Genomic DNA, 59,148 nt, shown 5'->3' on the forward strand with positions numbered 1-59,148 from the left:
GCAGGGCGGGCAGGGTGTGCGGGAGTTTAGATGACACTTACGCCGCGTTGCCAGGGGACAGCAGCTGCCGAGAGGAAGGGTTGGGGGGTGGGACTGCGATATTGTCCTTGTAAGGGACGAGAGGAGAGGACATCACATATCACAATAGCTGGGGGAGGGGGGAGGAAGAGGAAGAGGTCAGAGTAGACGGCAATACTGGCTCAGAGTTGCCCTAATCTAATCTGGAGTTGGACTGTCATCCCAACGTTTACCTCTAGTGGGGGGAGGGATCACAAATCCTGAAACCAGCCTCTAAGACATTTAGACTCGTTTTTCAACACGTCTTGGCCAGCGTTGGGGTCCTAGTGTCGGAGAGAGATGTGGTAGGTGGGTGGGGGGAGATGAGCGGCAGGGTTTCGGGGTGTAGGGTCCAGCGGCGAGGGAGTCTCTCATGCCTCCATGTATTGGGGAGGGGGCTCCTTAGGCGGGATGGCGACGGCCTCCTCATATGGTGGCAACAGGACCTGAAACCCAACAACAAAGGGCAGCTTAGTCCCCTCTCATTGTGGCTCATATATGGTTTAATCTATTCTGCTGAGTGGGTCTTAAGGAGGTGTCGGGATCAATGGTGACAGCTAGCTTTGCTACATACATACAATACACACTGTATATTTTACAGTATATACTGTATATTATCAATGACTACTTAATTAAAATAAACTTGTTAAGAGTATTTTTGTGTTTTTCACTTCAAAAACACGCCGTAGCAATATAGTTTGTGTTGTCAATCATTGTTTTATGATGCGATACAAGACTATTACTCTGTTTTCAAAACAGTAGGCACATCTCCTTTATGTCAAGCATACTGAGATTGTGTTTTTTGATGTTGTCTGAACAAGATGATGCACAATTTTCACTTTGTTCTACCATTTTTAAATAATTTGCACTAACAACTAATGAAACAATAATATTAAAAAGTAAGAACAAATAGGAATAAGAATTGAAAAACAAACACGTTATGTTACTCGTTACCACAACAAGTAATCCGAGTACTCTAACGCATTGTCCCCGACACTATATTATACAGCATATACAAATACGTGTAATTATAGATCTTTACAGATTTGATTCTAACCGATTAGAAATGCAGTGACTGCTCCAGTTCTCCCATCTTTCTTTTATGCTCTATATATCCCGTCCCTAGAGAAGTCATGGCTAGCGTCCATCGACATTCCCCTGCTTTAAAAGCCAGATTGCTTTCTATCTTCGTCAAAAGGTCTTTCCCCTTAAATGGTGTTATGAAACCAACGCTGCTGATAATTCTGGGAAAAAGGATAGAGAAAGAGGGAGAGGGAGAGAGAGCGAGAGAGAGAATTATGCTCCAAGGGGATGGAATTGTGAAACAGCCAGGGAGGCCCGGCGAACACATCACTGGGAGGATTTGAAATGAAGCGGACAAGCACAGACAATTATGTAACGTGTCCAGAAGAAGAGAGGAGGAGGGACAGAGAGGGGGAGAGAGAGAGAGAAAAAAATAGAGCGAGACCTGACCCCTGTGCATTTTAATGGCATTTATATAAAAGGACGGCGAATAAGCAGCTAGGTCCTTCATGTTCGAGGCTGTAAAAAGCCATTTAGACACACCGCCGGCTTTCTAATTGTAGAAATAGAGGCAGCGCTCTATTCATTCCGCGCTCTGGTTGGAGCGAGGGGATGTTGTGATATAACCATGTGGTCACTATTCTGGCCTGCATGGAAGCCATTTTAACCCATTACAAATGCTGTGCCACAGATATTCGTCGCATTAAAATACTAACCATCCCCGGACAGATTCCTAATGCGCTAATTAAAATGCATACGGCTTGTGCTGTGGCCTCCAGTTCGACCTCGTTATTTTAACCTCTGCCTTTTGCTACATTTTATTTTAATTTGAGTGCGACTTTTGTTTCCTATTTAAGTCAAATGATTCTTTGATCCTTGCTGTTGTGATTCTTTGTTTCACTGTACTAATTTACTGCTAATTTTAACTGTACTAATTTACTAACTTGAAATATTTCATCAACAATTTTCCTCACTCAGCAATTTTTTAAAATTTTGAAAAAATCTAAATAAATGGGAAGAGGTAACTCCATATTTATCTTGTAAATGAGACACAGGTCCCATTCTCAAACAGGTGAGAGATTTCCCTTATACATATATCATGCTATGGTTTAAACGCATCATCAGGTCTTGTTTACTGTTTATGTAGCTCTGGTCAGTGATTAACCTCCAGCTTATCAGCAGTGGAGGAAACTGACTGGCCCATATCTGATATTTAATAAAAAGGCCAATATCGGCCCAATATATCGGCAAACCCACATGTCAATCTAACTTTAATCCATTGGTCACTAAATTTAGAATCTGTTTCGCAAGGTGAAAAACATAAACAGTGTGAATCAGGGTTGTAACAACACAAGGACAAGCTGACAAGAGGTGACAGACAAGACAGATGAAGCGCTACCTAGTGGGACGACAGTGGGTGTGAGACAGATTAGAGTATTATGTCTCAGTGCGGAGGATTACAGCAGAACAGGCACATAGAAAGACAAATGGAAAGAGTGACTATGCTAAAGCCTTCCAGAAACCCTGAGTCAACACTAAGGAGGGGAGGATGACGCCCGCCTCTGCCCAGCCAGCCAATCACACTGCAGGATGAACTATCTGCCGCTACCCACAGCACCAATGTCACCTCACTGACTGTCAAGCAGCTGGGACAAAGTAACACTGGGCTATGGAGACAGATAACAGCTCGACAGCAGAATCGGGGATCTAAACATTTTCACTGTACTGTGTGAATATATTATATAAGAAGGATGCTATTCTAGTAGTGCAGAGTCAAAATTTACAGGGGCACTATGAAATAGTACACATTTCACAATTATGTTCCACTGATGTTTACAATACAACTCGCAAGGTGCTACCTGTAGCATTTTACATCAGTAAATAATTACCACATTTATTGATGGGAAAATTGATGGTTTAGAAACATCTTCTTTGCATCAGCAAGCAATGAGGTTATTGGAAATGTGGTTTTAATTTTGAGAAACACTGGCATTAACAATAGATAGAGACCCAAAGAGACCATCGTTGGGTGATTTGTAGAAATCACCTCAACGATGGTCTCTTTGGGTTATGGTAATTACACCAAGGTATCACAATTAATTTGACAATGATAGGTGTTTAAAATGATACACATAGCACCTTCAACTACAAGTAGTAACTGCAGTATGATAGCCAAGAATTATGTTACACTTTACATTACAATTAATTTATAGCTGAACCTCACTCATCTGAACCCCTAGGAAACAGAGGGTTTTGACTGTTTTATTGTTTTGTTGAGCAGCCAATACCAATATACTTCAATCAAATAATCTGTGGGGTGAATGTGATACTTCCCCTAGAAGTACACAGCCTCTATGATATGTGGCGGCTACAAATTCACACAACACTTCAATTTACAAAGGGCTCTTTGCTGAAGAAATGATTGCTCACATTATTTAGGCCTTACTTCATTAAATTGATTATGTTAACCTATCAAGTCTGTGGCTGAGGTAAATGATGTAAAAATGTTTTATTAAATTTATGCTTCAGCCTCTAAATTACTGCTGTGCTAACAACAGTAATCATATAGTAGTAAAATAATGCAATGTAAAGTGTTGCCTAAAATCCTTACCTTGTGCATTTAGTGGTATCAACTCACTGAACTGCAATAACATGCAAAAGTGGATATAGTCTATATTTTAGTATACAATCTCACAACCACAGCTGACGCTGTACTACTGTCAAACCATGTGCAAAACGCAGGGAGGATAAAGATTTGTCAAAACCTTCATCTCAATTAATTATCTTTAGCTCATATAATCAAATGGACCTAGAGCATTTCCATAACAGTAAAAATCATTGTTGCGTTAAGAGTAAGTGTGTATGAACCTGTTTATGAGTGTATGTGAGTGTGTAAGTGTAATGGCACACTTACTGTATGTGCCTTTATGTGTGTCTGTACATGCCTATATGCCCTTGTGTGTGTGTGTGTATGTGCCCAAGCATGCGTGTGCCTGCGTGTGTATAGACCAGCAAATGTGTGAGCGTGTGCATATTATGATGTCCTTGAGGTGAGGAGCTGGGAGGGGGATGCAGGGACTCACCGTGGTGTCGTTGGTGGTGACGTAAACCAGGACCTCGGTGGTGCCCCTGCCACTCACATATCTGTAGCAGTTCCATACGCAGCCAATCAGGTAGGCCTGCCGCAGGGAGGTGGAAACACAGAACAACCAATGACCTTTAGCGACGCCGTCACCATAGTTCATCATTACCATATGATATTTGTCACGATCTCATCCTTTCAGCAAGGTTGGGCATGCTGACAGCAGAGATGCATCTTATCACAACTTGATAAAGACTGTGATACACCAGGTAACCAGGCAACAGGACAGGCCAACCTACCTGGCAACAGGACTTAAAGTGAGACTTAGAAATATAATAGAATTCATATGGGTAACAAGAAATTGTGTAATCAGCGCTCAAGAGTGGGGACATTTTTTTGGACAATGTTCTCTTACATTACCCAAAATATGAGATTCATTGTGCTGTTGATATATGGTAAGCTAAGTAAATGTGGTTGTTCTTGCCTCAGCAAGTCTGTGCTCGCAGTGAGGCTAGGTTAGTCTGATCTGGCAGGGGAACAGGAGGTTCATTGTGTATGTGTACGAGTAGCCTGCTGGGCTGGTGCCTCTGCCAGCAGTAACAGCAACCAACCAACCAGGAAGGCAGCCAGCTAGCCAATCACTGTGCCATCTACTGAGGTGACCTCCTCACTGTGACCAACTTAAGAATTACTTCTGACACCAATATGCACTGTTGCGTTCACATTTGTACCTTGAACACTACAGGCTAGCAACGTCACACTCTTCCATCTAATAATTCATTCTACCAATAAGGCTGCACTTCTCAAGAAGGTCCAAAGGGTATTCTTTTACCACATTGAATTCTTCATTCAGTCTATCCCTGGCTTTAAAATAGCCATTTCGTTTGAGGGAAAAAAAGAAAAAGAAAGCCACGCATCTCTCCCTATCTGGAGCATCTCTTTCTCTTATCCCACCGCCTCTCCTCTCTCCAGCTCTCCCTCTTGCCTAGAGGCTGTTTCTAGGTCGGTTTTATGCCATGTGCTGTCAGCTGGAAGATGTTGGCTTCAGCGGGAACTCAGGTGCTGGCAGTGAGTGTGCTGATAGCTGGACACTTCCTTCAGGTTCTATATCTGGCCCTGCTCCAGGGGAGCAACTTGACTACCATCACTCCAGGGGAGCAATTTAGCTATCATAGCCAACATATGTGCAGTCCATCACCGAAACTGGGGTTCTCCTATTCATTTTGTTTGGTGTACATGTCAGTTTATTGTGTGCACCAAAGCCCTGCTGTGAGATGTCATGTTTTGAGCCAGCCCACTTCCACATTTGTTTTTGACAATATATTTTTAGTGCTGAAATTTCCGGCAATACACTGTTCAGCCCATGTACTCTGCCTGAGACATCACATTTATAACTTTTCTATGTCTGCGAGTCCAACGCTATGTCTTCCGGTGGCTGCTTCCTATCATAAAACCTTTGGATAACTGCCAAGAACGTTTTCAAACTCAGCTTAGAGGAGAAGTGACTTGATTTGATTGTACAGATGACTGCAACTTCTCATCCCATCTCCCTACCCAGAGCAGCGCTGCGCCTGGAGAGTCACCCATGCATTAAGGGGAATTAGCTCGATAGGAATTGGTTTCCTGTTGTCCCTGACCCGCTGCTCTCTGACTGTGCGATCATCCTATTAAGGGCATTGATAATAGGAATGTTAACACTGGCAGATTCATTATGTATGCCATATGGTTCATGTTCCTATGAGATGAGCACAGCGTGGCATTTTATTGCGTTGATCACATTGCAATATGGTGAGAACATTAAAGAGGCAACTTGGGTACAATTATAGTGTTTTGTGTGTGCTTGTGTGTGCGTGTGTGTGTGTGTGTGTGTGTGTGCTGCATGCATACATCTTCATATTGCGCATTTTTTAAAAGTGTTTGTTCAGGTGGGTGCTGTTATCCACACATACAACAAGTTTATAATGCATGTACATTCCTTTTTCTTTGTGTTGAGGCTTCTGCTAAATGTTATTAACTGCACAGTATAAATCTGAAAGATTTGAGCCAAAGCCAAGTGCCTGGTGGATCATCAGTGATGCAGAGACTAAGGAGTCTTACCTTGAAAGAAAGGATGCAGCCTACGAAGAGGAGCACTGCAAAAACTAGGCACATGTTGTTGGTGGACATGATGTCCTCTTTGTAAGGGAATGTCCCCGGCTGCCAGGGAGGTAGAGAGAGAGAGAGAGAGAGAGAGAGAAAGAGAGAAATTAAGAGAAATAAATGTCAGGTGGGAAACAAAAATTAATAAAGCAAAATGTAAGGCAGAAAGAAAGTAAGTAATTCAAATCAGCCTCTGATATAACTACACTTAAGTCCTAAACATCCAACAAGACTGCAAGATGGACACTTAATCTACACAATTAAGAGCTTAAAAGGGCCTGTGTCCATCTCTTATTTATAATGCTACTGAACCGATGCTTTGGTGAAGCACTAGCTTTGACTCCCCGCTGCTTAACAGTTATTGTAAGCTAATTTGAAGAGTGGTGCTCTGTTGCTTAACTTCAAATGTTTTGTATTGTAGCCCTTGGCAACATTTTGCAATTTCCATTAAAAAGAAAAAGAAAAAAGAAGCCCGTGGCATAGGAAAAAGTCGTTTAACTGTGTGTTTGAGTTTGAGGAAACGGTTCTCACCAGCTGCTGGAGGTAGTCCTGCACCGTGTTGGGGTAAACCACCACACTAATGGCTACCAATGTGTTAAGGGCAAAGTCGAAGATTTGGTAGCAGAAGAATGGAATGATCCAAGCAGCATGTTGCTGTGTGGGGAGAGGGAGAGGGAGAGGGAGAGAGGGAGAGGGAGAGGGAGAGAGAGAAAAGGGTTCACTGAGTTTAGGAGTCTGTTTGGACAATCTAAGGCCTTTGATCCAATTTTATCATGAACATTTCACGTTTGTAGATTATGTTTCATTACCTTGTAAGCACCGTATGTTGCCATGCCACATATAAGAATCATGAGCAGGGATATTGCAGTGGCTATGCAGATATCTGCGGAGAGAAAAGTAAAGAAAGAAAACAGCCAATGAAGACTAGCAGCAATAACATTTCACTGGGACTTCTTGAACAAATGCATTGCTCATTGCCTCTAATGCCATCCGCTATCTCTGACGTAATCCAAAAGTATTTGTGGTACATGGATAAAATGCACGTCGAGTAACCTCACTATTATTAGCACTCAATCTGTCTTGGGCAAAACAGGGATGTTTCACTGTCAGCACCTGGGTAATTGTTATGCAAGCGATGCTATATTTGACAAAGTGCAACATCGCTCTCACATTCACGTCATTCACGCTTTGAAAACTGTTTGACTGATGAGACACTATCAGTGCCACTATGGCACTCAATACAACTCCTAGGGATTTACTGATACCAAGCTAAAATAGGGATTCTGCATCCTAGAATTTTGCCCCTGCTAAAATTTGATTCCAAGTGTAACAAAATCATACCAAAGCATCTTGATTTTCTGCCTGTTTCACATATAAAGTGATGTTAAAGCTCGCTTATGGGGAAACATGGATTATGTCTCAATCATTTTTGTCCAATGACCCCAAACTAATGGTCTTACTCTATTGTTCAGAAAAAGTGATGGATCAGATCAGTATGCAATGTTGGACGATACTATACTTAGTATTCAGAATCACTCCTGGCTGTGGAAAAGTGGAATCAACACATCCCGGGTAGTTGTTGCTTCAGCCTACCAAACATATCGTGAGCATAAAAAGTGGTGCAAATCCATGGCTCTGGACACACTCTGGCTTTACGTAACAAAACAGAAACTCACACATGCAGACAAATTGAAAGACTGCATCATGACTGTCGGTTTGCCATTACACTCAGCGACAGTGATTATTACAGCACTGACACTCTGTTAAGACCCAGGAAATGATGATACTCTTCCATCTTAATCCCCTGCCACACGCCCACACATACAAGACACACACACACAAACATCCTTACATATACGCATAGGAATACATGTGCACACCACCCCACACACACAACTAACACCTGTGTGATTTCTGTGAACTTTGTGTACTACTGACATCTGCCTATTACAAAACCACAGAGACACCAGCTCATCTCCATCCTCCTCCTCCTCCTCCTCTTCCTCACAACCTTTGGCTGATGCTACATTAGCAACAATGCTAGCCGAGCCAATGACAGCCGGGGGAGTCATTCAAGATGGCCGTTTTAATCCGATGAAGAATTAGAGCAGTCGTTTTTAATCAGAGTAACCAGCGCCAGGGTCTGTGGCGTCCGAGAGGCAACTGTGATGATGATAGCCGCTGGAGGGGAAGTACTGAAAATACACATGTACTTTGGTTTGCTTGCTACAAAGCCTAGCCTACTCAGCTGTGTGTGTGCTGAGTGCAGCATTCTGGGAAAAGTCGTAGTAGGATATATGGACATGCTGTACATGTTAATGAGCACTCTCTGGCAAATTTGCAAGTTGATTCTGTTCTGGAAAAGTAAATGAATGCACTGAAAAAAATACCACCGGAGGAACAGTAGTGGGAGGATCACAGTTTTGGGCCTATTCTGACAGTATAGCAAGCGGATATTTCAGCCATCACTAAATTGACCTGATAGTTCACATGACACTGGGTTACATGCATGCATAATCTCTGGGTGTATGTAGTGTGCAAAGAGTTTGGGAATAAAGTTGTTTTTTTGGAATTTATTTATTTTGTTCAACTCATCTTTAACATTGTTTAGTTCTGTAATGTTGACAATCAGAATAATGAGTTGAATTCAGCAAATTATTTAAGAAACGTTAAATCAATCAAATTAAAAAATAAATAGCGCATTATCAACAGCACTGAAAGGGGAGGCAAAAATGACAGCGATTATTGTACATGGATTATTGACAGTGTGTCATTTGTGTTTACAAATATAGTGTCTCATTTTCCCTCATCCCAAATGAAAACAGTCATTCTTAACAACCATCTAGGTGAGATGGCATATACTCAAAAATTCCTAACTACTACTTGACTGAGTGAGGACTGCTTTATCCGTTTATTGTTATGTTTTTATGCAGCACAACAAATTGCCTCGTTGGGGACATTACAGGCTTCTAATCTAATCCAAGTCTGACATTCACATGTGACAAAATGACGGGATTAGTGGCACTCACTTGCATCGTCCATGACATCGATGTCGGTTCCCAGGTCGGAGCTGGTAAGGTGGTAGCGGTACTGGACTGGGTCATTGAGAGCCGACAACAGGATGAGTAGGACCACCGCATTGATGAGCTGTGGGAACAGGAAAATCAGTACAAATGTCAGAATGAGTAGAGTCACCCTTTAGATAGTGTGACGAACCAGATCTGAATTCATTGAGTACTAGCTTTTAATAATGACGCTATTCTTTCTTGATTTGTGCTGATTCTTCTTCTGATATGATAGAAAAATGGGAAAAGAGTAAACTACAGGTGAGGCAAAGGACAGTTGCAGTTTGTCATTGCACATCAACACATTTTTTGCTATCAAACGTTTAGAAAATATGTTTCCCAGCTTTTAGTTATTCTATAATCATGATGAAGATAAACTGTTGAGGGTGGATAGATGTACTGGGCAAAACTGAAGCTTCATGATATTTTGAGTTTAGAAATTTGTAATGAACTGCTGGACAGCTTTATTACAGCATTTGTCCAACCAGAGTTTTTAGGGAGAAACGATAAAGCAAAACCTCTGGGAATGGAAAACACACACACACACACACACACCACAAACACCTTAAATGAGACGTCTTATGGATGCTTTTTCTTGCCTCGACCCCACGACAAAGGTCAAGGATTTACCTAGCTTAGACTACTGAACTATGTTTAAAACTTAGGAGTTAAAAACAGAACCAAACTCCATTTTTAGACTCCGGTAGAAATATAGGGTAAATCAAAATGCCACAACCGACTTTGCGTTGGTTGAATATTTCACCACGACAACAAAAATGTGTCGAAGGAATACCAATGCGCGGCCACAGATTGTTAAAATGCATTTTACGATTAGATTTAGCTAAAATGTATCGAAGTAACTTAGATAATAAAATGATAGACATGATATAGTAGCAGTGTGTTGAACAGATGGTGATAAAGTAACCTAACATTGTAGCCTATTAAATCAAATCGACAGCCTAAACGGAGGACATCTCAAAATGGCCAATGAAGGATGGGTGCCGAAAAACAAACGAGAAACAGCAGTAAAAAAGTCACTAGAAACGATAAACAATTTTATCACACATGACGCGCATTATATCTGTAAACATCTGAGCCTGCTTTCTGACATACATTTCAACATCAACATGAGAAATCCCACTTACCATATACCATATTCCCAGAATAATGGTGCCCGTCCGTACATGGCAGCAAAGGCAGCAGCTAGTCGAGTACCACCGGTCCCACGGCGAAATCATATTTGTTCTGTTGTAAATGTCAAGCTATTTCATGAATGCTGCCGGAGACGATAAAATAAACGCTCCTATATCTTAAAAAACCCCAACTTGAACTGGTGTAGTCCTTGTTCGTTACGACCGCCACATTCAGCGTACGGGTCTGTGCCTGTTTCCGCTGGTCGACTACTGGCAAACGGAGAGCCGTTAATCTAGCTCATCCCGGGGTCACGTGACCAGAGGAGGATTTTGACCGAGATCAGAAAGGTTGGTGATGAATGCAATATATTATCATCATTCTGAAATATCCGTGTTTTCTATCTTCTTCTGAGATGGTGTGGCCATTTTTTAGACCTAGAGCTTTAATATACCAATTATAACTGGTATAAGTGATCATTTCATTTATATGAGCAAGAGCTTAGAGTTTTCTTTTTGTGAATTGACTGACTGGAAATTACTTTAACTCTTACTACTTCATAGGTTTGATAAAGTAGACCTAGATGACCCCATGAGTGCATTTACACATGAACTCAAAATTTACATTTGAACTCTTTGTGGCAGAGATTCAATGTTTTTGTGATCTTTGTGATTTTTTCTAAACACAAAAGATCAAATTCTATGTGGTTTATCCCTGTTTGGACAGCCACAAGAAGATCATATCTGTGCAACAAAGAATTAAAAATCTGATTTTATGCTCATGTGTAAATGCATGTGTAAATCCTTGACATTCCTTAATATTTATGTATTGGTTTCCAATGATTAGACAATATCAGAGGCAAACACAGCACGTAATGTGAAGATACAATAACCTCACTGCATAATAGCCACACTGTAAGTCATTTAGTCTTTTATTAAGTCTTAAAATGTTTGTTTTCCTTAAAAAATATGGAAAAACTACCAATGGAGTGAGATAATTTAGATAATATCTTAAAATAAGATGGGTCACTCCATATGTAACAAGATAATGTCACTTGATTCAAGAAAATTCTTGAAGCAAGCTGGTTTGCATTGGAATCTAATGAAATTATCTCACCCAATTAGCACTTTTTCATTTGTTTAAAGAAATATAAGATTTAAAGACTCAATACAAAAGTATGATATCCTCACAACTATAATATCGTCACAAGCAGCAAGCCTTCATTTTCCTGCGTGTGTCTGTCTAGGCCAAGCCTGACAGATGGACCAATGACCACAGCTCTAAGCTCTGGTGGGCGGACAGCATCATCATCACATCAGGGGATTTTGAACTCCAGCCATGACTTAATACTGACCAGGGACCAGATTGCCACCTATTTAAATGCTGGACTGGAATTTGAAGAGGAAAACATCAAACTGATCAAACATCAGCTTGTAGAAGCTATTTAGTGTTACGTAGCCTTGTGGATTTTAATGGAACTGTCGCAGTGTTTGAATTATCAAACATGACAGAACTGTTCGTTTAAGGGGAAAAAGGACTAATGGGTCTGACATAATGACAGGAAATACAAAGCCTTATAATCCTTTTTTGTCCGACCAGCTGTAGAACAATAAAATGCCAAAGCCAATGTTTTGGGTGAACAGATTTGTTAGTTTGGTCATATAATGTTGCCTTAATCTACTGCTTCCGTTCCCCCAATGCAGCACATTTTAAGTGTTTTAGGATATGACACTATGTGGCATGTGAAGCCTCTGGGATTCAAACACACAGGCCTTGGATGGGATTTTCTTTCCAAAGTCAGCAGATGATTTTCATGACAGGGTTTTCTGATTCCCATTCATACCAAAGAAACCTCATCAGCAGACAAACCAACAGGGAGGAATGGAAAAAAAAACAAAAAACGTGATATCCCTCGGAAGTGAACGTGAATGAATGGAGAGATAGAGATTGTTGGAGATTAAATGCTGCTAAATCCTAAATGAATTGAGAGGAGACAGGATGGAGGTCAGGCGCCGCACGCCCGTGCCACGCGACCGCCTCTCCACATTGGCTGGAGCGGCGGTTTGGCCTCAGGAGGGCCGCCGGCACGAGAGCGCCCTCCTATCACGGCCCGAGCTGCTGACACACATTTGCACCATACCATACACTGAATTCTCATAGTGTTAATCTCATATTTGGGATTAGTTTGACAGCAAAGACAGAAAATACAACATGCCAATAGACAGAGCAAAAGCTCCATTCTTTTGACATTCTGTTGGAAAGAATATGGCTCTTATTCATGGACACTAACTTTAAGCTTTTTATTCTGCAAATACAGAAATGTTACTAAAATTTCTCATAAGGTTGAGCTTTAGGTTACGAACTATCAATATCAATGAAAATTTTATTCTATGACATCATCAAATGGTATTGTATAAATTGGTTGAAAGAAAATGTTATGGTCAGTTAAAGTTAAACCCCTGAAATTCAGAGAAAAAAACAGATATAAAATGGTATGAAAACATGATTAATAACCCAAACTCATAACAAAAAATTGTGTAGTGGTAAAATGTATCCTTCTTCAGAATAACACCCAATTCAAACAATATTTAGGCTCTGGAACCATTTGTCTGAGTAGCTCAGGCTGGTGGAGCCACTATCATCTTTTAAATTACTTTTATCATATCACCTTCTTCTTTGGCTTTTATTCATGTCATCCTTATTTTGAAAAGTGCTATACAAATAAAGAAGAAAGATATTTGTGACTATGATTTTGAAAAGCTCTACCCAAAAGAGCATATGAGGCAGCAAATAATCCCACATGCCCATAAAAGTCACCCTGGATACTGTCACATCACTCTCCTATTCTGTCAGTGGAGTGGCTCCAGGATTTGTCTTTCAATGACATGAGAGGCCTTGCTCTTTTGTTTCTAGCTTTGAGACAAAAAAAAAATATCATATGGATAAAATGTGAGTAGAGTTTTAGGAAGCTTCCCCTTTAAGACAAAAATGCAGACCTATGAAAAGGTGATATCAAGCATTTCTTTCATTTATTTTTCAACTTTACCAAACAAACATAGAAATATTTGTATTTCTTCGATAAACAAAAATCATTCTCAAAATCATATCCTAAAGGACAAGTATATAAATACAGTGATTGAATAATCTTAATCATCAGTAATAACAAAAGAAATGGGTGTCTGTAGCTACACCGATGTAATGATCTCCTTTATGATCTATCAGTCTACTAAGTTCTATGGGCAAAAATACTGTACCACCACCGGCCAATCAACAGCTTGATGCACTAAGGCTCTTTGAATACACAAGTTCCACTAATTTCCACTATACTGGTCGTCCATGGAAAAGACTCCAGCCCCACTTTCTCTCCTTGCAAAGGCTATTATATACACTGAGTGGCAAGTTCTAAAAGTTACAGCAAGTTATCTGCTCATTTAATTTAATTAAGTACTGTTATCAAAGTCATGCAAGAAGAAATTCATTTTGACATCAAAACTTGCAGTTGGATGGAAACTATAAAAAAGGACGCCAATGCACATACTATACAACTACAGGTTAAGGCAATGGAATTCAATTCCTGATATATATATGTATGTATATTAAAAACTGACTTTGACGTGGAATTAAAGCTGCTCCATACCAGAATCCCGCCACACCTCCGTCCGCAGTTTATATCACAAAGCACCCCCCCCTCCCCCTCCCCCAATCACAAATCCAGGAAGTCAGTTCCAAACCAAAATATACACGTTTCACATTCCGCAAAAAGGTCATAAAAAACAACGCGTCAACATCAAAGAAACTCAATACAGCCTTTTGCACAGTGCAATCACAGAACTGGAAAAAGCCCTTACAATCTGTACATATGGCATGGCTTTTTCTAGCACAAAGATTGGAAGATAAATATATAAAAAAAAATCATATAGAGTGCAATAGGGACCAAAATGTCTCTAGAAAGTCTATGCACAGTCTAAACCAGTAAAGAAATACATACTGAGAGAATACCAGTAGTGCCACTGCAAGCAGGGTAATCCCACTAGCCTTTAACTTCATGTTATAGTGCCTCCTGGTGGTTGATGTCAGTTACAGCTCTGTAAAGTATGTTTAATCAGCAGACCGGTATGAATCAAGCATCAGTTTATCACCTCAAAATTCCAATTTTCACCTTTGGAAATAAATGTGTTAAACGGATTTGAGACCAGCATTAACAAGCAGCTTGCTGCAACACATTTCAGTAATTCATATAGGTGCAGCAGCGCGGCAATCAGTACAAAGTGCAACATACTGGGGCGGACGACGCAAGCTTCGCTTAAAATAAAAAAATAATGAGAATTTTAAAAAAAATTGTACTTTTGGGTTTACAATGAAAAACATACACGCTTGAAGAAAAAAACAAAACCCAAACATTTTGATGCCATTGAAAAATAATTACATATCAACGTGTACCTCCACTGCAAGTCTGCCTCTCCTGAAACCCCGGTCTGTTTGCAGTGTAGTGTATAGTGCAAATCAGTGAAGATTTCAGTCCATAGGACCACATTTTTTCACTATAGTGAGCCAAGCAGCTGGTGTCTACTGCTCATTTTCTTTTTTTTGTTGTAATTGAAAAAATTACAGTTGATTTATCTCACAGAAAAAAAAATCTGTACCTGGTAATTATTGCATTTGACACACTGAACAATCATTTGCATATGATTTATATGGAGCTGTGATCTGACTTCATGTTTCTTTTCTGACCTTCTTCTTCTGGGACGGCTTTGGAGGCTCCACCACCTGCTCAGACTTCTCTGCAAGGAGAAAAGAAAAAAAAAAACAAGTTGCAAGTTGTATTCATCACCATTTACATGTGAATACTCTAGAATCTGGATATAAAGAGAAGTGATGCAAAGAAATTTCTGGAAAAGAGTAGGGATTAAATAACTTCATATATAAACAACAGTATGTAGATTTAATCTTAAATGGTCTCTCTGTACAGACTCAGACCCATGGAGACCTACTCTGAGAGGAGTGCATGTTGGGAGGCGGCTTGTTAGAGGCCACTGCAGGAGGCTCTTGGGGCTTTGGTATCGTATTGACCGGGGGCACCGAGTTCACTGCCTATAACAAAACAAAGGCAGTGAAATTACCAACCCAGGGGTTTTATGTACTTCAATGTAAACATGAAAAACAAAAGAATTATGCCTGTCTCTTTGAGCATTAAGCGATGTGCCACGTCTTAATTTGACACCTTGAGGTTAATTATTCTTGCCTGAGCCACAGCAGCAGCCTCCTCCTCTGCTTTCTTCTTCTTTTTCTTCTTCTTCTTGGACTTGGCTGCTCCTCCGGCAGCATCCTCAGTGTCTTTCTCATCGTCCGATACCTGCATTCCAGTCACAACAAACACAGCTATGTTTAAATTATTTCACTTGCACTGAGGTCACTGTGGTTTATTGTTGTGTATTTTATAGCTAACATTTTTTTTGACAAATTAGAAAATGCAAAGATTAGGAGCGCTACTTGGTGGTATGTCCATGGCAGAAAGCAATAAAGAGGTGCGTTTTGGAAATTGGCCCTAGCAATGATTTGGCAGAGTGTCACTGAGACCTTGTTGGGGGCAGGCTGGTCCTTGGCTGGAGCGGCTGGTGTCGCCAACACAGGCGCCTCTTCATAGTTCCCCCAGTGCTCTACTGGGGCGTTCCAGTCGGAGCTGGGGTCCGCCGCCGCCATCCCATCTGGAAACCCACATCAGCAGCACGGCAGTTAGATACAGACAAACACCAATGGCTAAATAACCAACACCTATCGGCAGTGTGTACTTTTGCATTCCTACCCAATAATCCCAAAAATCATACAGCCTGTGTTGATTTTTAAGACAGTGCACCAAAAATCATCGGCATGCTCGATTAAGTCTTGTAAAGCCATTCAAGATCTTTCTGTTTATAATCACCAAAGTCACCAGGCATTTTTGCAGGGTGTTTTAAATGAGAGGGATTGTTGGAACACTTACTGAATCCAGACCATTCATCATCAACATTAGTGTGGCTGGCCCACTTCAGATTGAGAGAATTTGATATGGGCTCTGAGAGACAGAGAATGAGCGAGAGAGAGAGAGAGTGAGAGAGGGAGGTAAAAGAGTAAACCAGCCGTGACTGAAAAATGCTGGAAGCAGTTAATGAAAATGAATTCTGAAATACCACACCAGACGTTCTTTGGATTACACATCCAGGAGGTAGAGCTGATTTGTGATTGGGCGATAAAGCTGACAGTTAATCACAATACCAACCTGTCGTGTTCAGCCCCATCATGGAGAAGGTCACAGGGTTGAGGTCAGTCTTCATTCGGCCATCAATGCCACTCCATGTCGCTGGCAAGAGCAAACAAGAACACTGATTACACTGCAGGAACACTCTGGAAAACAAGCAGTCGACTGAGATTTGGCATCAGCTGAAAAGAGTTTTCTATACAATATAAATTCCGGCCCCCCGGTTCCTTCCAGTGATTTCACCTGGGTGTTGCTTATCATTCTAGCTAACATAGCCACTTATCAATGTTTTAGGCAGGGCTCGCTGATATTATAGTGTTAAGTTGTAACGTGTGCATTATTATATTTATTATTATATAATTATATTACTTGACCCACAGTCATGATTTTGCTCAATGCTCGCAATGCCGCTTTTGGCCAGCATATGGCGCAGTTGGACACTTTCACATTGTTCTGGTGTCAGTGATAATAACTAATAAATAATGGGATTTTTATTTTATTATTTTTTATTTTAAGTGGCAGTATTAATATCTGTTAAGGCAGCCTACCTTGGCTTTTTACTTCTGCACAAAACCCTGCAGTGGCTGTACAGACACAACTATCACCAAGGTATTATGAAAGCTCTTTGGGTGCTCAATAGACACTATGGCTGTTTGTTTCTTGCATCACTGACAGTAACATCCCCAAGTGATCAGTCCCCAACGCTGACACGACCAGAGGGGTTTTCTTTGGGCCCTCCTCATTCCTAGCCTCCTACTGAACATGGTGGCTCTGTGATAAACTTGTGACTTATGGCTTTGATTGAATGAGTTAAAGCCAGTTAAAACAAGGAACCAGGTATTATGTTACACACAGGCATTTTAATCTACCAATGTAAATATAGAAATTAAATGTGATCCCTGCATGATGAGCAATTTGCAAACACTTCATGTTAAAATGCAGTGACCCTTTACCGTTTTGCAAATGTTGTGGTTAGTTAATTTGAAAAGCCTTGGTCATACAAATAAAAAAATAAAAAAAGGTGACAGGAAGTCAGTGGGGACCAATTGAAGTTAAAGTTAGTCTAGTTACAGCTACATACCAGTGAACAGGAGAGGTATCCAATTTTACAGTTTCCCTTTACAGTTCCCCACAACATCCATCTACTGGGTCTAAATACCCATAAATCATATTGATTTATACTGTTTGAGCAATGCAGCCCTGTCTGAGACAGACAGGCAGTTGTGTTTTTGTCACATTCAAGTTTCACAGCTAGTATGCAGCTAGCCATACCAGACAGATCACATAAGTGTTTCCTTTTAATATATTAATTTTCTGCATTAAAAATTGTCCTTGGAGATGCATATGTAATTGATTTGATTGATTTTGACAGATAATGTATTTGTGGTATGACACACATATAAAACACGCTTACATTGCAGGATTTATTATATAGATATTGTGTCCTTATATATTGCACTATCGATATTCATTCAATGCATTGTTTAGCTGTGTAAAAAGGTCAACCCAGGTCTAGGGGGTACCTTGTGTCTCCTGTCCCCAGGACCGGCGCTCAGGCTGGGCCCTGTGCCGTGGAGCCGTGGGAATGGCACTCCACTTGTCGCCCTCCATGGTTCCCATCTGACCTGGGATCTTCATGGAAATGTCAGCCCACCCTCTGCCATTGACGGACGGCTCCTCTCTCCAGCTGGAGGACACTGAGGAGGCAGAGAGACAGGGAGAAAATGGCATCAAACTAGACGTTTTGTCAACCACACACACTGCCTAGTGGATTCCAAATTTCACCAGTCAATACAAGTCAGTGCAGTTCTTAGTTGGAGAGGAAAGAAAGACTGGAAAAGGCACCATTGTTGTGGGCATGGCCTTTTTCTTGATAATTTCCTTTCCTGTACCCACTAAGATATACAGTATATACAGTGTTAAAGTCCTTTCCCTTTCTCATCTTGACATCATGCAAATCTCTAGTCAGGAAAATAAGGAATGCAATTTGAAAGAAAGGAAGTTATGGATGAATTTTCCATCTCAGTCATGAAACATTTAATAATAGTTCAGCTCAGTCTTTACCGGGTCCACTGCCTGCATCCCCTTTTCCACTGGTCCTTGAATGCAGGGTCTCTGAAAAAACAGTATTGTTTGAGCCAAGTGAAATTTTACTAGATCAATCTTGTCTTAGCATGAGTGAACTGTTCACTTCAAGGTGTAGCATGTATGCTAGCCCTGAGCTACCAATATATGTTCACCAAGTGTTATAGGGTGTTTGGGCTTTTAGAAAAGTCTATAGTCTTTAGAAAGTTTTTTAATTAAATTATATTTTGATCATGATACAATGATAGGCCCAAGCTGATAGGCCCTGAATTGCACACCAAATCCCTACAGCCTACCAACTACACACAATCAGCCCTGACTAGATGACATACCATGGTTTCCTCTGTTCTTCCTGGTGTTGGCAGGTGCTGTGGCCACAGGCGCATCCAAATGGCTCTTGGGGGCGTCCACTCCTCCTGGGCTACCAGAATCCTCTGGGCCCTTGTCCTTCCTGCGCTGCTGCCTCTTCTCTCGGTTACTGACCTTGGTCTCCCACGCGCCTGGTAGAGACAAAAGAATCAAATTGTTAGTTGGCTAGTTGACTGATTATTAGTGTGTGCATGGCCTTGATTAAAAAAATATTTTAGATTGGATGACAATATTAAAAAAATACTAGATTCCACATCAAAAAACAAAACAAAAGGTTTTTGATTGTTTTTTACTGACACTAGGTTGATCTGATGACTAAAGATATGCTGCTTTAAAACATGAATTTCAAGAAGTGGCCTAAAATTAAAATGGAAATGCAACACACGTTCATCTGGCCCAGGTCAATCATTAATCACTACGTAATTAAGGTTAACTGGCTCTTACATGGCTCCTTTTTCACAAGACCCATGATGGATAACTATATTCCAGTGGATTGAAGCCACAGGCATAACCTTTCACCCATTTGACTCAGCAAAACATTTGTTGCATATCAAGCCCACAGGAAAGATGGGGCAATTGCTCCAAGAACGTCAATGTAGACTTGACTAAAGGTCTTTAACTGGGTTAAAGTTCCAATTAGCACATCAGACATGAGGAAAAAAATACATAGCCCTTCTGGAAACGGATAGATTAGATAAATAGATTTGAATGAAAACACGCAATCTTGTCAAGTCTTAGTGAATAGGAGAGATGCATTTAACAATATTAAAAGGGATACATTGACATTATGATTTTTTGTTGTACATCATATTGGAGGGAAAAGGATTCAACATTTGTCTATCAGTTTCCTTAAACTAGCTTGTTATGGGCTGTGCAATAGACTGTTTATATTGTACAATGTAATTAAGGGACACAGCTAGCCATTTACAGAACCAGCCATTTTAGGGAAGCTGAATGATGAGTAAATCAAACTAACCAACCAAAATTTGAAATGTCAAGCAAGTGGTGACTAAGTGAAAATGTGAGGAGTGTGTGGTGGATAAAAATAAACCAACTACATTTGAAAATGTGAAGTTATGAAGCAATTTAATAACTTTAATAGTGAGTCTTACCATCATCAGGTTCCTTCCCATCAGTGGTAGAGACACTCTGGACTGGTTTCACATCTGCCTTGGTTTTCTTCTTGTTCTTTTTCACCTGCACTGGGGCCTGTATCACGTGTGCCTTAGAGGAAAAAAAAAAACAAGATTGGGAAGAATTAAAGGGCGAATATGAATGTGATTATGTTTGTTTGTTCTGCCCAATGCATACTGGGACAGGCTCCAGCCCCCCTGTGACCCTATGAATAAGCGGGTATGGAAAATGAATGAATGGAGATGTTGATACGCATCATGTAGCATTGTTGTCATGTAACACTTGTCAAGTCTGCCACATACTGTCAGTGTGCAGGCCTATTCTGCTGATGATGGCCTTGTTTCACACCAATTCAGTGTGATTGCCTGCTTTGCCAGCCAAATGAACAGTTTCGGGACAATCTGGGAAACATCTGCTCAAACATACCTTCTCAGTTCTGATCTCTGGGGATGGCTTGGAGGCTGCCTCAATGACTTTCACTTCCTCCTGAACTACAGTCACTGGTTGTCCGTTGGACTGGGCCTTCTGGAGGAGGGAGACAGATTATTGATTATTATTAAAAGACATTAAAGACCATAATCCAGGCATGTTGTGAACAGTAAACCCGACTAAACACAGTTTACCCACCTATTTACTTGCAGAACAGAGTTTAGACAACTTTTTTTTTAAAAGTCTGACATAAATCTTAATGACATTCGTACTACACCTCATATGTAGTGGTGTGAAACTGATTTAAGTTACATGAGGATAGGGTCTTTTAAAGGGAAAACATCAATTGAGACTTTTCTGAAAATATTATTTATTTTTGTGTCTGTTTGCTGGTTGTCTCTCAGTACAAAATTTTGGCTGTGGACCTAATGATTCTGGGTTTTAGAGATGAGACATGATATCAATTTACTGGCTACTTCACACCTTTTTCAGCCGCTAACCTTGCTCACAGATGTATGAAAACTATCTGCCATGGTAATGAAACATCTTAGGATATCAAAGCACCGCTTGTTAACTATTTGCAAAAAGAAAACACTGGTAACTCTTTAGGGAAGCGAGAAGGCAAATAAATGGGCACAATATAACGCTAGATAGGGGTCAGTAGGAGTTCAATTTAAGGTTGCTGGCTAACGTTGTTAGCTTGACGTTAACATTTAACAGCTGCGAGAAAAGCAAGGAAGCTGCCATACAAACAGCTAACGTGGCGTTACAGCCCCATTTGACATGACTGTTAAATTGACATCTTTGCTGTATCTTCACTTTGTTTCATGTTCCATTTTCCTTTTGTCTGTTTATTTAAAGTGTATCGCTGGATCCCCCTCGGTTCATTTGTAATGTTATGTTGTGGGAACTAATTACGATATAATTTCTGATGTAACTTATGAGTTGAATGTTATATATTATATTCCTATATTTTTCTAAAAACATTAAAAACAACGAACAGCTTAGCTAACGTTAGCTCGTGTTAGCTAACTAACGCCAACTCAACTGGTTCCGTAGAAAACAAAACTGAGTTGAATGAAGTAACGTTATAACGTTAACGCTAACTTTTATTACTTGTTAGCCAATGAATAGACGCTTATTTCCCCTCGCCCCCGGATATTCGACAGGCAATTTGGGCTGCAGTACCTTTTCAACTGATTTCTTTTTGTTCCTTTTTTTCGGTTCCTCTGGTTTAGCAGTTTTGATGAAGTGGGCCTTCACAGGCTCGCCGCTGGCTTGGGTGACCGAGGATCCCCGCTTTTTCCCGGCGAACAGTCCGCCACAGACAGCGGCCCAGGACAGACCGAGCAGCAGCAGCAGACCCACCACCGCGGTGGAGAGGATGACCCATGTCGGATACAGCTCGGGCTTCAGACCCAGATCGACCCCAAACTGAGCTCGGATGTACCCCTGGCCGGAAGACAGGAGCTCTTTCAAACGGACAGACAGCAATTCCGCTTTTTCCAGCGCTAAAGCCTGCAAGTCCACTGCCATCTTTTCAAATCGCGGAACACGAGCTATCATTGCCAGCTACCGTATGCTAACGGAGGAGTGGCTAATCTGGCCATTGGGAGAAATCTCAGTAAAGATACAGTCCGCAGTACAGATTCTGAAAGTGAGACAGTTGAGATAGTTTGGAAGTTTTGTTGCCAAAGTATTTGATACAGGGACTTGCCATACCTTCCACTTTATAACTTAATACCTTAATACCCTATTTGAAAGAGCACATGAATTAACGTATTGAGCACTATACTTATAATAATGGTGTCACAGCTATTTGATCAGAATACAACCAAGAAACTATTTTCATTTTTCAGAACATTTTATTGTATCGTACAAATGACAAAGTTAAAACAATTCACTGGAGAAGCATAAAAGTCAGAACTGTAGAGTCAGTAAAATTAATCTCTAATAAAACAATAGTAGTTCCCCAAAGGTCCAATAAATACAAAATATAGTCACTCTAATCACCCCACTAATGGCTTTGTTCTCCTTATTGTTCAATTATTTATGTTTAATGGTTTACCAAAACTCAGCTCACAAGTTTATTGAGTTTATTGAGTAGTGTCCAGGCCACAACAACAAGGGCCATGAGCGTTTTTTCTACCCCTAATAGAGCAGCAGGGCTTGAAATTGTCAGTCTGTATAGCCGCTTTTCCACCGCTTGGTACCGGCTCAACTCGACTCTATTCGCTTTTGGTAGTACCACTTGGTTTTCCACTGCAGACAGTTGAATGTAACATATATATAACAGAATAGCGTAACAAATCTCAAAAGTCGGCATCAAGAGTGAATTCAGTCCATCATGTTTGACATGACCCCAAGTCGCTGATACTCTGCTAAAGCAAGGAAGCTGCCATACAAACACACAGCTAACGTGGCGTTACAGCCCCAGTTAACATGACTGTTAAATTGACATCTTTGCTTTATCTTCACTTTGTGTCTTTGTTTTATGTTCCATTTTCTTTTTGATAAAGTGTATCGCTGGATCCCCCTCGGTTCATTTGTAACGTTATGTTGTGGGAACTAATTACGATGTAATTTCTACCCCTAATGGAGCAGCAGGGGTGGACATTTCTAGCAGATTGTCAGTCTGTATAGCCGCTTTTCCACTGCTTGGTACCGGCTCAACTCGCCTCGCCTCGACTCGCTTTTGGTAGTACCACTTGGTTTTCCACTGCAGACAGTTGAATGTAACATATGTAACAGAATAGCAAATGTAACAAGTCTCAAAAGTCGGCATCAAGAGTGAATTCACAGTCCATCATGTTTGACATGACTCCAAGTCGCTGATACTCTGCTACTCGTTTCTCGAAAAAGTTGGTTTTCCCCTCTAATGAAATGGACTCCATGAAGTCGAATGGATTTTCGGCTAGGTAAACCTTGGATTAAAGGGAAAAGAAAAATTAGTTATTTGCACCAAAATGTAAACAGTTCATGCATTTACAAACACAGCAAACTAAAAACAGCATTTCAACACATCTTAATATTACAATTACATTTAAAATTCAAAGTATAAAATCATATGTAAAGGTATAGGTCATTAATTTTAGCAAAGACTACTGCTTTCTGTGCTTTTCATGACAGATGACCACAGTGGAATGAGGAATGACCCATTCACCGTAATTGCACATATTTACGATTAGTTTAAAAAGAATCACCTTGGCCAGTCCAAGGTCAGTGAGGAGCCGGTCCGCCACAAACTCAATGTATTGCTTCATCAGGGAACAGTTGATTCCAATCAGATCCACTGGCAAGGCCTCCGTCAGAAACTCCTGCAACACCAAACAGTATGCGTTTATGAATTTACAACATGAGCATGGCCTATGAAGATTGTGGACATTTACAAGCAGAACAGACATCAAAGGAGAATGGACTGTCTACCTATTACTGATTTATTACAACAGGAGTCAATAGAGAGAGAAAGTAAACACAGTAAAACCAAGCAGAGATATTTGCAAAGGCAAAATTAGGCTTTAAAACCATTCTGTCTTGAGTAAACGATGATCCCAGTGCTGCACATTTGTAATCTGTGTCACCAGAGAAGTCACCAGTATGCTACTGGCAGTGGGTTGTGACATAGTTCCCCCAACACCTGCTGACCTGTTCAATGCTAACAGCTTTGGTGACGATGTCCTTTACTCTGTCCTGTGATGGTTTCTTCACCAGGTAGCTGTACAGCAAGCAGGCAAAGTTACAGTGTAGGCCCTAGAAAACACATCAATACACAAGTCAGAGAAGATAGAAAAAACAATGGAATGGTGTTGTCAGAGAAGTTGAAAGAAATCTCTGATTTTCTTACTGTTATTTACATTTTAGGCATTTAGCTCATGCTCTCAACCAGTGCAACTTACACTGAGTTCAATGGTGAACTAAGTCCAAAGACATGCAGGTCAGGTGAATTGAACACCCTAAATCGCACATAGGCATGAGTGTGTTTGTGTGTAGTATGGTATATGATGGTATATGATGTACATATAATCTAGTAAAATGATGTATATGACATAGTATATGATGTGTAGTATGTATATGATGTAGTTAATGATGTATGTGAAGTATGTATATGACATAGTATAGGATGTATATGATGTGTATATGTAGTATGTATATGTGATGTAGTATGTATGTACTGTATATGATGCTATGTAAAGCCCTTTGAGACATGCTTGTGATGAAGGGCTATATAAATAAACTAGACTAGACTAGATGGTAAGATCATTCTTTCCGAGACAACTTGGGAAGAAATTTTTCCACAAGCACACGAGTACCGACTTGGCATTCTTGGATTTGATAATGAGCATCACACATCCAAACCTCAAGGCAGGTGTGTCAGAGAGAAGCATCCAAAATAAACAGGAACTCCCACACAATCTTACGCAAGAGCAATGGGTGGAATCTCCATTACGTTTTATTTTATGTGCTGCAGGGTGTCATGGGCGGCTGAAAATGTAATTTGGGAGTTGTTTATTTCAAGTGCAATCAGCCTCCTAAACACTTGCACTGCTTAAGTAGGTTACGACGACCTACTTGTGTATGCTGTAATGATTTCAAAGCATATTATGTTTTGTTGTGTATTATGTGTAGGGCTCAGATACAGTATCTGCTTTGTAGCCTGAGATCAAACACAAATTCCTTTCCTGTTGTGTAGACTATTCTATTCTATGATTTTTTTCAAACAGGTTTCAAACAGACCAGTTAGGTTATTCTACAATAGCCGGTTCATTTATACTCACAGTATATAAGTCCTATTAACTTATTATTAGACTACATGTTTGTGTGTTGGATCCTTTTTAACAGTTTGCAGATAACCATGCAGAGTTCCTCTAACCTCGTCCCTGCTGATCAGCTCGTTGGAGTAGGTAAGGCCGGGCATTAGGCCTCTCTTCTTTAGCCAGTAGATGGCAGCAAATGAGCCAGAGAAGAAGATGCCCTCCACTGCTGCAAAAGCCACAATTCTTTCCCCTACGAATTAAAAAACAAAAACAAAAACAGGCATTATAAAACTTGAGATGCAAGAAGTTCATGTCCCAGCTGGTATAAACCTCGGAGAACAAAAGGGAAATAGTACATGGAAAGTTCCTCTATACTGGGGATTCAGACTATATAAATGCACAACATGATGTTTTTGGATGAGATTCTTACTCACCGAATGTGGATTTGCTGTCATTTATCCACTGGAGTGCCCAGTCTGCTTTTCGCCTCACACAAGGCATGGTCTGAATGGCGTTGAATAAATAGTCCCTGCAAACACATGAAACTCATTCAAACACGTCTTACCATACCGGCAGTTAACATATGGCCTGAACATAACAAATAGATAGCCTGTAGATACACAGGCCATGAAATTGTGGTCTGCCTAACCTGTAGGCACATCAAAGTCTGCAATAGCTGGGAAAGTAACTGAAATCGCTACAAAGTGGTACAAACTTGAACAGGTGCAGGTGTTACAGTTTGTTTAGCATCTTCAGTAAGTGTGATATACACAAAAAAAAACTATCATGCTACTGTATGTGGTTTACTTGCACAGATGGCATTGGGGCTGAGACGGATAATCTGTAACATCTAACCAGGGTAACACAATACCCTGAATTCATATGGGTGGAAAAGAAACAACTTTGTCTTTTCTTCACCACTGCCTACATTACAATTCACGCTCCCTTCATGCACCACAAAAAAACAGGCTTTCTCCATTCCACCAGAAACTTGCTTGCATCTAAAAGTTTGCCGGGGCCACTGAATAAAAAGCAGCAACTTGACGGACAAGTGGCTGACCTCTCCTTCAGGTCCCTGATGTAGGTGTTGATGAGCAGGCTGTACATCTCCGAGTGGACGTTCTCAATAAGGATCTGGAAACCGTAGAAGGAGCGTGCTTCAGGAACCTGCACCTCCTGGCTGAACCTCTGCACCTGTTGGAGAAGACAGAAACACAAATGCATAGCTAAAACTTCCTGCCACACCACCGGTTTTATATGAAGCTATCATCTTCAGCTATCATGGGGATCAAACTGAAAATAAGTTATTGGGGCATCCTGGATGATTTACGCTGAATATGTTTTCAAGTTGTCTGACGAAACAAATCAAATCACTGAGGGGAAACCTAAGACACAAGTTAATTTGGCTGTCAAGAAATTAAATTGTCCGGCTCTGAATCCATCGGCCTCTGTGGCAGGTTGATTAAAATGTTACAAGTGACAAGCCAACAGTTACAGCTGAGTGACATTCATGCCTCTGTGGTTTGCGATCCCTCTCACCAGGTTCTCATTGACAATACCATCGCTGGCAGCAAAGAAGGCGAGCACGTGGGAGATGAAGTGCTTCTCCTCAGGTTTCAGTCTGTCCCAGTGGACCAGGTCCTTGGATAGATCCACCTGAAACACACATCACAGACAGAAACCCTGTTAGTCTCAGGTTTTCAGGTTATTTGCAGTGGTGGCAAGCTGTGATGGGCAAGGCACACTTATTCAATTGGACCGATGGACTGTTTGTTATATTGCGTCAATTTGGTAAATCTATTTGTGGTAGGCTGCCACAAAGAAATCTATGTGAAATCCCACTAAAAAGCAGTGATCAGTATTGTTCCTCTTTAATAAAGGGGGCACCATATGTGCATTAAAGTTAATGGATTTAGTTTATGATTTAATTCAGAACTGCCATAAAAACTGATAAGTCTAATTTGTCATGTCAATTGCTTAAGGTATTTCATTTGCCCAGAGTAGACTGATACTTAAAAGTTTGTAGCCTATATTGTGCAAACTAAATCAGCATAGGCCAAAAAATAGTTTCATTTTAAAACCCTTCAAATTTATTTAAAATATATTATAATATCATATTGTGTTATTTTCTCTCAAGCTGGTGAAGTAAAACAAATTATAATTGGTTTTATTTACTTGGTACAACACATCAAAATGAAGAGCTGAATAGTGAAGGCTACCCACCTCTTCCACGGTCCAGAAAGACGCCTGTGCCTGCTTATACATCTTCCAGATGTCGGGGTACTGGATGGGGAAGATGACGAAGCGCCTGGGGTTTTCTCGGAGCAAAGGTTCATCCTGTGTTTCTGTTCCCGGCTCATTCTGCTGGTCTGGATCTGGATCTTTATGGCCAATCTACGACGAATCCGAGCCCAGAAATAAATAATTTAGATTGGCATTTTATATGGTCTGATGGGTTATTACTTAGTACGCGTTTGGAGATGATCAGTCTATCCTTACTCCGTTTACCTAACGTTACTTGACAATTCTGACATTACGGATTGCGCCTTTAATTGTGAGACGTTTAGGCCACTGCGCTTGCGCACGGCTTGCATGCAACATCCAAAACAAAAGGATAGGCTACTACGCATTGACATTAACTGTACAACAAATATGTTCTTCTGAATTTTATGTCATTGTGTGTAAGTTCTTGTTCTTATATCACCAAATTGCTCTTCTGAATGGCATTTAGTCGGCATTCCCGTTGTGTCCAACCACGAGACAAACCTCCACACCGTCACTGAAAATTCACCCCCGACAGAACCAGTTCTGCAATAAGCCTCATTATATATAGGGAAGCTAAAGCGCCTACATTTGCCTGGAGGTCTCGTTCGTGACAGACTGACTAAAAACTTGTTACACAAACATTTACGTCACAGGATTATGTCCAGGCACAGTCCACAACAGACTGAACCACATTCTGCCGCTGCTTACCGTTTCTTTATGCTTGCTGGACTGCGGACAAATGTTCATTACGTCCATTTCATAAAAACAGACTTCTCTCCGATGTCGGTGTCATTCAGAGGACTGAGGTCGGCTCTTTCAACCGAGAATGATCGAGTAGAGGTATTGCGCCTCTATCGGCTATTCTCAAACACGGCATGTAAGCTGGGCAAATGGTTCCCAAACTAAAGTCCAGGGACCCCCCAGGGGTCCTCGAGGGGCTCCCCTGAAAACTCAGGATTCGTTTAATTTCCCCATTATTACATTCTCTACATTTTATGAGGGGGAGAAAATGCCCAATCAGAGATTTCACTCTCTCCACTGTTATTTCCCCACTTGAGTAGGACAAAACCTTTATCAAAATGAGTGTCTGTACTCTAAAGTGTCTCTATTTGGGGTCTTTCACATGAGGACAGGTAAATAAATAAAAACAAGTACCCAGTGATCTATATTATTAGAAGAAAAAGGAAGACGAGTAGTTTGGACTAATAAATTCTTTTATTGGGCTGGACTCTAATTGGACTTGTGAGGACATCTGTCATATAATCTTATGTGACAAATAGCAGGCACTGGTATCAACTGTGGCACAAGGCCTTTTCAGAAAGAGACAATATATATTGTAAACAGAGTAGATAAAGTCCTTGTGTTGTAAAAATGAAAACACAAACACTGTACAGATGAAGAGCTGAATGTCCAAATAAAAAATGCTAGATAACAGTGTAGAAAGTGTGTGAGCCAACTAATCCAGACTGCTACGCCGGTATGTTGTGTATCGCCAGCCGGAACACGTCGTTTGTGCAGGACCACGCTCCGTCTTGGTGCTTCAGCAAAAACACCTGATGGAAGCCCATTATTGGATCTTGATCCACCTATTGCAGAAAAGTAGCGAAAGTATTTGTAAGTATTTATTCTGGGGACATTGATGAAACACAAACTGTAAAAGTAAACAAAAGCAGAAAAGTACTTGCCCCACACAGGATTTACGTTTTGACATACATGCAATTCTCGTGAAAACAAAGTCAAACAGACAGTTCAGTCTGACAGGGGCATTTCATCAGTAAGAGAATCTTCACTCTATCATAAATCAATGGAACAAAAGGAAACGCAGCCCTGGCACTTGGGGTGCAGGAGAGTTGATAAACATCCAGTGGAGCAGTGACAAAGAAGACTAAGCTAGATCTGACTGTGAACTCAAAGATGCAAGGAGGGATGGGCATGTACGACCAGCCTCACATGAAGTCATAGCACTTCTCTTCAGGGCTGCAACTAACGATTATTTTCATTATCGATTAGTCTAGCGATTATTTTTTCAATTAATGGATCATTTAGTCTATAAAATGTCAAAAATAATGACTAATGCCCATCACAATTTACCAGAGCCCAAAGTGATGTCTGCTTTTTGCCTTTATGATAGTATTACAGTAGAGATAGACAGGAGGAAAGACTAGGAGAGAGAGAGAGAGAAGGGGACGACATGCGATAAAGGTCCTGGGCCAGACCTGAACCCAGGACGTCATGGTCACATGGTACACGCCCCAGATCACTAAGCCAACAGGATGCCTCAAATCTTTGGTATTTTTACTTGATAAATGACTACATTGATTATCAGAATTACAATCAATGAATTCTCTGTCAATCGACTAATCAGTTAATCGACTAATAGTTTCAGCTCCACTACTCTTTATATTCGAGAGTAAAACACTCCGGATGGCTGTAGCAACCTGGAAGGTTCACGTACTCAGCTGGAAATACAAGGTAGCAGATCCTGGAAGGTACAGTAGGTGGTTGAAGTGTACAAAGGAGCCTGCAGACCCGCAGGTTATCAAACACATTTTCCCAGCTCACCTTTAGCTGTCCGATCACCATGATGAAGATACAACTATCAGGTGTGGGCTGGCAGTCTTGTTCTGTGATACGGTGCTGAATGACTTTGAAAGGCAAGCTCTGTGGATGGAAGGGAAACCATACTTCTCATCAGTGAGATGTACAGGAGCAAGTAGCAGCTATGTTGAATTGCGACCAACACAACCCCCCCTCTCCCCTCCAGCCAGAAAAGATACGTACAGCTAGTTTGCCAGCTATGGCTTCTCTCCCAAGAAAAATTGATCCTTCCCACGTCAAGCAGGCTGTGGGAGACTGAGAAAAAGAAGAAAGGCAATGGCAATAGTTAATTTGAAAAGCTTGAGGTAATTGCAGAATAAAATAAAATAAATGCTCCTACTACAACAGTCCAAGGACAAAAAAAAAAAAAAAAAATCACCTCTCTGATAGATATACAAAATAAGATTGCTGTTGGTTTGTCTCCTAAATGCATCACATCATCATATTACTAGAATCGTTTAGAGATATCAGTGTTCTCCATTGGGAATTGCTACAACATGGGACCTTTAAGTGCAGATATTATAGGCACAGAGACAAACTAAAGGTAACTGCTAAAATAAACAGCAACATTAAAGCTCCACTGAGCAACTACACATGTTGGCGGCTCCAAACGGCAGCAAGCAATAACTGGTTTAAGTTTTTAATGCCTAGAAATCATGGAACACATGATTTGCTGATCTGGTGACTGGGACGGCCACTGTAAATGGGTTACATCGTTTTCATGCTTCGTAATAACACTTGGTTGTGGGTGCTGTCATCCTGGAAGATTTGGCTCCCTTTGGGATAGATACGCTTCACCACAGGATGAACACTACCACTCAGAATAGTTTTGTATTTAATAGCGTTTACCTGGCCCTCGTCTTATCGTGCATTCTTGACACAACTGCACTCCAAAATATTCAGATGTAATAAAGAGGCTATGCACAGCTATGACCAAAGTGTCGGTCTGTGTGAAGATCTCAACAGACTATTCTTGACATGCCTTAACATTGTCATTTACAGAGATTCAGAGTTGTTCATATTTTTTCACCTGCATCACGAATCATTGCATAAATCTTCTTTGAGCCATGGTAGCCAAAAGAATGAGTAACTGGGTCTGCCCAGCATTTTCATACATGACTTCTTGATGGGATGGTTAATAAACTTAGGGAACACAACTGTGTGGAAGCACATGCTTTTAATAAATTTTGTATCACTCATCTTGGCATTTATCTGTAGATTTTATTTACAAAAATCTGCAGCAGTCCTGTTTCAGAACCTTCTGATGTTCTGGTATATTTGAAAGGGAAATTACACCCTCAGATGCTGTTACACTGATGTTATCATCAATCTGTTTTGTTCAATGCATTCCAGGAGTTATTTTGTGATTAAGTGTTGTAATTTACCATTCTGTTGTATCCACTTTCCCTCAACCTGCTTTGTTTACTTCTACTTCAGTTAGTGATTTCCTACATTTCCCAGAATGACCATGGACAAACCCCAGAGAATGTGCCTGAACTGAGTGACTGAGTGAGGTGTGTACCTGACAGGAGTTAGCCTGATGTTGGATATTGTACTATTCTACTGAAATTTGAATGTGTTCATACAGTAGATTCATATTTTCTCAAGTATCAAAAACAAGCAAAACTTGAGAGGACATAGGACAAACTTACATATAGGTTACCCAGCCCCGTCCTGTCGGTAGTGTCAAACTGGCGGTAATACTCTTGTACAAAGCCTTCTCCAATCTGTTGCCAAATTTCTTTCTGGACAGCCATGACTCAAACTGCAGCTGTGGATCTGGAAAGCAGAAGAGCCTCTTTGGTGTTAATTCAGCTGCTAACATTAGCTGGCAAGCAAAAAAGCAGTTCAAACGTGAGTGAGGAAATCCACACAAAAACCAAAAGATGGCTGAAGAGCTCTCCCTTAAGTGTTTATTGAACTAATGTAGACCCACTGGGCTGCAAACACGTTATTTCACATGACAAGACAAAACTCAATAATCTCTATAATGTGTATAGGCTATATGTGTCAAAAATGATGGTAATGATTTTCAAATCATAGGAAGCTTTGTGGTCAGGTCGAACATTGTGTTTGCTACGCAATCATTACTGAGTTCCATGACAGAAAAAAAACAACAATTGACATTTTAACCCATTTTGATAGATCAAAACAAACAAATACATAAAATTTCAGTAATTGAAGCCATTGAATTGTTTCATAAGTATAGGCTACTTACAGGTCAATTCGGTGGTAATTTTGATCAATCTTGCTTAATATGATGTACAATATGAATTTAGGTAACAAGGATACATGTCAGCCTAAAAAGGTGGGTAAACCTTATTCCAGAAATAAAATAAAAAGGTGGGTAATGGTCACCCTCCACTACACCGCTGCTGCTCCCCTTGTCATCATACTCAATGCGACACACTGGACGGGACAGCTCGTGTTGGTCTATGGGAATATGGCAGCCTGACAGAACATACTATGTTAGTTTTGAGAAAGAAAACACACTTTTGAGTGCGTTACTATGTGTAACGAATGATTCCGTGACCGGTGACAGTAACATAAAGGTATTTTAAGTCAAACGGTAAGCGAACAAGCGTTAGTTCACCAAGAAGATAATGCTTTGGCTTTAGTTCTGTTTGAGTTCTCTGACATTACCGGTTGGGACGACAACAGGAAGTTACATCAGCGGGAAAAAAAAAGTAAAACAAATATTATTTTTTACATTTTTCTAGACAGTAGACCAACCATAAATCGAAAGTACCATTAAAAGAAAGGCTGGCTGTTGGAGATGACTGATTTTTAAATATGTTAAATATATATATTTTAAATTCATTTACTGAAGCAAACATGAGAAGGACTGCTCCGGGAAGGACTTTGTAGGGCAGTGCTCCCGTCTGAACTAATGGCTGTTTGCAACATCGTGGAGTATTAATGACACAGGGAGTGGGGTGTATTTTATTCACTTTTCTCAAAAACTACTTGTCCAAATCACACAGAGGTTTTTTTGTACGCTAAGGGGGGTCTGTGGAGATTAGCAACAGACCGCAAAAGTGAGCTGAAAAACTTCCACACGGTGTGCTCTCAACGCCGGGAGCCAACCGTATCCAGTCAAGCTAACCAGTTAGCAAGTTCTTCCGCAACCTGCAAGTTAGTCATTTGTCTCTAGTGATAATCTATTTTCCCCTTACACTCACCACTCGAAAGCAGCGCTTCCCCGAATAAATAAGCTTTGTGTCGGATTTGATTCAAAATAACAGCTTACCTTGTCACAAATGTAAGCTTTTTTTTTTTTTTTGTTCAGCGAACACCCAGCGTGGAGGCAAGTCCTCGGGAGGTTCCCGCTTCCTCCGTGTTGTGACAACCTTATGACGACAGATGCGAGCTAGCCAATGATGGCGCACAGAACGGAGTGAACTCGCTTTACGTTAGAGCTGCAAATCGACCCGTTCACTGCATGTCCCATTGAGATGCTCAGAGTGAGGGGGGGGGGGGGATCATTTTCAGAGTGAAGTGAAAACTACCAAGGCCCTGCTCATCTGACAAAAAAATCTTTAATGATTATTTTTGCATTTACAAAAGCGACCATGGTGATTCTGAAAATGAAACCTTTATTGATAAGTATTTTGGCATATAATGAATCATAGCTTTGTGATCACTCGATTAAACCTTGTTAGAAGGGTATGGGCCACATCACATTTCTTATGTACCGTTGTTCTTCTCCCTAGGACAAGATCCCAGGTTCCTCTAGTATTTTTACAAACCTAAAAATCACAGCTTGATCACTGTGTGAGACGCCGATCCACTCACGAGATAGTCACAGCTCATCTCTAGTGTGCTTTGACAAGGTGCTTGTAAAGACGACGATCCAAATCAATGAGAAGCAACTGGTATTGAACCAAAGCCAATGTCAGCAGGCCAGCAATACAGTGAAAATTTTGCATTGGAAGACATTGAGCGCTCAACTGGATGAGACCAATATTGCTTGGGGAGACTGATGAGACATTAGAAATACAGTTGGATTCATAACAGTATACAGGTCTTTACAAACACCAGTGATAGGAATGTCATATAAAAAGAGCTGGTTAATTCATCATGTAATACATCTTTAGATCTTTATGGATCTTCTTACTGTGCCTTCATTTACAGCGTCCAGTTGGCGAGTCCAAGTGTCCTGTTGGCACGTGGGATGACCTTGTCCTCCTTACTTGACAGAAATCTAACATCTTACTTCTTACTTTACATTTGATTTCTTCACAATTAGTGAAAACCAGACTGACAGAGAAAAGACCCATTTAGGCACTTTTTTAAAACAAAGATATCATTTTGCTACAGTTCAGTGCTTGTCGTTGCTGCCAGGAGAATGATACTCAGAATTTGTTTTGTCTTCACGCTCTTCATTTCCAGTGACTTGTTCAGAAAGGCTACTATTGCTTTGTTGAGGCCATTGTACCAGTAGATCCTCTGGCAATGGATGGCAGTAAAAATCATCGCTACAGTTTCCACCAGCAGGTTTCTGAGGTTAAAACTCCGTATCTGTTAAAAGAGTCACTGTTCTGGCTGTGACGTGAAATAATCGTCTGTCCGGAACACACTGGGAATCTCTTGGCGCTGATGTGCTGCTGGTCTTTTTGGGCTAGCCGGTTTCTGTGAATGAATAGACACAAATTAATTTAAATTGTCCAATAGCAGGCCCTGAAAACAACTCAAAGAGAGCACATTTAGGCATTTCTTGTGCTTGTGTAATTACTGTTTATTTCTGAATTTTATTTTTCGTTCCTTCAGCTGATTTCCCAAAGATTATAATGACTGGATGAAATAATGGTAGTAATGGATATCTTGTAAGAAATAGGAGCAATCACTGTACAGGATCTTACAGTATTATTACAGTACATACTATGGCTAGTCATCTCTTTCCGTTTTACCACTGTAGTAAATATGTAACTAAACCAGCAAAGGATCTCAGCCCTGTTTAACTCAGTGATAGAAAGCACAGAGTGACACCATAATTCACCAATCCCATTATATTTATCCTTTGACTATATTTCAAGATTGTTCACATGACAACACAGTAATAGCTATTGCGGAAACGGACTGGTAACAATGTAAAGGTATTAATTCACAGGCATGTGAAGGAGCGCTCACATTTAAGAAGCCTGGGACGCTCATTGTGCGGAGGATCTTCTTGAAAGCGCTCGGTAGCGTTCCTAGTTCGCCCTCCGCCTGCGTGACCTGCTCCTCCATGGCACTGACGTTGGCTCCCACCATCTTCACAAAGGCCTGGGGGCACACCAGAATTATATGGCAAGAAAAGCCCATGTTAAAGATTGTTAACAATATGATGTCAGACCAGTAATGCAGACAAACTTCAAAGGAATGTAAAGCAAGATGCTTTGGTAGCCCAAGCTGGCACTTGCTTGCCGGTGAGTGCAAAGGTCATTTTGTTAAGCTTGGGTCAGTTTGGGTTCATGGCTGAGAGAGTCTACCTTGTTCTACAGGTTTTAACCATCCTTTGATCTTTTAAATGGAAGACAGAGAGAGCAGAGTGGAGTGGAAAGGACAATTTGTAATAGAAAACAGTGCCAGTGTCCAATTAAATGTAATACAATCATGGTAAATGTATGGTGCTCACTATTCTCTTGGTCCACCATCATAAAATAAAGAATAGGGAAACATTACTTTGCTGAAAATGTCTGGTGAGTAACATTTTTAAATGTATCCAAAACTGTATTTTACAGGATAAATAAAAAAGTGTTCACCTCTCTGCATTACCTTGCTGTTCTGCCCTGCTGGGGCTTGCCACCATTTGTTATGGTTATGTTTTGGATTGCGTCTTCATTAGTTAATCAGTGTGCAAAACATTATCAGGATTTGAAAACAACAAACACATGTTGTACACCTAAATCAGTCTTTATTTCCATCATGGTTGCCAGAAAACAGGCAACAGTCAAGCAATGACAGTTACACTGTTACTCATTTGTCTCAGAGTTGCTCCTTTTGTTAAGTAAATATCAATTTTGTTTGGTTAATTATTACTAACAAATACAGAACAATGTTTTTGCTCTTTCCATTACAGAATTCAATTCAGAATTCTCTTTGATGTAGTTTGCAGTCTGCTTTGGTCAGGTATGGCCGAAAAGACCAAACTAAATGTTTTGCTTAAAAACAAATTAAAAGCTCCGCAAGCACAAAAGGTGGAAACCATCACTTACTTCTAACTTGTCAATTCTTCTGTATATTTGTCTCATTTCATCAGACTTTTGCTGGATTTGAGGTAGGTTCTCGTTCACGATCTGGGAGGTATCATTACGGACCTGGAGGAAAAAAACACAAGGGTATGACAGACAAATATAGGTTAATGACCATGAGATACAACTGTGTTCATATTCTGTCACATTATCATAGTTTGACCTAACTTACCATATCAAGCATTCCCACAAACTCATCTACTCTTGTCAGCATTTCTTCCAAGCTCTTCTCTAAGCAAAGGATCTGGAGGAGAAACGGTTGACAGAAAAGATTATTTAGACACACACAACACAATTGCAAACTACACATCAAATGCGTTGTGTCAACCTCAAACTTTTATGACAATTTCTGCGGACTTTATACCCTCACACCAGTGATTCTCAACCTTTTTCATATCAAGGACCATAATTTAGTCCACATTAGAGCCACGGACCCCCATTTGATGAGATTTAATCTCTTGGACCCAAATCTGAGAATATTTATATTGTTAGATATAATTTTGTCCAGAATCTACTATACAGATGGTAGATAATAGACTATCTGTATTGTAGGTAGAGAGGTAACAGAGAAACTATGATCAAAACAGTCATTCTTCTACATTCTCTAATTGTGTTAACTTCTTGTAAATGAACTAATGGTGAAGTTTAACACTTCATCAATTTGCTGGGGACCCCCTGGAACCCCCTCAAGGACGCCTGGTGGTCCCCGAACCCCACGTTGAGAACCACTGCCCCACACTGCAAAGTCAGTCCCATCCACCAGTTTCAGCTGGGATGCAATACAAACGCCATTCAAATGTTTGAAGAGGAACCACAGGACCAAAACACAGGGGCCTTTGTCTTCCTGCAGAGCTAGCTAGCTCGCTTGCTCAGTCCCTTGATAACATGCCTGGTATCACGCATATCCAGTTAACGTTAACTCGGGAGTGACAGCAAGCTGGTCAGTTGGCTAGCAAAAGCAATACTCACAAAAACAGAAGCTGCTGAATGGATAGCTCTGGACTGAGTGAATATGCGATTTAAACGCACAAATGTGATCGCAGAATAACTTACTTGATAAATATTAACGCGCTAACAGAAAATCACCGCTCATACAGCTGCTTACGTGTCGCTTAGCAACCACGCTGTAAAGCTACTGTTCAAGAAGTTCAAGAATATGTAATTATTATTTACGTATTACCTGTTAGAACAAGAGATTTATTGAGTATTTTAAATACAATGGTATGCTATCACCGTCTTACAAAAACGCTCGTTTCAGTGCTTTACGAGGCTTCTCGTGGCTTAGGCTAAATTCAAAAACACAAACCTCTTCTCCAGCAGTCGCTCTAACATAGGAAGAATAGCTAAGGGCGGTGTGTCTCAGGAGTCCGTCGTCCTGGTCCGGGTCCTGTTGGTCAGCTGTCCCGGGTTCTGCTGCGTTGAGGCTCGGGCTTTCGGGGATAGCTGCTGCGCCAAAGCTGGGACTTTGCGACACGGTACCGCTGCTGAGGATTTCGCTCACCATGGACAAACTGCTCGCACTTTGGGAAACGATGCCGCTGTCTCTGCTTATCTCGGCGCTAGACTCCTCCAAGGGAGACAGAAAGCCCACCCTGTCCAACCGATGATGGTCCATTTCGCCTGTCTTTCAGGTCTACTGCCGTATTTTGCCTGTCAACTGATCGAATCACGTGTACTGTAGCGCGGATGGTGGCTTACAAGGGTCAAAATACATTACCACATACTAATGCAGTAGGCTACCACATACTAATGCAGTGGAAAAGTCACAAATTCTCCCAATGCAGTGTTTTTGTCACAACAGACCAGTTATGCACATTACCTAGAACCTCTATAACTCTCTTGATTAATGCACCTTTTAGATTACAGCAGTGGCGATAGAGGGTCAGGAAGAGCACAATTTAGGCCTCATTTGGCTTTCTCTCCAAAGCCTCAGAGCAAACCAGTTATGAAAACACTATTCACAAGAACATGTAAAAGGCATGTACCTACATTCTAAGGTGAAATTCGATTGCTTTAACTAGCAATGCATGTAACAGTGATGTTAAAGAAGGCCTTTGACTTCTTTGAAAGGGATGGGTAGGGAAGACACTCTACAATGTAAGATTCATTGTCTGCAAACAAAAATTGTTCACTTAAAATAAGGAATCGAAAGACACAATTTAAAGTAGTTTTTCCCCCAGAGATGAATGGTGGTGTTTCAGATAGTGTAGGCCCGTTTGACTGACAGTTTGACTTTTTATACCTATTTTTCTTGTCATGATGAAAGAGTACACAAATACTCTTTCTACAGAAACACACAAACCGATTCTTCTATCAATCTACACGACCTTTCGTGAAGTTTTGTATAAATAGGCCTATCTGTACAAAAACAATTTGTGAGGATGTTGTGTGCATGACCTGTAGTTTTTGAATATTTCATGATGCACAATGTCATTGTGTTGTCTGCCAGCAGATGGCAGCCAGAAGTACAACATGGTACTAGGCTTTAATGGCTTGTGCACATGTTTGATGCAAAAGCATAGCCTAAGTTATAACAAGGGTTGATAAAGCTACAAGCTTTGTTTATCAAACAAATATGTAGTCCACTCATTTGGTATTCAGGTTTGCTTTAATTAAATAAACTAAGTATGGATTTGTGAATAAAATGAATTTGTTTTGGAGAGAAGATAAGATTGTTAACTCTTTTCTACAATAAAACCCCCCAGACATCACCAATAGGAGGACACAAGGAAAAACAATATCCAGCAGTTGAATCAATAGGACGGGTGCAGTCCTGCAAGGACAACTCTAAATGGGTTAATTAGTTCAATAGGGCTAGGCAGTATGGTCAAACTATACCACAACCTGATTCTTATTGTTGGCAGTAGAATAATATTTAATGGTATTTGTTTTTTCCATACAAGTTACTCTTTGTGGAAAGTGCATGCCTCTAGGATACTGACCAATGAGATGAGACAAGTTTCTTCTCCATTTAGATCTAATCTTATAATATGCGTAAAGGTACACACTATATGTGTGTACTATGTTTATTTTATTAACATTTGAATTTGTTTGCATATAAGTACAATAGAATATTCCACAATACCAGTTACGCCCCATACCTTCAAACAGACAGGCCGTAATATAAAATAAGTGACAGAAGGAGTGACGGTTTCCAGAAACACCACCCTGCTGTGTCAGGATAAACCCAATCCTACTTGTGTGTTCAGATTGCTGCTATTGAAACCTGCAGCATTCACATCCAAAGGACAAAGAGATAGAGAAATATGTTTTATGGTCTGTCCTCACAGGTGGCACTGATGCTTAGGGTCCCAGGCTGCAAGCCAACCTTCCATTGTTTACATGTTGAGGTGTATTCAGTATAATAGCTCAAATTCTCAGGGTCACGGTGATAGAGAGAGGAGCTGTTTAGATCCGACTGGGACACTTTGGAAACATCTTACTGACTGTTTTATAAATGCGTCTGAAAAACAAAGATAACCACAGCAGGATGGCATTCAACTGGCTCTCTTCACTGAGCACCTTTGTGCAATGCTATTGTGAATTTTCTTCTTTTAAATGTTATGTTTTTATTTAACCTTTAACAAGACAAAGTTGTCAGTTTTAGTCAGTCTCACGTTCTACCTTTGAATCCCAAAATTTCTAGCAGTTAGCTTCTATGCCATTTGTGAGGAACATAGTTCTTCAAACATATCGCACTCCAGTGGTAAATCTAAACAATGACCTATATGTGCATAACTCCCAATGATAATTTAACAATTTTATGTAATTCATGTGCAGGTTGGAACTCAGTGTTAAGTGAGTGATGGCTGGCAGACCCACAATCCTGGGTTTCACTGCTGAGAGGGGGTGCAGACTATGGCCAGGGCAGAACCAGGGGCCAGACCGGGCGTCAATGATCTATTGGCTGTTTGACCAGTGTGGCATCCTGAGTAAACACGGCAGATAAGCATTCATTAGCAGGGAGGTGAAAGGGGTTTGCTGCTGCTGCTGGAGGGCCTCTGACCTGGGAGAGAGCTGCATTCCTACTGCTGTCCAGGTCGGATAAATCAGCACTAGCTAACAGCCTGATGAAGCTAAATTGTGGTTGTGGCTGGTTAAAGGAGAATTCCACCCTCGGACACTCTTACACTGTTATGTTTAATTTGTTTCGTTCAATGCATTCCAGGAGTTGTTTTGTGAGGACGTGTAATTGACCTTTTTGTTGTACCGACTTTCCCTCAACCTGACTCGTCTACTTCAGCTGCTGATGTTCTACATTTCCCAGAATGCCTTTTAACAACCCCCAGAGAGCTGCTTGAACTTGCTGCATTCAGCTGTGGGTTGTACATGACCGGTGTGAGGTTAAAAGTCACAATGAAATGGCATTTTGAGAGCGTCTTGCTTCCATAATTCAACATACTTCCAGTTGAAACAGGATGTTGGGGCGGGACAAAAATGGGGGGGAGAGATCATTCAAAAGTATAAACCAGTGGGATATTTGTTAGGTGGAGAAAGATTTATTTGATGGGAGGGGTGGGATTGTTAATGCAAGGTACATCACCAATAGCCGTTTTTAAACAGTGTTAAAGTGTTTTATGGTGGATTTTTCCTTTAAGTCTGTAAACAAGTGTATCCACTCCTTCAACCTTGTAATACACCTTCAGAGTTGAGAGTGTCCTGTGTCTGGTTTTTCAGTCATGATACATCACTGACCATGTTCAGTGGGACAGCATCTGCTAAAGCTTTACACATTAACTGGTAAAGGCTATAGAACTAGTGGAATAGTGGTAATGAAGATATCCAAAGGAGGAATTAAATGACTCTCTTTTAGAAATTACACAATCCAAATGTTTAGGAGCCACATATGTAAATCTTGAACCAAAACATCACATTTCTTATTTGCAAAATTGTGAGGCTTAGAATAATTTATTGGAGCAGATACAAGGGTTTGATCAAAATCATCAATGCATAAAAGAACTATTAAAAAAAAATCATCGTCTACACAGCATTTATCAGAAATATAAGAAATATAGATTTACTCTTTAAAAAAAGTTCATAAGCAAAACCTCCAAGTTGGTCCCAGTAAGAAGAATGAAAGAATCTTAATAAAAGTGGTCACTAACAGGAGAGAGCAGGCTGTAGGCACATTCAGAACACTAGAATACAGTGGACTCGCCTAAAAACACTTACTTGTCCTGATGCTTATTACATACATACAAATCTTTTGATGTAAGACAAAGAAAACTTTTAGAAATACAAAAAAAACAAAAAAACATAGACAATAAACTCTCCTTGTTTCCTGGCTTGCAACGTCCTGTTATCAATTATCTTATAAAAACAAACAAACAGAAAAAGTTACAAAATTAGTATTGGAGGAAGCACGCTCATGCTCATATTTACCCAGCCTGGGCTTTCCAGTTTAAGTCTTTGAGCAGCCGGGATGTTTCTGTGTGTGTGTGTATGTGTGTGTGTGTGTGTGTGTGTGTGTGTGTGTGTGTGTGTGTATGTGTGTGTGTGTGTGTGTGTATTATAGGGTAATGACGGTGCCATCCTCCTCCACCCCGCCCCTGGGCAGTGCGAGGCTGTGTCGTGGGTCCGTTTTCAGGGAGCTGAGGATTTTGTGCAGGCTGCCGTTGCTGTGGCGGAGGGCCGGGTTGCTGCTGTGATGCTGCGGCTGCGCGAGGTGATGACTGTGGTGGGACTGCGGGTGCGGGTTGTGCTGGAGGTTCAGGTCTCTGTGGAGCTGGTAGCTGAGGCTGCTGTGGTGGTGGTGGTGCTGGTGCTGGGACCCCCCGTTGAGGCTGGGCTGGGAGTGGAAGGAGGCCGTGGAGACCACCGACGAGGGCCGCGTCGGGGGGCTGGGGGGCTCCGCGGGGCCCGGCGCCGTCGTCGGAATCTGCTGATGCGAGCGGGACACGCTGGACGCCACGGAAGCGTTGGACCTCCGCGACGGCCGCTTGAGGCTGCTCTCGATGACGATGTCTGCCTCCTCGTCGCTCTCCAGGTCGTCGGGGTACCCGTGGGCCCCGGGGGTCATCGTCCCCGCCGTGGCCACCGACAGACTGGGGTAGCCCGTCGACCCGCTGCTGTCGGACGACTGGCCGGAGCTACCGGAGATCCTGCTACTGCGGACCACGTTGTTGCGCTGGTTGACCGGCTTGACCGTCACGATCAGGTTGTGGCTGTTGGCGATCATCATGTCCGTCACTTGGTCTAAAGACTTTCCCGTCACTTCGATGCCGTTCACCTCCAGCACCTCGTCGTTGACCGCCAGCAGCCCGGTGCTCTCCGCCAGTCCCCCAGGCACCATGCGAGAGATGAAGATCCCCGGAACCTTCTCCAGGCCGTGCGGCGTCACCCGGACGCTGGTACCGTCTCGAATGTAGAAGCCCAGCGGTTTGTCCGAGCCGTGGCGGTAGAGTCGGACGCGGCGGTGGGATTCGGGCAGGATGTCCACGTCGATGATGGAGGAGACGGGCCGGAAGTCCTGCGGCATGCCGATGCGGATGTGTGGCCGCTTGCGGTTGACGTCGTTGTTGCGCAGCGCGACCACCGCCTTCTTCTTGCGTGTCAGCGTGTTGGTGCCGAAGTTAGCATAGTCCACTTCTTCTGCAAAGAAAAAGAGAACAACACAGAGAAAGAGAGAGTGAGAAATTAAAGATATTTAGAACTCACATTGTTCAAACTTGTTCATGTTACATGAGCTTTGGAATACTTCCTTATGTAAGGAATGTGTTCCTTCCTTACATAAGGAAGGAACATTGTTCCTTCCTTATGTATTTTGTAAACAAATATTGAGATCAGGATTTGGAAAGAGAGAAAACTAAATGACCTGACAGCACAAAATGTTTATGTGCTGGAACAGAGTCTCCAAAAAATGCACATGAAGACTGTAGTAGTTGCCTACACCTCTAAATAAAACCGCACAAAACATGCTGCTTTCTCTGCAACCTCACAAACCTTACTTAAAATGATGCACAGATGTGCTTGAAAAGGATTTGCCTGTGAGAGACCGCTTATCATTTATAAGTTTTATTCCTTTTGTGACATTAATGCACTTCTTTTTACTGCAGCCATAAACAAGGCCTGAGGGCTTCCTGGTTTTCTCTTCTACTGGGTCAAGCACGACGCTAACATGTTTTAGCTTAATGGGAGCCAAGCCCAAACCACACGTTAAAAATGACATGAGAGCATGTCAACTTTATTCGGATACTGCAGTAAGCAGAGTTTTGCCAATAAATTACAGCTATTAATGACATGCTGAGACTGTGTGTGTGTGTGTGTGTGTATAAAATGCTGAGTGTGCAGAGCATTCCTGTCTGTGCTGACAGAGGTGACCCACCCTGCTGCTACTTAGACAGCTGCTGTAGGGAGTCCCACTGCACATGTGTGCACCCAGATACACAGGCACACACACGTACTACCCTCCTTATTACAAAGGTAGAACTCTGAGGATATAAAATATTGATTGTACTTCTGTGGTATTTTGGCTTAATACTACAGCTTAAAGTCAAGAGCACAACTGAACATGTAACTGACAGAAAGAAATAGAAGAGAATACAATGTTGAGAACTTTTCTAGATGAAACTGTAAGGGAAGATCAGTGTGTTCGCCTCAGTTAAAGCATGACTTCGGGCATATTTCCAGCCATGGAGATCTTCAGCAGTCCATGAAAACCTTTCTGGACCAATAGATCATCATCGCAATGAGAGAGTGACTTCCTCAAAACCACGCAGCCACTGCCAAACATGCTCACTGTGCTCATTCATGCACTCTATTCAGTAAAAGAGAGGACGAGAGATGGAGAGAGATGACATCAGCTTCACGATGAATACAAAAAGTTGATAACCTCTCCCATCCTCCCTTCTCAGGCAGACAGGAAATCTGGACACAGCAAAGCACCACTTGACAGGAAGCGAAGGTCCCAAGGCGGGTGCATCAGCTCCAGTTCTTCCATGGCAACTAGCGTGAGTCATCTTTGCCCTACTGTTTGGGACACCTGCTTTATGAAGTGTTTGTGTGTGGGTGTGCACCTGCGTGTGAACGCACTGCAATTTTTGGCCCCATCTTCAAAGTACACTGTCGAAGAAGAGTATACATTCTAGGAGAAAAAAGGTGTGCATCTACTGCAGCCAAATGTCTTAGCCTGTCATTGTCTCAGACAGAGGAACCACTGACAATGTAGAAAAGAAAAAAAAATGGTTCGAGAATGCCAAATGTATGCATTTACATAAATTGGCTGACTGATAATTGTTGTATTTACTAATTTGATGACATATCAATTGTATATTGACTGTTCATTGTCACCATCATGTGTTTAAGTTTGGTCACCGTTATTTCAATTCAATGACTTTGTTGACTTTGCTTTGGCAACAAGTACTTCTGTATTTCATGCCAATATAGCACCCTGAATTGAATTGAAACTGAACTGAGTGTCATGTCATTCTCTATGTACACTGAAACAAATATGGAAATTCAGAGCCAGCTGGCTGTTCGGCCCTCCAGTCTCAGTGGGAGTGTGGACCTCTGCCATACAACTCCCTGCTGCAGTGCTGACTCATCACCACTACACCTCCTTTTCCATCTCTTCCTCCACCGTCTCCTCTTGCTCCTCCCTTCCTGTGCAGGATGTTGACTATGCAACAGTGTATTTTTAATAAAGCTTGAAATGTGAATGGTAGGTATGTGTTGGGAAAATATAAGATTTACAACAGACAACATGAAAGCCACGCCAAAATCCCCAAAAGTGTTTCACCGCCTGAAAGAAAAATAATCTGGAAACTACCTCCTTTCAACTTTTGCTGCCGTTTTTTGAACAATGTTTTTTTTTTTTTTTGCAAAAGCTTCTGAGTGTCATCAAAGTATGGGGCATGGTATTCTTAGTATGGTATTCTTAGTTTTCTGTGTATGTCGTGGCAGAAGTTGTTTTGATTGAATCCAGATAAGGTATTTGCTACAGGGCTGGAATTTCTGCCACAAGTGCAAGTCTCCCTGATGGGAACCATATTGGAGGGATCGCTGCCGAGTCTCATTACAGGTCCCTGGTGTAACGCCCTCCCTCCACGCCCTCACCTCGGTCTGAAACCATGGGCACACCACACAGCACACCACATCAGGCCTGCATTTAGTAGGAGACATGATCTCGCAGTCACAAATCCTTTGTATAGGGCAATAATTAGGCTTTTTCTATGTAATAAGTCTCATAGCTATTCTGCAAAATTCTTTAAGAAGCACGTGTCATCGGTTTGAAGAAATGTACAAAACCAAGACCTGAAGTTATATGTTTGATATATCTTGGTGCAGCAGTTGGAGAGGGTCTGACACTTTGCATTGATTATGTTGGTCATAAGCCACCAGGAGAGCTATCATGCCTTACACAACAAACAAAGCTGAAGCTACATTCCCCTGGTAACAGAAGCCTGTAGATTACAGAACCTGAGGATGCCAGAGGAATTAGATGTCCCAGTAACAGAACCAGACTCTGGCACCAGAACTCTCTCTGTCTGTCTCTGTCTGTCTGCAGGCCTGAGGCATTGGATTCTGGATCAGTGAGCCTGCTGGGACCCAAACAGGTTTTTCCATTGCAAAGTTAGAAATTATGTTACTGTGCTACTGTAGTGCATTCCTTGGCCTGACAGAGACAGTGCTTTGGGGAGAAAATACCTGTTGACTAAAGAAAGGCAAGGTCCTGCCCCATACCAGAAAATCTGTCAATGTTCCTCATTTGACTTTTCCATGTGCCTCTTTAATAACTAGAGTTTTAAACTAATTAGGTAACCAGTCGAGTACAACACAAGAAAATCCATCAACTTCTACCCCCCTCTTTAATTTGCAGATCAAAAAAGAGCTAAGGTTCCCTTGAACAATCCAATCTCATAAGGTCAGTGATTACTTCAAAGAAGCAAAGGAAGGATGAAGTATCAGGTGTCACAGCTTTCTAGTCCTGAGTCAGCCTCGCCAAGTGGGACAGACCCACACAGGGATTCTGCCGCAGAGCTCCACTAAGTGAGCACCTTCCACCCAATCACACAACTCCCATTGTAACAACTCCTGACAAAACTAATCCCTACCACACTGAGGCATGATGGTTAAGCCAGTGTTGATCAAAGACTGGCGGGTCATTGCCAGGCATCTGCAGGCTCAACAGCGCCCAAATCACGTCTCAGAACCCAAGCCTATTAGAAAAGCCGAGTGACTCAATTAGATGTTACTCAGTATTTCTGGAATGTTATTTATTATCAAATCTAATTTAATGATCACAGGGTATGGGATTTAAAATGGCAATTTAAGTGATATGCAATCTAGGAACACTTATTGTCCATACAGCACGTATGCACACATACTGACACACACCAGCTGTTTGCATTTACCCATAAACTTCAATCTGCTTTAAACCAAAAGTCATACCATCCCACTGTAAATCCAGCCAAGAGCTAGGCGAAATGCTGACAGAGATGGAAAAACATTAATTCACTTAAATAACATTAAACATTTGTGGTCAGGAGTATCAGTGAGGGTAATACGAGAGCTCAGGCACAGCTTGGTGGGTAAAAAAAAGATTAGGAATGGACACTGGGAATTCAACTTTGCCATTTTTTCCACCATCGTCAACCTCAATTCATTGACTGCACTATTTTGTAATGCTTTGGCATCAAACCGATGATGAAAATGTGTATTTGTAAAGAAAACCCAAGCTCAGCCGAGCCCAAACCATGTGATGCCAGAAAAAAAAGTCACCTGACCTGGATCCCACCCACAGCCCAGGCCGGGTGAGAGGAGAGGGGTCAGAGGTGAAGAGGGGGCTTCTGGGTGACTGTTCTACATTCTACTCTCTGTCTGTGTGCATGTGTGCGTGTGTGCGTGTGTGTGTGTGTGTGTGTGTGTCTGTGTGACATGCATGGAATGTAGGGGGTTGATGTACTTGGAGATATCGCAGAACAGGTTGAACCATGATGATTCACCAGTGGCATATTGCTAACGTGCAACATTTTGGCCTAATCTAATGCTAACTAACTAACACTGACAATCATATCGAAATTCATCTTGGACTAGATTCTGCATAATTACCTCCACCAAGGAGGTTATGTTTTCGGTGCCGTTTGTTTGTTTGTTTGTTTGTCTGTCTGTTTGTCTGTTAGCAGGATTACGGAAAAACTACTGGCCCGATTTTCATTATACTTCGTGGAAGGGTGTAGCATGGGCCAAGGAAGAACCCATAAAATTTTGGAGCGGATCTGGATCCGACTCACGAACAAGCAGTAATAACACGAACCTTGGCGGAGGTCTGCGCTCTCCGAGTGCCCTTCTAGTTTTGAGGTAAATTTGGTGGCTTGGGAGGAAAAAAGTAACCAGGTACAACAAGTAGGAGCTAGGTAACTAGTTTGCATCTGTTTCTCAGTTCCTACTGAAAGCCTCATGCTGTTCTTGTGGTGACGAAGCCAAGGAGAAAGAGGAAAAAATAGTCTTTGTTCCACTGAAGCCCACCTCTAGTTAACCGGAGCTGTGAAAAAGAGAAGGCCCTTTAAAGTCCTACTGCTTTTCCACCGTCTCCAATAAAAGGCAGGAATCTAAAGAGTTTTATGATCACCCATTAGGGCCTCCCTGCACACTCGGCCCTGGCATGTCTTCTTACACTCCCTTCTGGCCCAACATAACCGTAAACAGAGACTGAAAAGAAGATGGAAATGAACCAAAACAAAAACACTGTTTCCATTTTGAACCACTGTTTCAAATCCCTTTTATGCTTTGGTAATTTTATGTGTGATGCCATGCGGCTGTAAGTACTACATTGATGGTATGAGGAAATTAACAAGGATTACCAACGGGGAATTTGCATGGTGTCTTGTGTGTGTGTGTGTACATCAGCTAACCCACTCTAGTCTACTACAAGCATTGACAGGAAAAGGTGTAATGTGATGAACAAACAAACATTAGCTCTTGGCTTTACATAATCTTAATAAGCAACACCACGGCCATAACACGACTGGAGCAGTTTTGGTCCGCCCAGCAGCATCATAATGACGGAGGAAAGGTTCAGACTAATGATGCTTGCAGGGGTGTTTGGGCCTGGCTTCACATGTGTGGCATTTCACACTGGGCTTTGTGAAAGTTGGCACTCGATGCTTAGGATTTTTGGTACACCTATGTTGGCATGGTGTGAATGTGATGTGGATAAGAGCAACACTTAAGTTGGAACTACCTTATGTAACTGGCTTCTTTACACAGGGGTGAAACTAGAGCCAGCAAAGACAACAGTTTTTCATTATTTCTCAGCATGAGCATGCATGTACGCACAGCGCCTCTGCATGTCCGTGCACATGCACATTCATTTTGTATGTATGAAAATCTTTGCGCTTGGTGGCCAACAATTTGTATCTATCTTTATAGAATGGATAGTTTGAATCCTCAGTACCGATTGGCATGTTCAAAACACTTGTAAAATAAAAGATAAATGCAAACCTGTGGCCACATCACAGTTAATTTCAATATTAAAGCACTGACCGAAAATACTCTTTTGTTTAGCTACTATTCAAGAACTATATACTGCTTGTCAGAAGAATGACATTTAATTATTATTATTGATTAAAAATAAGATTTGCTCAATGTAACGCATGGGCTGATTGCTTAAGTACGTGCATGTGGGGCTCGGGGGTGGAGGCGACAACATGGACACCCTCAAAGCAGGTTCAGTGGTTTGCCTCGGGGTTGTGACCCCTGCAAGGAGGTAGTGATATTTTGGTATGACCCTGACACTAGCAGCCTAACTGGGCAGCTTACACACACACAATCCTTTCAGACTGCTCCACAGAGACAATATAGCAAACTAATGTGGCGCAAACACACCATGCCAAGAATACTACAGTTAAGTAGGAGGAGGAGTAGAAAAAATGAGTGAAAAAATGCTTTCTTTGTAGATGGGGATTGAAGTAGGCTGCTTTAAAGAATCTAAAATATAAGATAGTTTTGATTTGTGTAACACTTTTTTAGTCACTGCACAATTCCATTTGTGTTATTTCATAGTTTTGATGTCTTTATTATCATTCTAAAATGTGAAAAATAGTAAAAATAAAGACAAATGCATGTGTCCAAACTTTTGACTGGTAGTGTCTGAAAAAATGAGGAAAATCTAACTAAATGTTATATGCTAGTTTAGTCTTCTGGACTGACCAGTGGGGCCAGTGGCTCTATCGATATCCAGCTACAGTATATCCACGCAAGACACATTCCTGCATCCATCACACCCCCGACTGCCCCCGCCCCCGTCATGGTTTTCGGCCAAGCGTGACAAAGTGCTTAGTGACAGGAGAGACCAGAATCACTGGAGAGCGAGAGAGAGAGGGGGAGAGCGAGAGAGAGAGGGGGAGAGAGAGAGAGAGAGAGAGGGGAGAGAGAGAGAGAGAGAGAGAGAGAGAGAGAGAGAGAGAGAGAGAGAGAGAGAGAGAGAGAGAGAGAGAGAGAGAGAGAGAGACGCAGAGAGAGACGAGACACAGAGAGAATAGTGAATAGTGCTAGACTCTGCTGCCTTTTACATTAGGTCACTGGCTGCTGTGGCAGTGGGCTTCATTCCTGGGCCCCACAGACTCACTCATACACACACACACACACACACACACACACAGCTGGAACCTCCTCAAAACCACCAGTATATGGCAAAGAGCAGAGTAGAACAGAATGAAACAGCACATGACAGAGCAGAGCATTGCAGGACAAAACAAAGCAGCCCAGTACAATACAGTACAGTAAGGGTAAGAGTCCTGACTGAAACATTTTTTCCTTTCCCAGCATTTGCAAATTATTTTTTTTGCCCCATTTGCATTAGAAAGGACTTGTTTTAATGAAATGCAGAGAGCAGCGTATTACTTTTTCTCATAGCGTCAGGGTCAGAAAGAGCTGGTTTTCATAAGTCTCCTGTCTCCACAACACATCAAAATACAACATAAGGCGCTCGACACCCAGTCCCTACATTTCTCTCCCATGTAAATGAACTACATCAAATACCAAAACAGTGCTGTACATTTAAGTACGTGCAGATGACATGAAAATGAATTGGCATCACGAGTGCCTGCTGTGAACGCAATATGTAAATGAAACTTGCAGCGTTCAACTTTATTTGGCTTCATCTCGCCTGTTACTTGTCAGATTAAAATTTTTGGAGCACCTTCCAATGGGACGTACACATATAAACGTAAGGAATGACCCAAAACAATCAGTATTCTTGGACCTCTTTTCTATTCCCCATTGAAAACGGCAGGGAAGTCTATCTGTGTGTTTAGGAGCAGACCACTGCCAAGATATTCAGCTAACACTAACATGGAAAAAGAGAATCCAGACTGAATAAAGAAGAACTTTTTTTTTAAACAAGCAAACATATTTCACATTCTTGCAGGGGTGGTTGAGGCAGGGCCTGGGTGGAAATTTGGAGAGGCCTGAAAGCGTACGCAGCCGTAGCCTACAGCTGCAGTGAAGGTTGGGGTTTGAACTTACTGGAAGTTTCTGTGATCTTGTGTGTCATGTTATGTGGGGTGCAAGAACACACAAGAGTGTGCACACATGCAAGGGCACACATACTGTACACTACCAGGCAAAAGTCTGGACACACCACATTTTACTTTATTTTTACTATTTTCCACATTTTAGAATAATAGTAAAGACATCAAAACTATGAAATAAGACAAATGGAATTGTGCAGTGACCAAAAAAGTGTTCAAATCAAAACTATCTTTAAAGTAGCCGCCCTTTGCCTTGATGGAAAGGCAAAGGCTTTGGAAAGAAATTCATAGGCTTCAACTTCACTATTTATATTTGTCTAAAAACAAATTTCAAGCATTCAAGCATAAGCCTTTAGATCAAAATGGCTTGAAAAACATAGCACATTCAATCAGGTGTGTCCAAACTTTTGACTGGAAGTGTACAAGCAAGCATAAATGCATTCATTCACTGCCATCCTACAGCCTGCTCATTCGAGAAAGTGGGGGCAAAGAGAGACAAGAGAGAGCAAGCCTCGATCGTCATATAGACCTCTTTGCAGACTTCACAGGCCCACAATCCTCTTTGCATTGTTCCATGCTTCCCATAGACAAAGAAAGAGAACAAACACTGACAATGTCAAAAAGAAGCCAACAACAGTCAGGTGAGAATCAGGTGAGCGACTGTCAACAAGCGGATTAGGGAAAGACCGGAGTTGAGCCATTTCCTGAAGGTGACCTAGAATGAAACAAGACAGGACTCTGAGACTTTAAAGTGTGTGTGTGCCTGCGTGCATGTAGGCTATGTCTTGGGTAATGCTTTTAATGCTCCTGCTGCTCACCCAGCATGCCCCCCCCCCCTCCCCCCCTCCCCCCCTCCTTCCTTTACTCCCTACACTCCTTTCCCTGGCAGTTACCAAGGCACACAGGGGTCTGCCTGCCTGCACATCTGGGACAAGTTAAATGGAGCTGCCTTGTCTGCTCTGCTCTGGCTCGGTCTGTGCGTACGGTGGGGCGGGGAAAGAGTCACAGGTTTAAGACTCGCCGCAGGTATCCGCCCCCTCCCCCCCTTTTATTCATACGCATCCCATTTCTGCAGGTTATGGGCCAACTTACGAGGGGGAAAGGGGGTACGAGAGAGAGAGAGAGAGAGAGAGAGAGGGAAGGATATTTAAAGAAGTGAGGGAGGGAGTTAGAGAGGATGTGTGTGTATATGCTTGTGTGCACCCAGGGAAATGAAAGAGGGGGTGGCTTCAAGGTGTGTGTGTGTATGGGGTGGGAGGTGGGGGAGGAGGGGAGGGTGGAACATCAAAGTGGGAGGAAGAGGAGGGCGATGGAGTAGACAGGTCTTGCATTCCTCCACAACCCTTTCAAAAAGGAAAACTCTTCTCCACTCCACCAAGCGTGCACTCCTGGTACAGGGTGGGGGTTCACCAACCCTTCCTCCCTCCTTCTTTCTCTTTAATATAAGTAACTACTGCTTCTGGTTTTAATCCAGCTGCCTCTCTGGCGTTCATATGCATGTTCCCAACCCAGAGAACACATGCTGTTGGTTTATGTTGAGCAAACTCATCACTGCCATCTGCCCCACAGGAACGAAAGCTGCCTGGCTAGAGTCACTACAGTGCTACTACCACATGAAGACTAAAGGGGTGGAAGTAAATCTCATTATGGAATATTAGCAAAGTTAATGGCAATCTTGGACACTTTACTTAAGAAATCATAGATGATGTATACTTGTAATATTGAGCAATGAATAGCTTGTTTTTCCCAAACAGATATAGAGTATTTTGGAATGAAGATTCAGAATGAAGTCCCTCAACCCACTATGACAAAACACACACTAAATATATTATGGACATTTTGGAAATTAAGGGATCGAGGGAAACAGATTCTGGCTGTGTAGTGAGGCCAGGTGACACAAGTCACAGCAGCGGACTTGGACTTGAGTCCCTCACCACCTGTCTGGCCTTCTGTTTGTGTTTGTGTGTGAGTGTGTGTCCACGTAAGACACAGAGAGAGAGAAAATATTTTGCCCCTGGCAGATGGGGTTCAGTGATTTTCTGATTATTAGTTAAACATGGAAGCACCCTTCCTGAATAGAATCAGAGCATGTACAAGTGATTGCCTTCACAAAAATGCCCCTAAACTAAGAGAAGACATGAGTTCTCATTGTAAGAAGTCTACATTTTGAAGCTTCTCAATGCTCTTTGATACCCTTCATGCCTGGAAAAAAACATCATGTTGGTATAATACAGTATATCGGTACAATACAAATAGGTATCGTTCCCTGATGTCCAGCCTTGATGCTCTTCATATGAAAACATCCCATTTATTCTCTATAGAGCCCATACTCAACTTAAAGAGCCATTCAGGGGAGATGTGCACAATAGCGATTGCTGTGTACACACTCAATCCCTCTCTTACACTTACATACAAAAACACAAGCTTAGTGGCTTCCAGCCTCTTAGCCCATCAAATAATGTTTAACGAGCCCCAGGCTGAAAAAGATTTGCTCTCAATTGGATTTGCTTCACATCGCTTAATGAAGAGAACATTGTTTATGTGTCCTGTGTGGAAACCATTCATGTGGACTCGCTTTGGGAGTGGGAAGAAGGGAATACGGTTCATTTGAAAAAGCTTGTTTAGATTGCTTTTCACAGTTATGAAAATGATGAAATTGAGTGCATCAGCCAGTGTTACAGTTGCAGTGAAATATTTTCACGTTATTTAGATGGTGGGGCTGACATGGAATCATGGCCAATGTAATGGGTTTAGTGAATTGCAGTGAAAAAAAAAAGAAAAAAGAAATATTATGTATATTGTATAAACCATCGATGAACCACTGAAACCTTCAATAAAAATATTACACTACATTAAAATACCTCGGTCTGTATGTCCAGCTGCCTAACATTAAAAAAGGCCATAGAGTCATTTGAAAGCTGAATTTTAGAATTGAAATATCTCAGCTTTAAAAAAAAACAACTAAATATGCAAAGCTGTCCCTCCGTGACTTTTCACTCCCTGTTTTCTGTACCAACCAAAATTGTTTTATTATAGCATCACACATCATTATCAGTTCACTCCTTTGGCTTTCTAGTGCCAAATGTCTGCTTACCTATGCCTGTCTGTCTGTCTTTCTGTCTGCCTGTCTGTCTGTCTGTCTCTGTCCATCATCCATCCATCCTACTGTCCTAGCTTGTCCCCTGCACCCCCGCCCGGTTGGCACTGATCTGAGCCAGAGCTGCCTTCTAATCTGCCATCAGTTGTAGGTGACAGACAACAGGCAGACTAGGAGGATTAGGGTCTCTGTGTCTCTGTGTGTGTGTGTGTGTGTGTGTGTGTGCGTGCGTGTGTCTCTCTCTCTCTCTCTCTCACACACACACACACACACACACACACACATACACTCCCTTAGACAGACCTAGCAAAGCTGGAAGATGTGAAAATCAAGCAGGCAGACAAGGAAATAGACAATCAAGCAAACACACAGATGCTGACTTGCAACACAGACACATTCCAGTCAGTAAAGAGGTAAACAGAGGTGAATCAAATAGAGTGAAGCAACGAGTACTAGGTTAGTACGCTACTTGTGACCTTTCGACTCATTCTCTCTCTCAGATGCCTGGCGAGTTAACCGGTGGTTTTCCATGTCTGCCGACCAGCCTGCAGCCAGTCACCCACAAACAAAATTGAGCTATTCATCATGAGGGTATCATAACTGCGGAGGAAGAGAGAAAAAGCAAGTTTTGACAATTAACTGCTGACTATTGGCGACACGGCCTCATAGTTTAATTCTCCAAATGAAAAAAAGACAATGCACAGACAACCACACAGAGACAGAGATAGGAGAGGGAGAGGAAGAATGCTGTAAGCAGGAAGAACGAGGGAAGGAAGCAGAATGAGTAAGAAAGGAGTGAAGCGGGAATAGAAAGGGAGCCGGAGCAGGGGGAGAGAGGAAGAGAGAGTCCATCCCATGGTAAGCTTCTTTCTGAGGAGGGCTTTCACCAAAACCACAGGAAAAGCGATCTCCTGTTATTCAGCTGCCTTTGGAGACCTTTTTCTTATTCAGCCATTGGCTGGAATAACAACCAAACAAATTACAACTCAATTTACATAAGTGGCCAGAGCAAATCTTGTCTCCAGTAATTTTTTGGACTCATATCTAAATGGACAAATACATTTTTGGTTAGAGAGGGAGCAACACACACACACACACACCTGAGAACTATGATGAGTATAAAACATGGTACTTTTGAGCGGGGATAGCTGAAGGTGGGCTTTTTGTCCACTTTCAGCACTATTTTTGGATTATGTTCAAGTAGTTGGGCATTGCCATTCTTCATCCTTTGCACAGGATTTGGCATTAGATTTGCATTGGTGTGTGTTGGACCCAGCCACCACTCCAAACACCCCCAGTGACCCCTTTCCTGTCAAAGTTTTTGTGTTTTTCCCCAAAGACACGCCTCCTTCCTGGTCTCCAGGTGAGGGGCCCCCATTCCCTGGGTGTGATTGGGTAAATCCTCTGCAGGCTTGGACAGGCCTCGGCCCCATCCAGCGCTGCACCTGAAACACCAACACCCTCTCTTACACAACCGCACAGCATAACCGAACACTTCCTCTGTGCGTTGACATATATCCTGGGTTCTCCCCGCTCCCGCTTTGCTCCACTGACTCCATTAGTGGTTTACTTCATCTATTCTCTGTGGCACATTCATCTCTCTCTCTCTCTCTCTCTCTCACACTCACAGTCTGCTGGGGTATTTCCACTTGAGCGGTCGGTGTCCATTGTCTCACCGAGTCTCTGGAACACAATTCATCTGAGGACAAGAGTCAGCGCTCGTTCCTCCCCTCCGCATCTCTCCTCCCCTCCTCCATTCTTTTCCTTCCTCTCCCATGCTGAACTGCTGAGTTGGCCTGATTCTACGACCAACTCGCGGCCCACATGTTTGGAGAGGGGTGGGGGCGGGGGGCAACCAGCGTCTTCCCACAGTGTATCTGTCTGTGCCTGCCAGACTGCTTTGACTCAGTTCAGGAGCTCAAAAGACAATGTATTTTACTGAATAGCAAGGCTTGGAATAAAAACTTAATGAGTTGTCAACTGTACAATTGTGCAACATTATGAAACTCTGACCTTGTTGAATGCACCCATGTTAGACCTACATTCACTCTGAGTGGACTTAATGAGTGAGTAGTAGACTAATCATATGTGACTACCACCGAAAGGTATGGGGGGAGGGGTGGGGGGTGTTTTCATAAGGAAATCAAAGTTATTACCTTTCAGCCTTCCTATTCCCTAGACAATATTTCTACTGTGACACAGGAGTGAGGCATCACTGGTATTTCATCAAATTACACAGCTGAAATATTATGAATATTGTCTTACACATATGTCAAAACCTGTTACAACTGCACAATTTAATTTCATAAAATGGTTAATGAGTTTGAATTTGCACTGAATTTGACCCTGAATCCCACTCGCATAAATTAAAACTCAAACAAATGATGCAGATGGAAAAAATAGCACAGCCCAAGGAGGGATTGTTGATAAAATCTAGTTTTCAAGATAATTAGTTAATTTATACACCAAGTAGAGTGAATGGCCTTTTATTAGGAGAGCAAATCAAAGCAAAACATTATAACCAAATATCTAAAGAACAAAAGATGAAAGCAGAAATCTTCCCGGGGGAAATCAATTACACCCAACATAAGGGCAAAGCAGAGATAAGATGTATTATGCTTTACAGCCTCTTCATGATTTACTTTAAGTAAATGTTAGAGGAAATTAGGAATCATCCAGACTGGCTCGTGTCAAACTGATTGCCAGCTCTGGTGATTCTTCATAGCCAATTGGAAATACTTTTGGCTCCGCTGTAGCCAATCACATGCACTTGTACAGTTAAGTGCCAGTTATGGCTGAACAATTGCCAGATTGGTTAGGGGAATGACAGCCTGTCTCATTGTTTTAGCCCTGTGACCTATATACGGCTGTGCTCTGGACAAGGCCTTTTAGCTGGGCTTAATTGTCCCTTTAATTCGCTGAGCACGCACACACAAGCACAGGAACAAAGTGGCTTGCATGTATCCACGCACACACAAACTACCAGCCCCCACTCCTCCCAATCCTGAAATGGTGCACTTTCCAAGCCCACTGTGCCACGTTGCACAAGCATGTAGAATACTCTGTGTAAGGATTAACCTTCAATTAAAATAAAAACACCAACATTATTTGGAGATAATATGAGATAACACAAAAAACAATGCTCAAATTCAATTCAAATTCAATATGTCATGACAGCTGCCATCAGGCAAAACACTGCGAACCACAGCCCCCTTTCTTCCATAAAAAAAGAAAGGAAATAACAAAATGGTTTCTGATTTCGTCAGTGTGGCTTGGCCACGAGGGGATACGAGAAGAGTAAACAACCCTAAGGAAACAGTCAACTCCCTGTCAGCCAGACCGGATCAGGCTATTTCAAGGAAAACCCACTGCAACATTTTCTACACATGTTCTGATACATAAACAAGTCTTTTCACGCTACAGGCATGGTCTGGTGTGTAGAGTGCATTGTGGGTAATCATGTTGGCTCACTGTGTATGTACGTATGGCCTGTCAGAGTGAGTCTGCCCAAAGCAGGGATCCTTGTGTTGGTGAGGTTCCACTGACCAGCCAAACACAAACACACACACGCAGATGGAAACACAGTCAAAGGGGCACATACACATCTAAACAACGTACCCTACACACACCCATGCTTGCGCAGGCTTTCATGCTAAGTGGATTTGGTTCCAGATGACTTTTGCCTCAGAGACCATGAACTTATGACCGGGGTCATTGAATCAGGAAAATAAATGCCTTCACATGCTAAGAGGTGGACCACAGGTTTGCATGTGCAAGTGTATCAAGCGTGTCCGTGTGCCTTGGGCATCGCTAGAGTCTGTAGTACTGCAATATGCACAACAGGCTCCTCTCATTTCAAGGCAATATGGCAAATTTCAACCACCTCACATAATCAAAAAGAAGTCTGTGAAAGAAGCAGCCGTGACTACATGGATACAGAAGTAGGATGAAGGTGAGAATATGTTTACCATTCCTTTCCTCACAAAGTACAAGAATAAAGACAAAGCTTCTGAGAGTATGAGAGGGGGTGGTGAGGATACTAACAGAAGAAAAGATAAAAAGAGCCCTGTTATCCTTGCTAATTATCTTTACTCCATTACCTAACGTAGCATGGGCTAGCTAGCGCCAATTAGCACAAGCCTTTGTAGTCAACAAGGCAGGGATAACCTGAAGTGAGCTGGGTGGCTCTCCAGCCGGCCTTGCCAGTGGTGTGTGTTTGCTGTGGGTGAACTGTCGAGAAGTGAAGTCAGTCCCTCCTTTGTAATTATGGACTCCCAAAATAACCCTTTGCAGAGGCAATACTAGGCTGTTAGTGCGCTAGCTAGCAAGCACTTCTCATGGCTCAATCTGCTCATGCCAGAAAGCTGCATGTTGCTTCTAATTGAGGCCAGAGATTGAAGTAATTGTGGTGCTGCTGCTTAGAACATGAGGCTTATGAGCATTTAAATGAGCTAATCGATTTGGAAACTGTCCTTTAAGCTTAACTTAAATAAAAAGTGAAGACGATCCAGAAAATACCAATGTATTCCAAATAGTATTCCAGATAGAGATGGTGTGCCCTTGCATAACAGACCAAAACAATACGCAAGGGACAAGTAGGAAATTTGATTGAGCATCTTGAAACCCCAAAATTAACCTCAGACATTTGTGAGGCATGAGTGAAATCAGATTGAGGAGAAATCCAGCATTTTATCTGGTATGTGCCATATCCTACAGCTCAATTCAGAGTCAACTGGACTCTTTTCAAGCTAACGTGTGCTTCAGTAAAGTGAGGTAAACTAGAGTATACTCAAAGCAATCAAGTAATCATTCACACAAGCTTGCAGTTTTGTTCATTACATTACATTACATTCACGCTTGTGTGAATGATACAGGAAACAGTAGACACACACACACACACACACACACACACACACACACACACACACACACACACACACACACCCAGCATGTCTGGCCTTGTCCTCCAGTAGAGCTGTAA

The 59,148-nt window shown here is 41.8% G+C and overlaps 6 protein-coding genes across 7 annotated transcripts; all 6 read right to left on the minus strand.

The window, feature by feature from the left end:
• Positions 1-428: 428 nt before the first annotated feature.
• On the minus strand, positions 429-10,611 carry laptm4b (lysosomal protein transmembrane 4 beta). The gene is made up of 7 exons (XM_071522117.1): positions 10,512-10,611; positions 9,331-9,448; positions 7,111-7,184; positions 6,833-6,955; positions 6,260-6,358; positions 4,164-4,259; positions 429-503 (listed from the first exon to the last, which is right to left on the minus strand). Exons 1-7 carry the CDS (start codon positions 10,602-10,604, stop codon positions 429-431), a joined length of 678 nt encoding a protein of 225 aa, XP_071378218.1. The 5' UTR covers positions 10,605-10,611.
• A 2,331-nt stretch (positions 10,612-12,942) lies between these two features.
• Positions 12,943-22,307, minus strand: mtdha (metadherin a). 2 transcript variants are annotated; one of them, XM_071522106.1, is made up of 12 exons: positions 21,938-22,307; positions 20,747-20,842; positions 20,299-20,410; positions 19,150-19,317; positions 18,797-18,847; positions 18,256-18,429; positions 16,754-16,834; positions 16,478-16,549; positions 16,075-16,202; positions 15,740-15,850; positions 15,489-15,588; positions 12,943-15,278 (listed from the first exon to the last, which is right to left on the minus strand). In XM_071522106.1, exons 1-12 carry the CDS (start codon positions 22,283-22,285, stop codon positions 15,211-15,213), a joined length of 1,509 nt encoding a protein of 502 aa, XP_071378207.1. In that variant the 5' UTR covers positions 22,286-22,307; the 3' UTR covers positions 12,943-15,210. The 2 variants fall into 2 exon arrangements, with proteins under 2 accessions (XP_071378207.1, XP_071378206.1); XM_071522105.1 differs by having other exon boundaries at positions 20,747-20,845.
• Positions 22,308-22,625: 318 nt separating this feature from the next.
• On the minus strand, positions 22,626-28,586 carry rrm2b (ribonucleotide reductase M2 b). Its single transcript, XM_071522102.1, has 9 exons — positions 28,477-28,586; positions 27,727-27,897; positions 27,043-27,159; positions 26,564-26,697; positions 25,938-26,032; positions 25,620-25,753; positions 24,395-24,499; positions 23,953-24,066; positions 22,626-23,673 (listed from the first exon to the last, which is right to left on the minus strand). The coding sequence occupies exons 1-9, from the start codon at positions 28,522-28,524 to the stop codon at positions 23,521-23,523; spliced, it is 1,071 nt and encodes a 356-aa protein (XP_071378203.1). The 5' UTR covers positions 28,525-28,586; the 3' UTR covers positions 22,626-23,520.
• A 384-nt stretch (positions 28,587-28,970) lies between these two features.
• On the minus strand, positions 28,971-33,746 carry LOC139646174 (nuclear transport factor 2-like). The gene is made up of 5 exons (XM_071522110.1): positions 33,617-33,746; positions 32,019-32,145; positions 30,550-30,621; positions 30,331-30,429; positions 28,971-29,354 (listed from the first exon to the last, which is right to left on the minus strand). The coding sequence occupies exons 2-5, from the start codon at positions 32,121-32,123 to the stop codon at positions 29,238-29,240; spliced, it is 393 nt and encodes a 130-aa protein (XP_071378211.1). The 5' UTR covers positions 32,124-32,145; positions 33,617-33,746; the 3' UTR covers positions 28,971-29,237.
• Positions 33,747-33,886: 140 nt separating this feature from the next.
• bloc1s4 (biogenesis of lysosomal organelles complex-1, subunit 4, cappuccino) lies at positions 33,887-38,256 on the minus strand. The gene is made up of 5 exons (XM_071522113.1): positions 37,906-38,256; positions 36,772-36,843; positions 36,564-36,665; positions 35,497-35,631; positions 33,887-34,998 (listed from the first exon to the last, which is right to left on the minus strand). Exons 1-5 carry the CDS (start codon positions 38,212-38,214, stop codon positions 34,900-34,902), a joined length of 717 nt encoding a protein of 238 aa, XP_071378214.1. The 5' UTR covers positions 38,215-38,256; the 3' UTR covers positions 33,887-34,899.
• A 2,853-nt stretch (positions 38,257-41,109) lies between these two features.
• Positions 41,110-44,538, minus strand: pard6gb (par-6 family cell polarity regulator gamma b). Its single transcript, XM_071522097.1, has 2 exons — positions 44,487-44,538; positions 41,110-43,190 (listed from the first exon to the last, which is right to left on the minus strand). The coding sequence occupies exons 1-2, from the start codon at positions 44,536-44,538 to the stop codon at positions 42,109-42,111; spliced, it is 1,134 nt and encodes a 377-aa protein (XP_071378198.1). The 3' UTR covers positions 41,110-42,108.
• Positions 44,539-59,148: the final 14,610 nt, after the last annotated feature.

The sequence above is a fragment of the Centroberyx affinis genome, unplaced genomic scaffold (genome assembly GCF_046629955.1).
Source record: "Centroberyx affinis isolate AG114_WGS23_722 - 3 ecotype Tasmania unplaced genomic scaffold, CSIRO-AGI_Caff_v1 ptg000952l_1, whole genome shotgun sequence".
Lineage (NCBI taxonomy): Eukaryota > Metazoa > Chordata > Actinopteri > Beryciformes > Berycidae > Centroberyx > Centroberyx affinis.

Excerpts from the sequence above, each read along its gene's own strand:
- pard6gb (XM_071522097.1), bottom strand. The coding sequence starts at position 44,538 with ATGGAAGAACTGGAGCTGATGCACCCGCCTTGGGACCTTCGCTTCCTG. Across the intron at positions 43,191-44,486 it reads GGACCTTCGCTTCCTGTCAA|AAGAAGTGGACTATGCTAAC; the intron begins GTGGTGCTTTGC and ends TTTTCTTTGCAG.
- bloc1s4 (XM_071522113.1), bottom strand. The coding sequence starts at position 38,214 with ATGGACCATCATCGGTTGGACAGGGTGGGCTTTCTGTCTCCCTTGGAG. Across the intron at positions 36,666-36,771 it reads TTGTGGGAATGCTTGATATG|GTCCGTAATGATACCTCCCA; the intron begins GTAAGTTAGGTC and ends TTTTTCCTCCAG. Across the intron at positions 35,632-36,563 it reads GAAGAATTGACAAGTTAGAA|GCCTTTGTGAAGATGGTGGG; the intron begins GTAAGTGATGGT and ends GTGTGCCCCCAG.
- mtdha (XM_071522105.1), bottom strand. The coding sequence starts at position 22,285 with ATGGCAGTGGACTTGCAGGCTTTAGCGCTGGAAAAAGCGGAATTGCTG. Across the intron at positions 16,203-16,477 it reads TGATGAATGGTCTGGATTCA|ATGGGATGGCGGCGGCGGAC; the intron begins GTAAGTGTTCCA and ends GTGGGTTTCCAG. Across the intron at positions 15,589-15,739 it reads AGGCTGCTGCTGTGGCTCAG|GCAGTGAACTCGGTGCCCCC; the intron begins GCAAGAATAATT and ends GTTTTGTTATAG.
- rrm2b (XM_071522102.1), bottom strand. The coding sequence starts at position 28,524 with ATGGACGTAATGAACATTTGTCCGCAGTCCAGCAAGCATAAAGAAACG. Across the intron at positions 25,754-25,937 it reads TGACAGCAAATCCACATTCG|GGGAAAGAATTGTGGCTTTT; the intron begins GTGAGTAAGAAT and ends TTTAATTCGTAG. Across the intron at positions 24,067-24,394 it reads AAGCTGTTAGCATTGAACAG|GAGTTTCTGACGGAGGCCTT; the intron begins GTCAGCAGGTGT and ends TTGGTGTTGCAG.
- laptm4b (XM_071522117.1), bottom strand. The coding sequence starts at position 10,604 with ATGATTTCGCCGTGGGACCGGTGGTACTCGACTAGCTGCTGCCTTTGC. Across the intron at positions 9,449-10,511 it reads TTCTGGGAATATGGTATATG|CTCATCAATGCGGTGGTCCT; the intron begins GTAAGTGGGATT and ends CTGTTCCCACAG. Across the intron at positions 6,359-6,832 it reads AGGACTACCTCCAGCAGCTG|CCGGGGACATTCCCTTACAA; the intron begins GTGAGAACCGTT and ends CCTCCCTGGCAG.
- LOC139646174 (XM_071522110.1), bottom strand. The coding sequence starts at position 32,123 with ATGGCTGTCCAGAAAGAAATTTGGCAACAGATTGGAGAAGGCTTTGTA. Across the intron at positions 30,622-32,018 it reads CGGGGCTGGGTAACCTATAT|TCTCCCACAGCCTGCTTGAC; the intron begins GTAAGTTTGTCC and ends TCTTTTTCTCAG. Across the intron at positions 29,355-30,330 it reads TGGTGATCGGACAGCTAAAG|GTGGATCAAGATCCAATAAT; the intron begins GTGAGCTGGGAA and ends TTTCTGCAATAG.